The following is a 60,948-nucleotide window of genomic DNA, read 5'->3' as shown; positions in this document are numbered from 1 at the left end:
TGTATATAAGGGAAGAGGGGTCAGTGAATCTATATAGTGTATGTAAAAGAGGGGTCAGTGAATCTATGTAGTGTATGTAAGAAAAGAGGAGTCGGTGAATCTATGTAGTGTATGTAAGAGAAGAGGGGTTGGTGAATCTCTGTATCGTATGTAAGAAGAGAGGGGTTGGTGAATCTATGTATCGTATGTAAGAGAAAGGGGGTTGGTGAAATTATGTATTGTTTGTGTAGCACCCTGATGTTTAGGTAGGGTTGCTATTAAACTTATTTGCCAGGCAATAGTTGCCTTGGCCAATTGTTAGGAGATCAATTGATTTCCCCCTAATTCTGGAATTGCTGCACCTTTCCCTTCTCTCACTGGGTGGCCGGGTATCTGATGACAAGGGCATAGCAAATACAGATTATGACTGAATGGGGTGTCTCAGCCAATGGGCAGGGATTTTCTTGGGCCCCTTGGCCAGCTGGGAGAGCCTATTTATTTGGGTGAGGTCAGGTGATCGGGGTTCTGTGCCACCTGGACGGCTGTCTGGGTGGACATGTGTCATATCGCCCCTGGTTGCTAGGTCGGTGAATCTCTGTATAGGATGTAAGAGAAGAAGGTCGGTGAATCTCTGTATAGGATGTAAGAGAAGAAGGTCGGTGAATCTCTGTATAGGATGTAAGAGAAGAAGGTCGGTGAATCTCTGTATAGGATGTAAGAGAAGAAGGTCGGTGAATCTCTGTATAGGATGTAAGAGAAGAAGGTCGGTGAATCTCTGTATAGGATGTAAGAGAAGAGGGACAGGACTGTTCAGAAATTGCAGCTTGTTCTCATGACTGGTTCCCAGTTTAGATCCTTACACATGCCCAGCTGTGACTGGTTCTCTTTAATACATGACCTCCAGTGTTAATGAGGTTATGCTTCTTCCTATACGTGGAACTTGTGTTAGGGGGAATGTTTCCACCCGGAGCTATTTGTGGGCTGAACGTGGAACGCAAATACTGCCTTCTTTTGCTGATTGGTTTGGGAGAACAGGGCGGGGTTTGTAAGGAAGAAATGAGAGGTTTCTCGCTTATGTGGGAGGGGACGCTGAACCGTGCCTGGGACCTCATAGGCCGCCGTGCGGGAGGGCGGAGCTGAGGCTGACAGCGAGGTTTGGCGCGGCGGTGGAGGGGATACAGTCTGCTGTGACATGGCCAATGTGCGGCTGGAGTTTAAGGCGAGCGCCGGGGATGGAGACCCCCAGACTAGGCCCATCCTTATCCTGGGACAGCTGCCCAACCTGCAGCGGCTGCCGTGGGCCGAAGTGAGAGGGAAGCTGCAGCCCCGAGTCACCGAGGAGGTGAGCACACTTCCCGCAGGCCTCTGCTTACTCACTAGAGCCGTAACCCAGGGCAACCGGTCAGGACACGCCCTCTCTGCTCTGAATGGATGGTTGCTTACTTATTAGAGAGGTAACCCAGGGCAACCACCCAGGACACGCCCTCTCTGCTCTGATTAGATGGTTGCTTACCTTCTAGAGAGGTAACCCAGGGCAACCATCCAGGACACGCCCTCTCTGCTCTGATTGGATGGCTGTGTATAAGATTTTTGGGAAGCTTTTCAAGTATCGCTAACTAAAGGTATTTTTTTATTTTTGCATGGAGTGGAGAGGGATTAGAGCTTCTGTCCGGTACAGGTAGAGATTCACCCCGTTTGTCCTGTTTTACCGATTATCATCGAAAGTGAAATAAACAAAAGTTGAGTTGTCACCAAAACAGGAATAGAGGGGAAATCTTCCAGTGGGGACACTAGTTCTGGTGACACGCAGGGATTCCTTCACTTTTGGAGGAATTTTCTTTTACTTCCTGTTTGGCTCTAGAACAGGAAGTGAAGGGAAATCTCCCCAATGGGACACAGATAACAAATAACAATGGAAAGAAAGTTTTGCCTTTTAGTTGTCGTTGTTTAATGTCTGACGGAGATCTGTCCGTGACAGAAAATTTAGGGAAAAAACAAAAGTTTTTATCAGTTTTCGTTAAAAAATGTTCTAAATAAGTAATTTTTTTTTTTTTTTCTCCTTCAGGGTGCGCTGATGATGGGCATCACTGATGGGTACAGATTGGCAGCATTTGTGGGCACTGTTGGGATCAGTGCCCTGATGATCAGTGTAGATCTCCCCTGTGTGGATTGGTCGGTTATCGGCTCTCCTCTCACACACTGCCAACGTTAGGTGAGGAGAGCCAATAACTGGCTAATCCTGTTTACACTGTGATTGGACACAGCTGGTCACATGGTAAAGGGCCGCTGTAATTGGCTCTTTACCCCAGTCTGTAATCGGCTGCGTCCAAAGGATACAGCAATCGAAGATCCCTGCCGATGCACGCAGCAATGTGAGCCTGCGCTGTAGCCGTCTTTTGGTTATAACGCGGGCAGGAAGAGGTTAAACAAGAATTATTCGTCTATATACATACGATCGCCCATAACATTATGACCACCCACCGTAACCCGTCAAAGCATGGATGTCACTAGGCCTCTGAAGGTATGCTGTGATGTCTGGCACCAAATCACCAGTAGCAGATCATTCAGGGCCCTTTCACACTGGGGCGGTTTGCAGGCGCTATTGCGCTAATAATAGCTCCTGCAAACCGACCCGAAAGTGCCGCTGCTTTAATTCCAGTGTGAAAGCCCCGAGGGCTTTCACATTGGAGCGGTGCGCTATCAGGACGGGAAAAAAAGTCCTGCTAGCAGCATCTTCGGAGCGGTGAAGGAGCGGAGTGTATACCGCTCCTTCACCGCTCCTGCCCACTGAAATCAATGGGACAGCGCAGCTATACCGCCGGCAAAGCGCCTCTACAGAGGCGCTTTACGGTGGTTTTGGGCAAGGGTTGTCGGGAAGTGGCCCTTGTCCTCATCAACATGGGGACAAGGTGCTTTGGGGGGGGGGGGGGTGCAGGGGCCTCCTCTGCCCCAAAGCACCAACCATGTTGAGGGCATGTGGCCTGGTATGGTCTAGGAAGGGGGTGGGCGCTCGCTCATCCCCCCCTTTCCTGACCTGCTGGGCTGCGTGCTCAGATAAGGGTATGGATCTTGGGGGGGGGGGGGGGGGGAACCTCACGCAAAATTTTGTCAGGGTTCCCCTTCAAGATTCTCAGCACACAAGTCGCACCGCAAGTCAGATCATCTGGATCTGACTTCTGGTGCGACTTCTATTCAAATCAATGGGCTCCCATAGGGAACCATTGATTTTGAATAGAGATAGAGAAACACGGCTGAAAGCTAGCGTGGCTAAACGCGCGTTGACGCCAATACAAAAAAACCCCTCCCACCCTAAATTGCGTTTTTTTTTTTTTTAACGCCGCTTTTTTTCCTGGCGTCGGTAGCTTTGCAGCTCATTTTTTTTTTAAAACGCTCATGGGCATGAGGCCTTATGCTGCTAGCATTAGTAAATCGATAGGAAAGTATATAATATGTAATTGTGTGTGTGTGTGTGTGTGTATATATATATATATATATATATATATATATATATATATATATATATATATATATATATATATATATATATATATATATATATATATATATATAAAATATTTTTTTTTATTTTTATATATTTCGCGGCTATTTTGGGGTCTGCCATCTCACCAGGAGTCCCGAGCTACCAGCCGGCATGTCCGCCAGCTAGTCTGAGGTCAATACAAAGCTAGAATTGGCTTTGATCGTCTCTCCGCCATGGTGACCCAGACGTGCTGACTCACTTCCAGTTTACTTGGATGTCAACAGTGCTATTTTTTTGAAAATCAAAAGTATTCAGAAACGCCAATCTTGCTGATTGCTGGCGCAATGCTTTACTTTTTTAAAAAGTGAACTTATCCTTAAAAAAAAAAAAAAAAAAAATTCGCCATATTGAAAAAAACAAAGTTTATTTAATTTTGTAAAGAGAACTTTGCAATGCTTTGTACCAGAATTATAACTTTTTAGTTTTTTTTTTTTTTTTTTTTTACAGGAGAAATTACATAATAAAATGTACACATTTTACGTGCAGTAACACTGCTCACGAAAAAAAAAAGTGTATTTTTGTTTCGTTTCTAGTGTATAGTGTGTATCCAGCTTAAGGCTCCTTTCACATGGGGGTGGACTGATTAGGACCGCCTGTCAGTTTTTTTTTTGACGCCTCCCAATTGCCCTCTATGGAGTGGCGGGTGTCAACGGACAGTCCTGTCGGCTAAAAAAGAAAAACAGATGGGCAATCCTTTCCCCATCCGTCCGGAGGATTGGATCAGATGACGGTCGGATATAAACAGACATCCTTTTTGTTTCCATCTGACCACCCATGGAGGAGAGCAGGCCGTGTCTGTTCTGCATAAGTGGAGCTGACACAGACCTGTCATCTACCTACTCAGCGCGGATCAGTAGATGGATTCCTTACTGAACAAGCGGAGTCCGCCCATCTCAAAGGGGCCTAACGATTGTAAAAAGAAAATTGTTTCAAGACAATATCATGTTAAGAAAGCTTTGTTTTCTTTAAAACAATATGTGTGTTACTTTTGTTATCTTTAGTAATGACAAAGGTATTTCCAAATAAACTGGACCATAGCAGAAATATAAAAATTCCATAGAGGTGAACATGTGTGAGGTGAAGTGGTTAAAGATGAGTTCCAGGTATAGATATATTTTCTCCAAGCGTCTTCCAGGACAGCCCATGAGACCTTGGGCTCCTCCTACCAGGACAGGAAACACGTCACCCCCACCAGATAAAAGGGCGGTCCTCCAGGCCCATGTCAGTTATTTGTGTTTCCTCCGGACGGGGGGTAACATGTTCATGGAACCTGCTCCCATAGGCCTTATAAGCAGGGGCTTTGTATGGCTTTTTTCTGGGGCATATCACTTACCTCTTCCTCTGCCAGAAGCAGCACACCGCTGGGGAGGTTGGCTGTGTTGCTGTTCTCTGTCCTCAGTGCCTGGAGAGGGCCAGGACCGGGGTGAGGTCGTGCCCCTAGCGCAGTGCATTGCACTCTAGCTCAGCTGAGCTTCGGTTGTCCTTCCCTGCCGACAGCCTGGCTGATCTGAGCAAGGAATGGAGGAAGCCGCAGCGTTCGAGGGGGCGGAGCTATTGCGCTCCAAGCTGGCCCACAGGAAGTGCCTGGAGAGGGTTACTTCCGGGGCATATGACATCATCATCGGGCCCCGGAGACGAGGTTCCAGTCTTCATAAACGGCGCGAACAGAGAACGCTGGCTGCTGGTGTTTCTTGGTGTTAAGCAGCCAGGCTGTGGATGACCAAGAGGGGCAGAATGGATCCTCCTGCAGTACCTGCACAGGCAGCGGATGCAGTTCCCAACACCAGCACCTCACAGGTAAGCCTGGGGTGTTCTGTCACCACCTTACTATCCCTGTGAGTGTTCCCTCCCCCTCCCCCCTCTGTAGTAGTGGGTGTAAGGGGACACATTTCCTCCCTCCTGCACGTGGTGTTACGGAGTGATTGTGTGGCTTTAATTACATTGTGGGTCATTTATTTTGTCTTGCAGACCAAGACTCAGGACAAGGCCCAAGCGCAGCCACTTAAAAGGAAATGTGCGGTTTGCGCAAACAAATTGAGCTCCTCATGGAGCAAAGCAGTTTGTCGCACCTGTATAGAAGGCCTAGTAAAGGATGACCCGGTTGCCTCGTGCCAGAAGATGCTTACTTCTGTTAGGGATGAGCTTGCGTCCACCTTCAGTTCCTTTAGAACGCTTATTGACAAGCTCCAGCCTCCAGCAGAGAGTCCGTCTTCACTGAAGGCGTCAGTAAGCACTCTGCAGCAGGCAGAGAGTGAAGACTCTGAGGCTGAGGTCAGATCTACCCGTTCTTCTCTGGAAGAATCAGGGTCAGATACAGAGCCCAGAGATAGAGAATCCATTCGAGGCTCAAGATTTAAGTTCTCTGTTGAGGATGTAGATGACTTATTAAAGGCTATCTATACTACCCTTGAGTTAAAAGAGGAAGAGGTTCAGTTATCCAAACATGATCTTATGTATAAAGGATTACATAAGAGAAAATCAAGAGTGTTTCCAGTTCATAGTTCTTTGGTTGATACTATTAAACTGGAATGGGATAATCCTGAGAGAAAACCATTCTTCTCTAGTAACCTAAAAAGGAGGTTTCCTTTTGATGAGGACACTGCGCACCCATGGAATAAGAATCCCAAGTTAGACGCACCTCTTTCAAAAGTTTCTAAAAACTCGGACCTGGCGTTTGATGATATGGGTACGCTTAAGGATCCGATGGACAAGAGGGGGGATATCCTTCTCCACAGAGCCTGGGACTCAGCAGTTGGAAACCTGAAACCAGCTTTGGCTTCCACTTGTGTGGCCAGAAATCTGGAGGTTTGGTTGACTCAGATTCAGTCACATCTGTCAGCAGGTACCTCCAGAGAGCAAATTTTAAAGTCTTTTCCTCTCCTATTTCAGGCAGTGGGTTTTTTGGCAGATTCTTCCGCTGAGTCGGTAAGAATGTCAGCCAGGACTTCGGCTCTAGTGAACTCGGCCAGGAGAAGCCTTTGGCTTAAGACCTGGTCAGGGGACTCGGCCTCCAAGTTGCGCCTTTGTGGCCTTCCTTTAACTGGCGATCATTTATTTGGCCCAGGTCTACAGGAGGCACTGGAACGCACGGCTGATAAGAAAAAGGCGTTTCCAGAGAGAAAGAGAGTTCAGACAGCCAGAAAATTTTTTCGTGGCCAAAACAGGCAACAGAGTCCTAGAGAAAAGGACAGCAGGCCGAAAAAGCATTGGACTGGGCACAAAGGCAGGGGCAAAGGGGGAGTGCTATTTAACCCTCCTCAACAGCCCGCCAAGCCGCAGTGACTTGTGTTCCCCGGTGGGAGGGAGATTGAGGGCCTTCATCCCACAGTGGGCAGCAGTCACTCTGAGCCCCTTCGTCCTGGACCTAGTAACCAACGGGTACAGGCTGGAGTTTGTTCACCAACCACCAGAACGTTTGTTGGTCACATTTCCTCCACAAGATCGGGAGAAAGCGAGGGCTCTGGGTCTCCAGATCGGAGACTTATTAGATCAAAAAGTCCTGATTCCTGTTCCTCGATCGGAGTGGGGCAAGGGATTCTATTCCCATGTATTTGTGGTCAGAAAGCCGGCAGGAAAGTTTCGACTTATCCTGAATCTCCGGACCTTAAACAAGTCCATCAGATACAAGCATTTCCGTATGGAGACGGTTTTTACAATCAAAAACCTACTATACCCAAACTGCTTTATGGCCACGTTGGACTTAAGGGATGCTTATCTTCACATCCCTATCCATCCAGCCTTCCAAAAGTTTTTGAGATTGGCAGTGAAGACGGGTATGGGGACCCGACATTTTCAATTTCAGGCCCTCCCCTTCGGTCTTTCCTCAGCCCCACGCATCTTTACGAAGGTGTTGGGGGAAGTGCTGGCTCCTCTAAGATTAAAGGCAATAACGGTTATCCCTTACTTAGACGACCTCCTGATAGTGGCAAAATCATACCAAAGGCTGTTGGAAGATCTCCAGGCTGTACAGGACTTCTTACAGTCCCTAGGCTGGCTAATAAACAAAGAAAAATCGTCCTTGATTCCGGCCCAGAAAGTAACTTATCTGGGTTACGATTTTTGCTCCGTGAACCAAAGAGTTTTTCTTCCTCAGGAGAAGATTACCAAAGTGTTCCAGACTATGTCAACATTGCAGACCAACCAGTCGGTCTCTCTGAGACAGGTGTCGAGGGCAGTGGGTCTTATGACCTCATGTTTTCCCGCAGTACCATGGGCGAGACTCCGTCAGCGTCCGTTACAAAGGTTTCTTTTAAGAAACTGGGACGGGGACGTAAGGTCCCTGGAGTCAAGGATCTGGCTTCCCGACAGGATAAAAAGAAGCCTGTGGTGGTGGAGAGCTGGTCAGCACCTAGCAGGAGGTCTCCCATGGTCCTTTCCCATTTCCGAAGGATTACCACGGATGCGAGTTCCTGGGGATGGGGGGCCCACCTCAGCAATGCAGTAGCGCAAGGAGAGTGGTCCCCAGAGGAGGCAAGGGCCTCATCCAATCAAAGAGAGCTGCTTGCAGTCCAGAGAGCCCTCCAGTCTTTTCAGATGGAGGTCAGGGGTCACAACCTCCAAATCCTGTCAGACAATATAGCGACAGTCGCGTATATCAACAAGCAGGGAGGCACGAGAAGCCGGAGGCTTCAGTCCATTGCCCAGGAGATCCTTTCATGGGCAGAGGGGAATCTAGCCTCCATTTCTGCTGTACACCTGAAGGGGAAAAACAATTGCCTGGCAGATTATCTCAGCCGTCACAGGATAGACCGAGACAACTGGTCCCTTCATCCCGAAGTCTTTGCAGATCTCACCAAGAGATGGGGTTATCCGGTAGCGGATTTGTTCGCAAACCGAAACAACCGCAAGACGGAGATATTCTTTTCCATGAACCCGGCAGACCAAGCCTTGGGGATCGATGCTCTGGCAAACCCGTGGCCTCCAGGCCTATGTTATGCCTTTCCGCCAATCAGGCTGATTCCAGAATTCCTCCGGAAGTTTCGGCTGGAAGAGACAGATCTGATTCTAATTGCCCTGTTTTGGCCCAAGAGGCCATGGTTTTCCCTGCTACAGTCTCTGGTTTCAGAGCCTCCGTGGAGTCTTCCGAAAAGGGAAGACCTATTATTGCAGGGTCCAGTATCACACCCTCAGGTGGTTTCCTTAAACTTGACGGCCTGGTATCTGAAGAAAAGATACTGAGCGCCCAAGGGTTCTCTGACAAAGTAGTCAGGACTCTCGTGAATTGCAGGAAGCCAGTTACTAGAGCCATATATTCCAAAGTTTGGAAAAGGTTTAACTCATGGTTATCTGAAAATGATAGATTAGCTCATGATATTCCGTCTATTTTGGAATTTTTCCAAGAGGGTGTCGACAAAGGTCTTTCTGTTAGTACCTTTAAAGGTACAGGCGGCAGCTATTAGTGTGTTCCTCCAGTTTTCTCTCCTGGAAAATCCCACTATAGCCAGATTTTTCAAATCTATCTCTAGGGCCAGACCAGTAGTGGTGAGAAGTTGTCCAACGTGGGATCTGTCCCTAGTACTTCAAACTCTGGTAGAATTTCCGTTTGAACCTCTGGAAAGTATGTCAGTTAAGTTACTTACATTAAAAACTGTGTTCCTTATAGCTGTTACCTCAGCTCGTAGGGTAAGTGAGTTGCAGGCCCTATCAGTTAGGGAGCCCTTCCTCACGATTTTTGAGGATCGAGTTGTGTTACGAACCGATCCAGGTTTTTTGCCCAAGGTGGCAAGTACATTCCACCGATCTCAGAACATTGTATTGCCAACCTTTTGTAGTTCGCCACAGGGCGACTTAGAAAGAAAATTTAGTTTCCTAGATGTAAGAAGGATTCTCTTGGTCTATCTTGAGGTCACGAAGACCTTTAGGAAAACTGATGCCTTGTTTGTCCTCTTTTCTGGAGTTCACAAGGGGAATAGTGCATCTAAAGCCACATTGGCTAGATGGATAAAGCCAGCCATCTTGGAAGCTTACAAAATTAGGGAGGTCCCTACACCTTTTGTTACTGCGCACTCAACTAGAGCCTTGTCTACGTCTTGGGCTGAGAGGGCTGGTGCCTCACCGGAACAAATTTGCAGGGCTGCCACTTGGTCCAGTTACTCGACCTTCATTAAACATTATCGCCTGGATCTCCTATCAGCTCAGGAGCAGGCGTTTGGTCGTAAGGTCCTTCAGGCAGTTGTCCCTCCCTAGACTGGTAAGTTCTGGCTCATCGTCTCATGGGCTGTCCTGGAAGACGCTTGGAGAAAAGCTGAGTTAAACTTACCGGTAACTCCTTTTCTGAGAGTCTTCCAGGACAGCCGGATTCCCACCCGGTATTGTCTGAAGTTATGTGTATTATGCATATGTTTTGCAGGGTCCTACAGTTCTTGAGAATACTGACATGGGCCTGGAGGACCGCCCTTTTATCTGGTGGGGGTGATGTGTTTCCTGTCCTGGTAGAAGGAGCCCAAGGTCTCATGGGCTGTCCTGGAAGACTCTCAGAAAAGGGGTTACCGGTAAGTCTAACTCAGCTTTTCATAATGGCATTTGTCCCAGCTTGGACTAATGTAACTATCTATATACTATACCTGGTCCTTACCCTTGGAAGCTGGAAATCTCTGTAGTAGACAGCACTACTACACTTACTTCTGGGTCCTGTGCCAAGCGGCCGTCCTGATGCATTCTGAACACAGGAGGTCAGCTGCTCAGCATGGGTGCCATTCACAGAATGCTTTGCCTTTTCTGAATACATGCAAAGCATTCTCTCCTGTGTTTACACTGCATCAGGCTGGCCGCTCGGCATGGGACCTGAGAGCAAGTGGAGTAGTGATCAGTGATTTCCCGCCTCCAGGGGCATCGGGCAAGCCAGGCCAATGTAACTATGTAATAATTCCTGAAATTCATCTTTCAGCAAACCTGTACAAAGTCATAGGAAAGCTTTAAATAGAACCTGCTGTTTTGTATTATGTTTAGATTCTTTTTCTACATAGCGCCAGAGAAGGAAGATTAAAAAAGGAAATTGTTGATCAGTCCAATAGAGATCTAGTACTGTACAGATGGGAAGAGGCTCCAGTTATCCTATATCTTCTCCTGGAATGTCTGTGTGAATATAATACCATCTGTCCTGCCAACCGCAGGCATGTCGGGGTCTTCTGGCTGCATAACAGCTGGATCTGAATCTGTACAGAGTCAAAGGTGATTCTTCAAGGAGCTGTTTAGTCTGATTTCTAATCTTGTGAGTTTATTATTATAAGAAGACTTTTGTATCTTGTGGACTTTGTACAGCTCAAAGTTTCAAAGTGTGCCCTCTCTTTTCAGTTTGCGGAATTAGCCAGAATAATTTATATGCAGAAATCGAGTTTAAAGCCCAACTCAATGCTTCATGGCCTTTTAGTTTGTTTGGGCCAAGCTGGCCCAAATTACTTGTTGCCACACTAACAGGTGCACTTTTGCTAGGCACGCTGTAGTATAGGAGCCTCAGCTACATTCATTCTACATCACTGAGACGGGGACTTCTCATCCCACTCCAGGAACAAGATTGAGTTGAGCTGAGCGATGCTGTATTCTGTGAATGAATACAAAGCTCCCATTGACTGGCTGAGAGGTGGGAGTGGATGATGTCACAATCTCAACCTGAGCCAATCAGAGGAAGCTTTGTATTCATTCATAGAATACAGAGCTTCCCATGAATGGCTGAAAAGCACTCAGCCTGACTCTATATTTTTTTTTCTGGCAGAGCACAACGCTGTATACTGAATGTATCTGAGGCTACATACTGTTTATACAGTGCGACCCGCAATCATGCCTGTTTGGACCAGCTTGGCAAAAATGAATTATTAACCATGGAGTTAGGCTTTTAAAGCGATATTAAACCCAAAAACAAAAAAAATCTAGTGCAGCCTTGAATCTTTAAATGCATTATTTTACTTTTATTTGATCAAAATTTCTTAAATTAAAAGGTGAACCTATCAGAATGTTACACCTGCATTTGGGGCAGGGGTGGTCAACCCATGGCCCACGACCTCATGCCCTGGGATGGTGGGTCGGCAAACCCAGATCACCACCATAAATGGGTTGCTGACCCACCACCCCAGAGCATCAGAGTGCAGCGGAGGAAGCGGGAGCTGCATAAGCCGATGTGTCCTCTGTAGCGCCAACTCCTGTCCCAGGTCGAGTGATACCTGGGACCTTTCTAGCAGCCTGGAGAGCAATGCCAGCAAAAGCTGTAAGATGAAAAGGTCAGTATAGTAAACATCAGATACGCTGCACTTTTGCAATAAGCACGTTAGTACTTAGAAAATAAAGAGTTCTTGAGCTGATTTCACACTGATCCACAAGTGTATCACATGGCACCTGTGGGTTAGTTGCATTGAGTTATAGACTTGTATTATATGCTTCTATAAACTACTAATAGCAGGCGTTTTGTTGCGCTTTCAGAAAGTGCATCACACATAGATGTCTATGGAAAAGTGCAGGGAAATCGCAGCCCATCAGTGTAAAAACATCCTTTATTGGGGGCTTAGGACAGTATGGGTTCGTTTACATTTGCAATTTGGGGGACGGAAAAGCCTCATAGTTCATTGTGGCCTGCGAGCAGTTACCAAATCACTTAAAAGAGAAGTATGGGATTTTTTTTTTTTTTTTTCATTCCTTATTCATATTTGGGTGGATGCAGCATCAGACCAATGCTGTATCTGTCCCCTGCCCTGGTTGGGTTTCAACCTCATCCCTCAACCAAACACATTAATTACACAGGTTCTGCAGCTGATTAAGGTGGTAATGAAACTCACTTGGTCCCCTTATCTGCATTAAATTAATCTCAGAACCTTTGTAATTCATATGTGTTCATATATAAAGGGATGAGGTGGCAACCCTAGTCATTGGGAGGAATTGTGCCCCTTCATTGGTGTCTTTGGAAACCGTTGTTGGTGTCATTGGGAGGAACTGTGCCCCATTGTAGGTGCCCCCTGGGCCGCAGTTCGGAGAACACTCGCCTAGATCAAGGATGCCTTTCTCTTTCCTGCGTCTATCCTAATTCTAACCCGCCATGACTGGAGGAGGGGAGGCCACATACAGATCCAAATTCTTCTACATTTCTGGGGACCACATCAGCAGTAACTGTTGTGTGTGTGTGTGTATATATATTTTTACATTTTATTGCCATTTTAGATGCACTGCTTGGCATAATTTTTGTAAGGCAGGAATGTGTTGGCTGTGTATAATGTTTGTGCTTTATTTGTCTCCAGGTATGGAAGGGAGGTCTGAGTTCTTTAACCCCAAACCCCACAGACAGCTGTCCCCTCTACCTGAATCTGGCTACCTTAGCGGCTCTGCCATCCCGAGTCAGCCGACACAACAGCCCTTCCGCCGCTCACTTCATCACACGCCTGATACGAAACTGCCTCCCGCCTGGAGCAAACAGATGTATCCTCGTAAGTTAAAATGCTCATTGCTAGACCCTTTGTACTGGGAAGTGTGGTGTCCTGAATAATTTTTACTGCTATTTGATGGGACAATACATATTAAACTGATATTTAAAAAAGAAATGGCGGCAATTATGGAGCAGATTTAGCTGGCTGCAATGGGTGACCTTTACAGACCCAGCTCCCCTATCTATAATCACTTTGACTGCTAGGGGTCACCCTAACACAAGTGTAAGGCCGGCCATACACAGTTGGAGATTCGAGCCGGTAATAAGCAGGTTGATTAAAACGATTTGATCAATTTGGGAACAACCAGCCTGCTGGGTTCTCTTGAGCCGGTAGGAGGGATTCCCTCATCAACACTGTGTTGATGGGGGGGAGGGAATCGAGTGACTTGCAGGAAAGAAATTTGCTCAGTGTATGGCCGGCCTAATTCTCATTCTTGCATAATCTACCAAGGGGCAGGTCACATAGGGGTTGATTTACTAAAACTGGAGAGTGCAAAATCTGGTGCAACTCTGCATGGTAGCCAATCAGCTTCGAACTTCAGCTTGTTTAATTAGGCTTTAACAAAAAAAGAAAATGAAAAAAAAATGAAAGTTAATTGACTACCATGCTCAGCTACACCAGATTTTGCACTCTCCACTGTTAGTAAATCAACCTTGTAATGTCAGAAGAGAAGCAGTTTTGCAAGCAATAGCTTTAGAGGTTGGCATGAGAATCTGATAGAATGTGGTATTACTGAGTGACCATGCAGGTTTTCTGTCCTCTATCCTAGATGGTGTGCGAGCGCTCAGAGGTGTTTGCCAGCGCCTGTGCCATAGCCCGAGCCTTCCCGTTATTCACCAGGCGTTCTAGCGCCTCCCGCCGTGCAGATAAGAAGTGCGTTACTGTGGAGTTTGTGCTGATTGGACAAAACAATGGGCCTATGGAGTTCACCACTCTGAAGGTAGTATGAAATCACTGTCTGCCCCTGCCATGCATGGGGAAGGCCTGCCTAACTGTCTGGCTGTTTCTGTACCAGTGCCTGGAGAGCGCCACCGAAGGGGTGAGACTGGCAGCGCGCATTGTGGATACTCCTTGTAATGAGATGAATACCGACCACTTTGTTGAGGTTAGTACACGTCTGTCAGCGGCTCCTGTGTATGTGCAGGTGTTTTATGGATCACCTCTTCAACTTCTTTTATCTCCACCAGACTATATACTTCAGTCTAAACAGCAGGACTTTTTACATCAAGTATGCCAGCAGCAAGACACAACACAAAGTATAAATCGGTTGGCAAACACTATATACTGTTTGCCAGGTGATTTTATAATTTATGTTCTGTCTGGCAGAAGTTTGGGAAAAGGCACAGGTTGAAAAGCCAAAAAAAACCCAAAGCTATTCTAGACCTGTGACCTCTTGTGTCACCTTGCCACCCCTATTCTTTTTATTAGTTTCAGTTTTAACAGCGTTTAGAGAAAATGAGCCTTGTGATTTGTGTGTGCACCCAAATTCCAGCCATTTCTGTCTCTGTATTGGAACTGAAAAATATTTTTTGTTCCTTTTTTTCTAGGAGATCTCAGCTGTAGCAAAGAAGCTCGGCATAATACCACAGATTATTCGTGGTGAGGAGCTGAAGGAGAAGGGCTTTGGTGGTAAGTTCACCTTCAATTGCACAGAGTTGGGCTAAATAAGGCAAAGGCCAATTTACAAGGTACTGTAACCAATAGCATCCAGTTGGAATCTTTCTGAATGGCTGCAGAAGAGTAGCAAGATGGCCGTTGTGCTGCTTTTTTGGATAACATCCTCCCCTTGGTAGAAAATCTTACCGGATTACATACAGCAGCCTACAAATAAGCTGAGGGTGAGTGCATGGAGCCGCATCAGAGGGGGGACGGGTGTCATCAGCAGGCGGGGTTGAACGGGAGCCAATTCTCCTCCTAGCCTTTGCCCCCCCTCCAGCGCTCTGCCCGTAGAATGTTAAGAATCGATTCTGGAGGGAGGAGTCGCACAGTCATTCAATCAGTGGCGCCTTTCCTGTGATGACTCCTTCCCGGTGTGTGTGCGGGGATGGAGGCGGAGGAGAGGTGAGTTGTGTGTGTATCCTGTGCAGGGAGGGAGGATAATAGTCTGGATGATGGGGTAGGGAGGAGAGGATGAATCGATGTCTGCACACTGATTATCTACATTCCATCACCCGTGATCACTCCGTCTGTATAACAATCATGTGTCGTTACTACTTAGAATCCGTGATTGTGTGATCTGTGCTCCACTTATGTACACTCTATATATACACTCTCCATATACAAGCCCTCAAAATTTCCGCTCCCATTAGGCAAGTGAAAGTAAGCCGCCAACAGGGGGTTGGGTGGGGCAATTGGTATCGAGTAACTCTTCAGGCCTAGATAGTGGCTCAGGACTTTAAATTTTGAGCCCTGACATACAGCACTCCTCATTGTGTAAAGGACGGCTGTGTCCAAAACAGGTTCTCTTTTAACACAGTACAGTAACCAATATTTTGCAGCGATTGTCTTTTTAATCACAGAGTGAAGTTATTATTTTGGATATTTAAAAAGGGATTCTACTCTTGTGCCATACAAACTAGCGGTTGTGGTATTTTTATAGTGTGTGTGTGTGTGTGTGTGTGTGTGTGTGTTTTTATTTTTTTTAAGATATATGTTTATTGATTTTGATGGAGAGATATATAGATTATATATCTCTATCTTTCAAACTTTACATGGTACACAAAAAAAGGTGTACAAGATCAGGCAATGGACATTCCTTGTTCAACCATTTCACATGTCTCCTGTGATGATTAACCATAATAATAGATTCTCACAAACCACTACATTTTAAGCAAACTTAGTTATTGTCAGAGTGAGGTATTTAGTAGGCAGGGATATAGCAGGTCAAAGTCAAGGGACTAGCTATCCACTTGCCCCAGATTTTCTGAAATGTTTTGACTCTTTTATGAATTTCAGAGGTTAATTTATACAGGGGTAAGGAGTCGTTGACCAACTTTTAACCAGTGGGATCATGTAGGTAATATTGATCCCTTCCAGAACAGTAGGCGGGACTTCTTCGCATTAAAAACATTGGATGCAAAGCAGTCTCTTGGCGTGGAAGGGAATCGTCAGGTCGCCAAAACTGCCCAAAAGACAGTTCTTAGGTTTCACTATATTCTGCAGACCCAATGTGGAGGAAATGTCCATCCAGAAATCTTAAACTATTGGGCAGGACCAGAAGAAAAATCAACAACCTGGCCACAACCTCTAAAACATTCAGCTGAGGAAGATGGGCCCTTTTTATGTAATCTAGCAGGGGTGAGGTGGAAATGATGGAATATCTTGAGTTGAGTATTACTGTCTTTAGATGAAATAACAGAGGGTTTTATAATGCGTCTGTGAAGGGTATGTCTAGTGATATCCATTTCACCTAAACAGCTCGGAATCTGTGGTTAGAATCTGATATGAGTGCAGAGTAATGGGCTGAGATAGGATTAGTATGGTCTGGGTGTCTCAGTAATTTCTCCAGAGGTGGTACCTGAATAGCATTATCTAGGGAGCCAAATTGCACACATACAGCATGGCGGAGTTGCGAATAGTAAAATAAATAGGTACATGGCAGGTCGAAATCCACGCGCATTTGGTAAAAGGACTTGAAGGAGTTGTAAAGGCAGAAGGTTTTTATCTTAATGCATTCTATGCATTAAGATAAAAATCCTTCTGTGTATTGGAACCCCCCACCCCCCCAATTGCCTACCTGAGCCCCACGATCCCCTCAGCCATCCAGGACACTCCTCCTCCTGGTTGAGACAGAGCAGCGGTGACATTGGCTCCCATGGCTGTCAATCAAATTCAGTCAGCCAATCGGGAGAGAGGGGGCGGGACTCCTGTCTGAATGGATACACGGAGCTCTGACTCGACTTGGGTGCCCCCTGTAGAAGCTGCTGGCTGAGGGGCACTCAAAGGAGGGAGGGGCCAGGAGCCCAGAAGAGGAGGGTCCTGGCTGCTCTGTGCAAAACCAACTGCACAGAGGTAAGTATAACATGTATTTTTTTTAAATAATAGAGCCTTTATAATCACTCTAAAACCTTGTGCGGTGTAGAGGGCATGGATATTTAACCCCTTTGGTGGACCACCTTTGTTCTGGAAGGGTACGTTTAAACCACAAAGGGTTATTGGAGGATGACAAACACGAGTTGGAGGAAATATTGGCCACTAATGGATTTGAACAGGAAGAGGGAGGTACGCAAAATCGATGTGCCCAGATGAGCCGGAACACAACCCGTATAAATGATATTGTGGAGAGTCTCGGAGGAGTAGGTGATAGCTGTCTCCGTAGTGGTACACGCAGTAACAGAAACTGGGTGTAACCAAGCGTGGATATGAACCAATTGAGATGCTATATAGTACAGATAAAAATTGGGGAACGCCAGTCCTGCCATATGGGTCGGGAGTGTCAAGGTTTTAAGCGCTATCCTAGGGGGCAACCATTCCATAAGCACGCTATGCAAATAGTATCAATATGTTTTAAAAAATTGATTTGGGAATCTTGCAAGGGGAGTTGGCCATAACATAGCGCAGTTTAGGAAGATATATAATTTTATTAACATTGGCTCTCCCCATTAAGTCCAGAGATAAATACTTCCATTGTTTGATTTGAATTTGTAATTGAGACGATAAAGACACAAGTTATTTGTAATATAAGGGGTAGTTGAACTGTAATATCTAGATACCTAAATGTGGGGAAGACCTGTAATCTGGAGTGCGGGTGGATCATAGGTATAGCCACTTGGTCTAGAGGAAAAAGAGTGGACTTGTTCCGATGAAGCCAGAATAGTGACCCAAGATGTTAATTTCAACTAAGAGTTTTTAGGGATACACAGGGGTCAGTCGGGTAAATTTAAAGTGTCATCTGAGTAGAGTGAAATGCGTTCCTCTATGGTACCAACAGGGAGACCTCTAATTAAAAGGGAGGTACGGATATGTATGGCAAGGGGTTCCATAGCCAAAGCAAAAGGGAGGGGTGACAAAGGACACCCCTGCCTAGTGCCCCTATTTATTGGAATAGGAGTTCCGGACCACTGGGGCAATGTAGAGGAGCCGTATCCATGCCACAATAGGAGGGCCAAATCCATAGAGCTGCAAAACTCAAAATAGGTAGGGCCATTCACAACATTATCAAAGGCTTTTACACATGTCTAGAGATACTATAACACGAGTACGGGAGCAGTCATGGGCATATTGTAGGTTGTGAAACAGCCTATAAATATTCATCCTAGTAGAGCGGCCAGGTATAAAACCCCCCTGGTCACATTGCACCAGTTTCACAACTATCGTATTCAGATAATTGGCCAGTATTTTTACATCCACATTGATGAGGGAAATCAGATGGTAAGAGTCATATTTAAGGGGATATTTTTGAGGTTTCAATAACAGAATAATCGGTGCCTTCCGCATAGTAGGTGGAAGGATCCCAGCTGTTAGGGCCTTATTAAATGGACAATAAAAATAGGGCAAAGTTGCGCTACCAGTTACAAACCATAAAAAATAAATAAATATAAAAAATAGCAGCCGCCAGCATCAACATCAACAATGATTTAAATTGTGAAGAAGTGCAAGGAATATACAATGCAGCGCTAAGGGAATATATCCCCCCCCCAAAAGCACCTTTCGGGGAGAATATTCACCAAGTGAACGCTTGAATAAAAGTATATACGAGTGTGTTAGAATGTATTCATAACAAATAAAGAAAGCGAAAAGAGAGGAATCTCATATGAACATATTACAGTCGCAAAAAAAAGACATGAAAAGTCCATAGTGACTACACCTAAAGTGTTTGTCTAATCAAAGTAAGTCCACTCAGTAGATCAGCATATAATACAGTTTCTAGATGGTTCATAGAAGCAATAAATATAGTCTCTTTATAGGCGGTAAATCGGTGCAATCCTCGTATATTAAATGGATGTGTTGGTTTTGTGAACTACAAGCAGCGTTTTCTTTAGGAAAGCTCTTTCAGCCCTTAATAGAATTTCCAGCAACATTGCTAACATAGCTTTATGTTAATATTTAAAGGTCCACTCTAATGATCAAGAGGTCCAGAACTGAAATACTTGTCATTTGAAGAATGAAAAAGTTTTCAATAAAGGAAATGCATTTCAATGAAAAAAAAAAATGAAAACGTATAATAATAGTAATAATATATGGATGTGAATGGCTGTAAAATTGCTCACAATGTCCGTGTGTGAGGTTTGGTTTAAAAGTAAATTTGTGCAGCTGGTGTATTGTCTATACAACAGTCTCCCGGCATGAATAATAAATCTGTGCAATATGGCTTTGTCTTTCAGGAATATACGGTGTTGGTAAAGCTGCTGAACACACGCCTGCTCTGGTCATACTGAGCCATACACCAGAAGGAGCCACCCAGACCATTGCCTGGGTTGGGAAAGGCATTGTATATGACACTGGAGGACTCAGCATTAAGGGAAAGGTGTGACAAATGTACCTAGAGAGAATTTTTATAGAGGAATGTCCTTTTCTAATAATAATGACAGTAGAGAAGATTTTTTTTTTTTCTTCTTGGTTTTTAGGAAGCTTCCACCATTATCCACCTTGTACCCCTTCCCTGCAAATACTCATGTGATTCCATGAGCTGTGCTGAAAGTTGCCTATACTGCATGATTACGCAACCTAAATATCTGCCCACCTGTCGAGCTGCGGTGTGCGCTACATGCATTGGTGCTTTGCAATTCCACTCCTTTTTAATGGCAACCCAACGGAGCTCAGTCACACATGCATTGCTGTGTACTGTGCATTGTAGTGAGCTGCACTGAAAAAAATGCTGCTTACCCTGTTCTGGTGCACTGGCAACCAATCCTTTTGAATGGGCAACACTTAACATTATAAAACCACTCAAGTTTGGGAAAGTGTGAAAGGACCATTTAAAGGGACAACGTTTTCTCCCCCCTAATTCTCTGCAGCTTTCTGTCATTTTTACATGCATACAGATTCAGAAGAGCACTTTTCATATATAGAATCGCTCACTCTAATGATTTTGTCTAAATTTGGTAACCTAAATAGGGGCCCCCTGGGTGATCTATGTACATTGCAGGGATTTTAACAAACTTTGTTGCAGATTCCTACCTGTTTCTTCTCTGTAGAAAAAGCTGTTTTTGTCTGCAGTGAATTCAAATGGGAGTGACTTTTTCATTAATAATCGGGTGATGCATTTGCAGGGTTCTAATGGGGGAAATACATTATCTGCATCCTTTTTAGAAGTAGTTAACCTTTTGGGAGCATCTCGGCAAAAATAAAATTTTGTTGCAGAGGATGCCTAAAATCTGACTTGTATCGTAGTGCAGACTTCTGGGAAAATCAGTGAGCCAGTTACACAAGCGGGAAATTATGTTTCTGGGGGGTGTTTTGTATGCACTCTGTGTACAAAATCCCTCCAGGTAGCCATACTGCATTTTGTATAAACTTAGTGCTGCAGATTGAAAGGGAAAGGTAATTTTAATAACCTTCAAGTACAATATAACTTGTGTTGCAATTGTATACGCTATATTATTATTTATTTATTTCCAAGAAAGTGGAGTTACCCACAGAAGCACACAATCTTTCCCAGCAGGCATTTAACAAGTTATTTGAGTTGAAAGAGGCTATAACTTTTTGTTAGTTTGTATCACTGTGTTTTCCTTGAGGGGATTCACCCTCCCTTCCAGTCTTAGTGACCATTGTCACAGGAAGTAAGAAAGATTTCCCCAAATAGGACATGGAGACCAATAAAGCCTCAATGACTTTAAAGCGGTAGTAAACACTGCATATTGGCACATTATGGCAGACTTACCTGTCGAAGTTCTCCAGTGCTGTGGGGTCTTCCTGCTGGGTTCCATCTCTTCATCCGCTTGAATGGTCAGGCCGTGCATCTGCATGGAAGTCATATCACCGCAGCACAGATTTTGGGCCCTAAATGTATGCGGAGTTGTGCATGCTCGGCTCCATGTACATTACAGCTGGCAGGCGGGGGAAGCATTATGACAGAAGAGATTGCGAGTCTTTTGTCACAAATACCCTGCCTGTCAGCAAGGTTTTAAAAAGTGGGTTTAATACCACTTTAAAGGATAAGCTCACCGTTGCAAACATGTTACATGTTCTCGCTTCTGCAGCCGCTGCCCGTTTTTTTTTTTGTCACCCTCCCCCCCCCCCCCCCTTGTGGCAGCGGGCTGGGGATCTTCTCCCTGCACCCACTGTCACTATTTGAAAAGAGCATGGCCATGAGGGGCGGGGAGTGCTGTGAATGAAATACAAATACCGCCAGCCTTTGCGGCTGATGGCTTGTAATTCTCCGTGAACTGATGAGCCCTGTGGTAGTCCATTGATTCTTCCTTTCATTGTGTAACTGCCAGCTCATACGATGTACGGCCAGACGGCTTACACTGACAGTCTGCAGGAGTCCTGCATTGCTCCCAAGATATGCTGATCACGGGTGCAATGCTGTCCAAGCTTTTCAAAGCTTGCCTACAAAAAATGTGCTATTTTTTATTGTTATTTATTTATTTTTTATTATTCTTATATTATTTTTTTAAAGGTGAACTTATCCTTTTGTCAGCACTGTACTAGATACATTTAGATTGTTGTGATGATGAGGTGTAATGTGACAGTATGTGAATGTCTTTCCTTTTATATGACAGACCACAATGCCCGGTATGAAGAGAGATTGCGGTGGAGCTGCAGCAGTCCTGGGGGCATTTAAAGCTGCAGTGAAGCAGGTAAACACTGCTGATGTAGACTTTCTAATAGATGGCTCCACAAAAGGTAGCAGTGCTCCTGATTTTAAGAATTGCTTGCAGTTATCTGGCTGCATCTTATAATGACACCTCCAGTCATTGTAGGTTAGAATAACCCTCTAGATTATCCAGCATACTGGAGAACTCTTCCCTCGAGTGGTTTTATGTCAGACTTGTGCTGATGTTCTCATCTGAAAGGGTGGCAAATCCCAACACCCGTTAGATCTGTGAGAGGACAAGTCCTGTGTTCTTGGGGAGGTTTCTACCATCTTTGGCCAGTCATAGTGCTGAGTGTTCAGAAAATCTGCCTTATGCTGCCAATGCAGACAATGTTTCAAAGTTAAGCTTGTATCTTTCAGGAATCATTGCAAGTGGTCATGACATTTATAATAAAATGAGTGCTTAGTTATGTTTTTAGCCCTGGTGTAAAATCTGATCATATTTGCTCAATCCTTCTTTTTTTTTTTTTTTTCCTTGTTTTCTTTTTGAACAATTATTTTATATCTATGCTTGACTGCTTTTATCTTTGCTTGTTACTTTATTAAATACTGTAAACTGTTGTAACCCTTGGCAGCTAATCGGCTGTCTCCTGATATTCTTCTCATTGGTCACCGCATCATCATGGTAGATGTTGGTTCCACCTCAGTGAAAAAGGTTTTAGGCCCCTTTTACACTTGTGCGACCTGGAAATCGCGTGACTATTGCCAAGATTTGAAGCATTGCCTGTGTAATCTTGGTCTATGGACCTCAAGTCGCATCAATTTCAGACCAAAGTAGTGCAGGGACTACATTGAAGTCGCTGTGACTTGAGGTCACACAGATCTGAACAGTACTCATTGGAAATCATGGGGTACGACTTCTCATGTGACTTTGCAGTCCCAAGTCGCACAAGTGTGAAAGGGGCCTTTGTGTATTTTGGAAGTGGTCAGGTTTATGGCCTCCTCCCGTCCTGTGTGCCTGCATACAGTTTGCCATTTATGATGACATTGCTGGCAGTTTAGTGTGTGAAAGAGGTGGATGTGACCAGCTCAACTTACTGAGACAACAAACTTATTCACTACCATGCAGAGTGGCAGAACGTTTTGTCATTTTCATAAAAACCTAGCTGTCTGCATACAGGGTATTGTATTTCCAGGACTACAGGTATACTTGCTGCTCCCTGCTATTGCTTTCTGTCTGACCATTGAGAATTTAAATTTGAGTATATTTGCAAAACTGACAGATAATTCTTATATCCGACAGTGTGAGTATGAGAGTGCCCATGTGACATTGCCTTTACTATGTTTGGTTTTCCTTTCTGTGTAACTAACTGGACAGGAAGTGTAAGCACCATAATGATTGTGGCTTGTGTCTGCTCTATTACAGGGCTTTAAAGACAATCTCCATGCCTTGTTTTGCTTGGCAGAGAACTCCATTGGACCAAATGCAACACGACCCGATGACATTCATCTACTCTACTCTGGAAAGTAAGTTCAACGGCAGCTTGTTTGATAGCTTACTGTGCAGATGAAGGTCAGTGCCAGGTTAAAACTGAGGTCCGTGTGATTTAAACCCACATTGGAAAGCTCTTAACATAACTGAGAGTTCTGTTCATGGTGAGATGTTGTACTGCAACAGTATTCTGCGTTTTATCGTCCATGACAATTGTGTGTCCTCTGTCCTGCAGAACGGTTGAAATTAACAACACTGATGCTGAGGGAAGATTGGTGCTAGCTGATGGCGTCTCCTATGCCTGCAAGGATCTGAACGCAGATATCATCCTGGATATGGCAACCTTGACTGGGGCTCAGGTAAGTCTGCACCCAGCCAACATACATGAGATTAAAGAGGAGCTCCTTCAGAAAACATTTAAAGTCAGCAGCTACAAATACTGTAGCTGCTGACTTTTAATATATGGACACTTACCTGTCCAGGAATCCCACAATGTCCTCACCCAAGCAGATTCTTCAATTGGCTTCCTAAGCGCCGGCATCTCAAGTAAGGTGTAAACAGGAAGCAAAGCCTTACGGCTTCACAGCCTGCGTCCTACTGCAATTCGCGCGGCGTCTTGTGAATCGTTCTGTACTCCTCTTTTCTTGGAGTCCATAGAGGGACACAAATCTTAATTCTAGCTTTTAAATGTACTTTAGCCTTCCCTGGTTTATTTGATAATTCATAATGCATCAACATCTGCTGTACAAAGTTTGGATATACAGGAGATAAAACACAACTCTAAAAACAGACCCTTGCTAAAAGATCTTACAATCTAGAGAGGTATAACTAGTAGATGGGTTGTGTAATCGAATAGCTTTTTGTGAATTGTAGGTAAACTATATGTTAGGGTTATACACCTCTGAAAGCATGGGTTTTGGGGGATAGGCGTTTAAAAACTTAAGGGGTTGGTAAATGCCTAATGGCACATGGAAGAGAGTACCAGAGCAAGGGGGCAGCATAGGAGAAGTTCCAAAAATTTGTTTTGAAAATGGTGATGACACATTAGGTCCTGAAATTTTGTATTTATTTTTTGGCACTAGAAGCCCATCTGGTCATGTTGTTTAGCTGACCTTCACTACTTTCTTTAGTCGCTTGTAGGTGTCTTGTCTGAGCTCAGTTGTTAACTCCCCACACTCCTGTCCTGTTCACACCTTCTAGGGAATCGCTACAGGCAAATACCATGCTGCTATACTAACCAACAATGAGGAGTGGGAGATGGCCTGTGTGAAGGCAGGCAGGAAATGTGGAGACCTGGTCCACCCATTAGTGTACTGCCCTGAGCTGCACTTTAACGAATTCTCCTCCGCTGTGGCAGACATGAAGAACTCTGTGGCAGTAAGTGATGGAATAGCAATTTGTGGAAGATGTTAAAAAATGCCCCCTTTCCATTTTACATATTTAATGTCTTGTCTTGTGTCTACTTCAGGATCGTGAGAACGCCCAGAGTTCTTGTGCTGGACTCTTCATTGCCTCTCATATTGGCTTTGACTGGCCAGGAGTCTGGGTTCATGTGGACATTGCATCTCCTGTTCATGCGGTCAGTTATATTTCCATTTTCTACAGCTACTCCTTTATAGACCTGTGCAGAATATAATACTGACATCTTGTGGCTTATTCAGGCTGCTTTTAAAATTAAACCCCTCCCATGTAATAGACTAGTGGGATATTGTTTTAAAATGTGCTGCTAAAATCACAAAATATAATTAAAGGCCCCTTCTACCTATCAGAGCAAAAAGAATGCAGAATGAGACGTGTGTGTGTGTGTGTGTGTGTGTGTGTGTGTGTGTGTGTGTGTTTGTTTTTTTTTTTTTGTTTTTTTTGTGCCCAATACATCGCATTGAGGCCAGTTCACATATTTCTGCTCACGATTTCTGTTGTGTGATTTTTCACACAGATTTGCATGTTGTGCTTTGGGCAGCCCATTCCCTTCAATGGGCTGCACTATGTGCTTTGTCACCTAAGAGAAGCTCCTGCTCCGTTTGGGTGACAAGCTAAGCGCATTTTTTAAAAGTGTGTTTTGCCACTCGTTTCTGTAGTTCAACGTTATTTACATAGTAGGTGAGGTTGAAAAAAGACACAAGTCCAACCTATGTGTGTGATTATGTGTCAGTATTACATTACATATCCCTGTATATTGCGGTCATTCAGGTGATTATCTAATAGTTTCTTGAAGCTATCAATGCTCCCCGCTGAGACCACCGCCTGGAAGGGAATTCCACATCCTTGCCGCTCTTACAGTAAAGAACCCTCTACGTAGTTTAAGGTTAAACCTCTTTTCTTCTAATTTTAAAGAGTGGCCACGAGTCTTGTTAAACTCCCTTATGCAAAAAAGTTTTATCCCTATTGTAGGGTCACCAGTACGGTATTTGTATATTGAAATCATATCCCCTCTCAAGTGTCTCTTCTCCAGAGAGCATAAGTTCAGTGATCGCAACCTTTCTTCATAACTAATATCTTGCAGACCCTTTATTAGTTTTGTTGCCCTTCTTTCTACTTGCTCCATTTCCAGTACATCCTTCCTGAGGACTGGTGCCCAGAACTGGACAGCATAGTTGTTGACAGCATACTCAACAATCACAGCAAACTTGCATTCCGTTTTGGGGAGCCATTTAGGAATAACCCTTCATGCATTTTGCTGTAATTTGGAATTCCAAATTGCATAATGTGAACGGGGCCTAACCGCAAAGATGGACAGAAAAGAGAAGGCTGTTAGTATTGTTAGAACTTCATGTTGCTCTTAGCAGTGTCATGTCATATGAGACTATGTAAAAACTAAAATACAAAACACCATGCTGTTACAAATAGAAATCACCAGAAATGGTATAAAAACCACCTCCATATGAATTCTGAAATCAGCATATTATTTCTGTTGAAGTGTTCCATGCATAAATTATACCGAAAAGTGCATTAAAAAAGTGTATGTGTATATATGCATGCATACATACATACATGCATGCATACATACATACATACATATGTATGTACATATACATTTTTTTTTCTTTTTTTTTTTTTTTTTCCAAAACCCTGCTAAAAAATTAGAAAAAAAAATGTTCCTTTTTATCAGGAGTATAGCATCAAATCAATTAAACTCCTGGGATATTGATCTGGTCAGATAAGTGGCAGAGGGGTTGTTAATCAGTTTCAGCTGCTTTTGGTGTTAATGAAATTAACAGGTGCACTAGATGGGCAACAATGAGATGACCTCCAAAACAGGAATGGTTTTACAGGTGGAGGCCACTGACATTTTTTTTTCTTTTTCCCTACTCCTCTTTTTCGCTAGTTTTGCATTTGGCTAGGGTCCGTGTCACTATTGGTAGCATGAGGCGATACCTGGACCCTATAGAGGTTGCACAGGCAGGCCAATTTCTCCAGGATGGCACATCAATACGTGTCATGCCAGAAGGTTTGCTGTGTCTCCCAGCACAGTCTCAAGAGCATGGAGGAGATTCCAGGAGACAGGCAGTTACTCTAGGAGCGCTGGACAGGGCCGTAGAAGACCCTTAACCAATCAGCAGGACCGATATCTGCTCCTTTGTGCAAGGAGGAACAGTATGAGCACTGCCAGAGCCCTACAAAATGACCTCCAGCAGGCCACTGGTGTGAATGTCTCTGACCAAACAATCAAAAACAGTCTTCATGAGGGTGGCCTGAGGGCCCGACGTCCTCTAGTGCTCGCTGCCCGGCACCCTGGAGCTCGATTTGCATGTGCCATTGAACACCAGGATTTGCAGGTCTGCCACTGGCACCCTGTGCTTTTCACAAATGAGAGCAGGTTCACCCTGAGCACATGTGACAGGCGTGAAAGGGTCTGGAGAAGCCTAGGAGAACGTTCTGCTGCCTGTAACATTGTTCAACATGACTGGTTTGGTGGTGGGTCTGTGATGGTCTGGGGAGGCATATCCACGGAGGGACGCACAGACCTCTACAGGCTAGACAATGGCACCCTGTCTGCCATTAGGTATTGGGATGAAATCCTTGGACCCATTGTCAAACCCTATGCTAGTGCAGTGGGTCCTGGGTTCCTCCTGGTGCATGGCAGTGCCCAGCCTCATGTGATGAGAGTATGAAGGCAGTTCCTGGAGGATGAAAGAATTGATACCATTGAATGGGCCCCATGCTCACCTGACCTAAATCCAATAGAACACCTCTGGGACATTATGATTCGTTCCATCTGATGCCATCAGGTCACACCTCAGTTTGTTCTGGAGCTCAGTGATGCCCTGGTCCAGATCTTGGAGGGAATACCCCAGGACACCATCCATCGTCTCATTAGGAGCATGCCGTTGTCAGGCATGCATACAAGCACGTAGGGGCCATACAAACTACTGAGTTATTTTGAATTGCTGCAATAAATTTTCAGCAAAATGGACTGGTCTGCTGCATCATTTTTTCAATTTGAATTTAGCCCTCTGTCGGTTGAGAATTTTAATTTCCATCAAACTATGTGGCATCCTTTCGTTACATTACCCACTTCATATCCGCATGATATTTTTTCCCCATTTGAGATCTGTTTTTAAAGTGTTCCTTATGTTTTTTTGAGCAGTGTGTGTGTGTATGTATATATATGTATGTGTGTGTATGTATGTATGTATGTATGTATGTGTGTGTGTGTGTGTGTGTGTGTATATATAATATATATATATATCTATATATATATCTATATATATATATATATATATATATATATATATATATATATATATATATATATATATATATATATATATATATATATATATATATATATCTCCCCTTTTATATAAAAGTTTAAATGCACTTGGGGAAAAAAAGAGCATCATAAAATAATGCAAAAGTGCAACCCCATACAAAATGTGTTTATTAAATTAAACGTTTAAAAACCATACAGCTCACTTCTGTATAGGGAGTGGCTTCAACACTGCATACATCCGCAGTCTATCACACTCTTGGCTTTGACAAAGCTTTACTTTCTGGTAGAGACCTGTGTGCGATAATGTAACTTATTGGACCTGCCCAGCGTGCTTTGTCAGGGGCTCCAATAGGACGCATGCCACCATGTATTTGTTCAGATCTACTGTTCTACCATTAACCGATACCAACTGTGTTTTCATTTAACCTTTGTTGTATAGTTTGTCCCATAATCAATGCAAAGTCATAGAAACAGACCCTCCCTGTAGACTCTTCTAAAATCATTCACAACTTGACCTGTATAGTTTGGCTTCTTTCAAGTTACATTCCCATAGGTTTGTATAGGAATGCAAAGCCCACCTATGAAGACCCCTTAGTTTGGCTGTTTTGATTCACTCTAGTGAAAATATTTCCATTCTTTACTTTTTCATGCAGGGTGAGAGGGCCACAGGTTTTGGGGTGGCATTACTCCTATCCCTGTTTGGTCGTGCCTCAGAGGACCCTCTACTCAATATGGTTTCCCCTCTGGGGGAGGACACAGTAGAAGAAGAAAACCCTGAACGGGATACTAAAAGGAGGCGTCTCGTGTAAGTGGAGCGTTACCTGTGACCACTGATAGTGCTATGTGTATCTGATATGACCAGGCCTGGACCTTCTGCCTGCGTCCGTAATGGAAGCCCCCTCATGTTGCCAGTACTTGATAATAGAAGCCTGTGCCAACCAGCTCTCCTCCTCTTACTTTTTCTGTCTCAGGCCTGTATATCACAGCTGGCAGTTACATGGAACTGGGGAGGCAGGTATTGTAATGGTTCAGTGTCGTCGTCCTTCCTTAGATTACCACTATGTGAAAGGCCGCTCTACCTTATGTCTTTCTACACCATTTATTGCTTTCAATAAAACTGTTTTGCATACATGATATATAGAGCGTGTTACTGGAATTTTTCTGTTTTAGATTTACAAAAGCTATGCTTATTTCTACGTTTTCGGTGTAACCAGTGAGCTCAACTATGAAAAACTCCAGCAAAACTTGTCAAGGGCAACGGCTTTTCTTTGTGGGTACTTTCTCTCCCCCCCCCCCCCCCCCCCCCCAATCTTTACAGATCAGTAACATTACAGCCTAATTCCGCATTTACATTCACTTTAATTTGTTTGGTACAATTACCTTTTCTGATTGAGGCCACTATCAGTGCTGTATAAATGATTTGCAGCATCAGCTATGGTAGGTATCGTAAAGAATCGCCCCCTTTAAAATCACATTTTGTTGCTTTGCAGCCTGAAATTAAAACGCACAGTTTTTGATTTTATCCAGTAAAAGAGATATATAATCGCCAACATGTCAGAAAAAAAAAAAAAATTCAAAAACAGAATCACTGATTTGAAAAAGGGTCACCCCCTCCCCATATGTCAGTATTTAGTTAAACCACCTTTTGCTTTAATTACAGCCTTTAGTCTGTTGGGATATGTCTGTTGGTGTTGTTTGGATGTTGAGCTGTATTGGATTTCTGCCAGACATATCGTTTGGTGTTGAGGCCAAATAATTCAATTTTAGTCTCGTATGACCACCTGAAACGCACCTTGAAGATTCTGACGCCACATGGAAGAAGGTGTTCTGGTCAGATGAGACTAAAATTTAAGTATTTGGTCTCGTCACCAAACGATATGTTGCCATCCAAATAACACCATTCCTACAGTAAAGCATGGTGGTGGTAATATCCTGTTATGGGGGATGTTTCTCTGCAGCAGGGACTGGAGCACTTGTCAGGATAGAAAGAGAAATGGATGGAGCAAAATACCGTCAAAATCTACCCCCCTGCTACCCTCTGCCAGAAAGTTGTCAATGGGAAGAAGGTCTACCTTCCAACATGACAACACAGCAATAATAACCACACAGGGGGGGCGTGGCCTGACCTGGCATGAGGAGAGACGCTTGATTCCAGAGCTCCTGCCGCCACGGGAATAAACCGACTAATACCGAAGGTATTTGCACCAACAATTGAGCCACACTATGGGGACGGCCTCCCGTTCCTCCTCCGCCTCTCGTTCCCGCTCCCCCAGGGCTCCACCGGGGTCCCAGAGCCATAATATCCCGGAGATGTTCCGGAACACCAGGAGCAATATGGCGTCCTCACAGAACGGGCCTTCCCGCTCCCAGGCACAACCATCATCAATACTCATCCTGCCTCAGATTTCCTCTCCTCCTGCTCCCCCTCACGGAGGAGGGACATCCATTGACCCCGGGCTACAAACACCGATTTACCTACACGATCTTCGATCCATTGCGGACGAAATTAAGGAATCCCTGGCCGCAGCCATCTCAGAGCTGCGGCTCGATATGCGGGACCTGACCGACAGGGTGAACGTAGTGGAAAGAGTAACGGAACGCCATGACATAGCCATCCGCTCCACTGCTTCCTCCGTGGACTCCCACACGCTGCACTTGCGGGATATGCAAAGGCACATCGAGGACCTGGACAACCGCGGCAGACGCCACAATCTCAGGATCCGCGGTATGCCCGAAGCAATAGAAGGCGACCAAATCACCCTTGCTGTCACGGCCGTCTTCAACAACCTCCTTCAAAGGCCTCCCCAGACCCCCATTCCAATGGATAGGATCCACCGGGCACTGCGCCCTAAAGGCAGGGAAAATGATCCCCCACGCGATATTGTTTGCTGTCTGGTGGACTACAAAACAAAAGAGGAAATTCTGAAGCAAGCAAGGGGTCAGCAGCAAATCCTCCACGGCAGCGCCCCTATTCAAATCTATCAGGATTTGTCAGGCATCACACTACAACACAGGCGAGACCTCAAGCCATTACTGGACGTCCTGAGGGAGAGGAACATTCCGTACAAATGGAAATTCCCATTCTGCCTGTCCGCCTCCTCCCAGGGCCGCTCTGCCGTCTTAAAGGTGCCCGAGGATCTGCCACACTTCTGTGACCAACTTGGCATCCCCATGACACAGGTGCCAAACTGGTACGCTCCTTTCCGTCATCGGAGCATCCATAACGCTACGGAGCGGGAATCCCCCATGGAGACTCAGAATTCCAGCTTCCGCAGGAGACGCTCTCCTTCTGCCCACAATTACAGGGCAGACTACCACCGCAACAGGGCCCCAGCCTCACCTGAACCCCCTCAGTCCAGGAGAGCCCGCCGGGGCCGCTGAAAAGGCCACATGAAGTACCCCCTTTCTCTCTCGGCTGGCCCTGTTGGCCCTCTCTGATTGACACGCCATAAGAGACCCCTCAACTTTGGGTTGTTAAACTTGTTGTTCTCTTTTGACTCAGTTACCCAGTATTTTTATTTCTGTTTTTCACTCTGTCTTGCACCAAGTTAATTTGCCCTGGTGCCCTACAGCACAGCTTTAAGTGGTCATTTGGGCCAAAAGAGTGCCCATCTGCCACAAGTTCTCTCAGTTAACAACAGGCCATGTGACTGCACCCTCCTACACCCCGCTCATGAACTACCGAGTCACCTCGAAGTGAATCTTTAAACGGCAGCTCTCCCCATTGGACCAAACTCATAGCACTGCCCTCGATGTATGCCCAACAACAACTAACCAGCCCTCTACTACATTTACCAGGATTCCAGAGGACTCAAAACCACACCCCTTGAGGAGATGACGTCAAGCTGGGTGCTACGCTCTTCCTGATCCGATGCCGGACCCCGCTCAACACCGCGAGACTTCTCATCTAACGCTACGGTCCGTACCAACCGTGCGACCCGCTTCCTCCCATTACGACGCTGATGGCCGAGCTCTGCAGTTTCGCCGGATCACACTTAACGAAGGAAAAGCACACGAACACTGCTACCCACGATCACACCGCTCGCTCCGTGACTGGTCATATGACTACAATCAAGAGAGGCAGCTCGTCTGACAGGTCGACCCACTCGTACCCCAGACGGCCATGCTTCACAGATCGACGGACGAGGTACTTGCAGTGGGGTACACCCACAGCTTGCATAAGCTACATCCTCCCCTCTGGGCACTCTTTCATCTTTGCCTCAACAGGAAAGCATTAATGTCTGAGGACGCTTCTTTAGATGTACATGATAGCCTTGCTGTCACAATATGCAACTAATTTAGCTTCCATAGCACTTGATATTAGCAGTTAAACTTATGTAGACTGATGTAACGCCTTCGATTTTCTATGGGGCCTCCTTCTCTAGCTCACATCAGCGTTCTCACGTATGTTTTATTGTATTACCCGTTATTCATGCAGCAAGATCGGCTCTCCCTCCAAGCCTGGCTGCGAGACGCACCAGCCACCCGCGAACTCACCGAGGGGGCTGCAGTATTACACCTTAATTTTTTACTCACCCAGGCTGGAAGGGACAGCTGATCCCATTGGATTACACCCACCTGTCCAACCATTTACCCCCCCCCCCTGTATAACTACTGCATATAGGCTTCAATCGCTAGTTCTCCACCATATATGCTTAAAGTCATACCTTCCACCATATTATCTACCATCCTGTGGCGGCGGGTGACGATATCCCCCTTTTCTTTTATTTTTTATATCATTTATAGTTTTAGCTCCAGTTTGACTACATTTGATTGAGCTCTCTCCTCACTGTCTTGTGTTAGACCAACCCCAAAACAGGTGCTGACCGGGGCGCGGTACCTTCATAGGGTACCCGCATTTTGGCCGTGCATTGTACCCGACCGATACCCACACTCACTGAGGTTGTGGACATCCCTCTCCACACCTCTTCGGTTCCCCACCAGTGACTGACGTGTCACGACCCCTTCCCAGCCCGGCGGTGACTCCCTTCTCCCAATTCCCCTCTATCCTTACAACACACCTACCCCACGATGCCCACGAATACCACCAATCCCCGTGACTCAAACGTGCAACCTTCAACCAACTCCATCAAACTCTGCTCACTCAACATTAGGGGGCTTAACACCCCCGAAAAGAGGTCCAAACTCTTATACTGCCTACGTCAATCAAAGACCCAGATAGCACTGATACAGGAAACCCACTTCCGAACTGACGCAATCCCAAAACTTACGGACCACTACTTCCCCACAGTATTCCACTCCTCCAACGACGTAGCAAAATCAAAAGGCGTATCCATTCTGATCTCGAAACATTGCCCCTTCTCAGTTACCGCAGTACAGAGAGACCCTCAAGGCAGATTTCTCTTTCTCAAGGGTTCCATCTATGGTAAACATCTTACGATAGCCAACATATATGCGCCAAACACCAAACAAGTATCCTTCTTCCGCTCCACTCTCCAACACCTCACTAGCTTCCAGTCGGGCACACTGATTGTTGGCGGCGACTTTAATGTCGCCCTCAACCCTTCCATGGACACATCAAGCGGTACCTCATCCTTGACTTACAGGGCACTCAAAGCTATTAAACTACAACTACACAATTTACTGCTCCACGTCACGTGGCGCACATTGAACCCCCCAGCGAAGGACTTTACCTTCTTTTCTGCTCCACACGGCAAGTACAGTAGATTAGACCATTTCTTTCTGTCCCAGAACGAACTGACTAACCTAACCAAAGCCTCTATTGATCCATCCATACTCTCTGACCACAACCCCATTTCAATGACCCTCATTATACCTGCAGCGCGCCCCAAGAACCCTATTTGGAGACTAGATAGTTCCCTCTTGACTGACCCAGTCAACACAAAATGAGTGACCGACTGCATCTCAAATTACTTTACTGAAAACTCCTCTGAGACCACTACACCATCAGTCATCTGGGCTGCACACAAAAGCGTTGTACGGGGTGAATTGATAGCCATAGCTGCACAAAGGAACAAGTATAGAAATGCACGTATCAATGAATTAACCACACGCATTCGTACGCTAGAACAGACGCACAAGGCATCACTGGAGACGTCAGCGCTGGCTGCTCTCACTGAAGCCAGAGGGGAACTCCTGGAGACGCTCAACAGCACTCTAAAACGAAAATTTGCACTAACGCAAAAGCTTTATTATGAATTCAGTAATAAAGCCGGCAAACTTCTCGCGAGAGCTCTCCAATCGAAGAGGGCGTCACAGACGATCCATAAAATACGCCGCGCAACAGGTGATGTAGCGGTCTCTAACAAAGAAATCTCGGACCAATTCGTTCGATACTTTTCTAACCTTTTTATAACCTCCCAAAAACACAATTTCTGACGAATCACACGGACCGCACGACCGCTATTTCTGACTTTTTAGCGCAATACAGCCCCACCCCCCTCTCCTTAAACGACTTCCAAAACCTAGACCAACCTCTTTCTACGGAGGAAATCCTTTTAGCATTGAAACAAATGAAAACAGGCAAGAGCCCTGGCCCAGATGGATTATCGGTCACTTACTACAAAACATTCCCGACCTTACTGATCCCCAACCTTACCAAAGCCCTCAACAATCTCACTCCGAACTCACCATCCCACAAGGATATCCTAGAAGCACATGTAACCCTCATCCCCAAACCTGGCAAAGATCCCACGTTGGTTTCAAACTATCGCCCAATATCACTACTCAATGTAGATGTTAAATTATACGCCAAAACCTTAGCGAATCGCATCCTACCCCTTATCCCAAACCTTGTATCGCTAGATCAGGCTGGTTTTGTCCCGGGCAGGGAGGCTCGGGACAACACCACAAAGGCGCTGAACATTCATCATTGGCTCTCCACCACCTCTACCCCGGGATTCCTCCTCTCCCTTGATGCAGAGAAGGCGTTTGACAGGGTGGCCTGGGATTACATGGAAGCCACGTTATGGGCGATAGGCCTTCCACCCCGCATGCTACAGATGATTATGGCCCTATACTCTCTCCCTACGGCGAGAATCCGAGTTAATGGTACCCTGTCGGACGCCTTCTCTGTATCCAACGGAACCCGACAGGGCTGCCCCTTGTCACCTTTAGTTTTTATTCTAACCATGGAACCTTTACTCCGTAGACTCAGGGAGAATCCCTCCATTAAAGGCATAGATATTAAACGCAAGCAATACAAACTGGCCGCCTACGCCGATGATATTTTACTGTTCCTGACCGAACCCATCACCACCATCCCCAACTTGCTGGCAGACTTCTCCCACTTTCAGGCTATTTCCAATCTAAAAATCAATTTTGAGAAATCCAAAGCCCTTAATATCACCCTGCCCCACAATATGGTATCCCAGTGCAAACTCAATTTTCCTTTTAGTTGGGAAAAACAAGCCATATCCTATCTGCGAATTAAGATCCCTGCAAATTTGAAGGACCTATACGCGAGCAATTTCGCATCAGCACTCACATCATTACAAGGTGATCTACAGAAATGGCATTTGGGATCCTTTTCCTGGATGGGTAGAATTGCAATTATCAAAATGAATGTCCTCCCCAGACTCCTCTACCTCCTTCAGGCCATCCCCATAAAATTACCGCCCTCTTTCTTCAAATCATACCAACAAATGTGCAGACTCTTCATCTGGGCTTCTAAACCCCCACGTCTTTGCTGGGATAGGCTGACCTTGCCTAAACCTATGGGAGGCCTGGGGCTCCCAAATATTCAAAAATACTACTGGGCCTGTCATCTGACTAGGGCAGTAGACTGGCATATCCACCTTCCCTCGAAGGATTGGGTTGCTTTAGAAGACTCCTTTGCCAACTTACCACTTCAGAACGCACCATGGATAGGAACTGCGTCTATCCCCAAAGAATACACAACACATCCCCTCATAGGAACCTCTCTCACCGTATTTAAAATGGCCAGCAAAACACTCTCAATCAACCCTTCCATTGGTCCCATGACGCCCCTAGACATCAACCCGGAATTCCCACCCGGGCTCCAATTCAAGGATCCCACTCTTAATACACGTGCGCTCAAAGCCAGAGCACATAGTTTCTTTCACAATGGTTCCCTCCTACCTTACAATGATCTCTTACTCTCCCTCCCTGACTACGATATCCCTTTCTTTAAATATCTCCAACTGCGACATTTTTTCTCCTCCCACAAACAAACTACTTACTGGCATACAGATCTCTCTCCTTTTGAACTTATCTGCTCTAGTACGGAACCTCAGCGCCATCTAATTTCCTCCATCTACTCTCTTCTACACTCGAACTATGCAATTAAGGAAGACAGGCTGATTCGACAATGGGAGTCTGATCTTTCTATGGACCTCTCTCCCATTGAATGGAACCAGATCTTCTCTCTCATGCACAAAGGATCAATCAACGTCACGACACAGGAAAACAGATATAAGCTATTCTCTAAATGGTATAGGACCCCTGACAAAGTGCATCACTTCCACCCGACGATACCCTCCACCTGTTGGAGATGCAATTCAGCGCGCGGCACCCTCCTCCACATTTGGTGGGACTGCCCCATCATCCAACCTTTTTGGCTGGAGATCCATCATTTAATCTCCAATATCACCACATACACGCCGGATTTTTCTCCCGCACAATACCTCCTTCACCACACCAAGACCCCACTAGGCTCCTATAAAAAATCGCTCACACTACACCTAATCAACGCTGCCAACCTTTGTATCCCACTCCTCTGGAGGACCACTACCCCCCCCTACCATACAAGAATGGATCAATAGAGTTGACAAAATCGCAGACATGGAAAACCTTATTAGCCAGGCCAAAGACAACCCGTCCAAATTTCACAACACTTGGGCGTGCTGGCTCCACTATAAACAATCCTCACCCCAGAATACACCTCCCACCAACTCATCACCTCGTTCGTAAGATCTGACCCCCCACAACCTCATCTCACCGATTCGCCAATTACTTGACACCCCGGGTCGTCCTCACCACACGTGAAACCCACTAGCCCCGGGAGAGCTACTATACACTCCCCCTACTTTCACCACAGTCCAAACACTCCATGTGCTAATGCACCCCCGGGGTCCAAAGTAAGAACATGCTTTGATCACGTCCCTACAACACCCCCCCACCCCCTCTTCTCAACACCCCCCTCCCCCATCACACCCCCCCTCTCCCTCCTCACCTCATCCCGCCGTTTGTACGCCCCTTTCTTTCTTTAATTCGCAACGAATTTGACTTAGCAATCTCCACATATCGTCCCATGCCCAACCTGACTTCGAAGGTACCTGATCGTCCCTCCATCCACAGCAAGTTCCCCCACAAGGGGTGGATGGCTCCCGGGTGATCGGGTGCAAAGTTCAATTTGCATGGCATGGACAACTACTTACTGACATTAGTAAAATTGCGCCTTTCAATGTATCCTCCTCCCGAGAGGCTGCGCACACATCCTTGGTTGAAGAGTACAAGATACCCTGCCTCATTAAAATGTATGTTTTCATTTCTGAACATTGTAATATAATATGTAATCTACATGTTGATTATACCCTGTATACATGAAAATTTTCAATAAACTTCTTTGGAAAAAAAAAAAATAACCACACAGTGGTTGAAGGAGAAAAAGGTGAATGGTCCTTGCATGACTTAGTCAGATGCCAGACTTGAACCCCATTAAAAATCAGTGGAATGACTTGAAGACTGCAGTCCACAAATAGTCACCATCAAATTTAACTGAACTTGAGCAGTTCTGTAAAGAAGAGTGGGTAAATATAGCAAAGTCTGGATGTGAAAAGTTAGTAGAGACATATCCCAACAGACTAAATGCTCTAATTAAAGCAGACGGTGGTTCAACAAAGTACTGACCATAAGGGGGGTGATCCTTTTTTCCAACTCTGATTATTTTTGAATTTTATTTTTTTTTTCTGGCATGTTGGTGATAACATGCCAGAAAACATCCAAATTTCATTTGGATGTAATAAGTTGCACTAGTAACTACAGCTGGATAAAACAAAAACACTTGCCTGTCTTAATTTCAGGCTGCAATTGTGATTATTTTAAAGAGGGGGGGGAGGGGGTTTAACATACCTACTGTACATACAGTGGTGTGTGCAGCAGCAGTCTGGGTGCCTCCCATCTGCTACCATAACAAAAATTAGTTGGGCTGCCATGTGCTCACTTCCTTCATCTCAGCCAATCAGAGGAAGCTTTGAATAAAAAATAAATAAAAAATACAAGGCTTCCCGTGACTGGCTGTTTCTATTTTGTTCTGGCAGCAGATAGCAGTCACCGTAACGCTGCTGGAACACAGTGGCTGCATCAGTTGGTCAGGGAAATGGTAGCTTAGCCCAAACAAACTATTTTAAAATTAAAGCAAATATGGAGTTGGGCTTTTAAGTTCTTCCTGTACCAATTCCCTATGTTTCCTAAGTTCACCTTTCAATGCTGGGGAGAGATGCATTGGTTCTACTACCATAGAGAACATCCCTCATTCTATGTAAGGGAACCTGCCCTGTCTCCTCCCATTGCTAGCAGAGAGCGGAGGGCCAGTCCACTGAAACTGCCACAGCTTCTTTGATCACTGATCAGATTACTGTGCTGGTGGCAAATTTCTAGACATCCTAAAGTACTATATCCTTTGTGCCCCCATCATTCCCCAAAAACATGGGACAAGACTGCCAGTGCTGACCTTCTGCTTCTGAAAATTCTAATTGCCTGCTTGTCCTGTTGTCACTTTTAAACTCCATACCTTTTTAAGGCTTTGACCAAGTATGTAATCTTTGAGTTTACTGAATATGTTCTAGGTCAGTGAAGTTAGAGGGTGGTCATAAAATTCAGGATCATTTTCTGCCTCCCTGTGTCTCTCCTAAACTGTTTACTTTGAAGTGAATTGAAAGGTTACATTCACTAGTGTCCATGTATATTACACAGGAACAGTGCTTGTTAGTTCCAGCATCACACAGTGCTGGTCAGCTCAGGAATGGCATCTGCCTGTGTCACTTTACTAGCTTTTTTTTTGTTTACCCACAGCAATTTCTGCCAATTCTGAGTGACCAAACAATCAACTTGTGGTAAAAAAAAAAAACGGTACCAGTTGTGTTGTATTTTATTTAATTTTTTTTTTATGGGTTTTCAAATTAACTTCAATCATTTTTAGGCACTTAAACTATCAGACTGGTGGGGTAGCGGATCGCTGATGGAAAGCTTGAATATGGCCCAGTGTATGTCAGCTGTTTTACTCTTCACCTTCCCTCCTAAAACCGCACCAAGATTATCAAATGTGTATATAAAACAGCCTTTTTTTTCATTATTTTGATCCAAAAAACTGTTACAGATCATAACAATCTACAATGCACATTTCAGATACTTTGTATAAATCAATGGTTTACTAGTGTTTATTTTTTTAGTTGCATACAAATTATCATTATGTAAATGTGTATTCCCATTACATCCTTCGAGCCACATTATTCTGCAGCTCCATTATAATACATAATGACATGGTACTAGCCTGCAGTCCACACCCTTTGTAACTCAGTGTTCTTAGAAGTACTGGGGAGAGTCCTTGGTTCACATGTGTGAAGGTCACTCGTCATGTCGTTCTCTGGTCCATTTGATCATGGTCTCGGGAGATCTGTAGAGGAAGATCAGTTTGGCAAACAATTGTTCCTCCAGGTCTAAGTCTCCTGTCTCACGCACCAAGAAGATGTCTGTGCAAAGTTTTAAAATGCGGTCAACGTTCGGTAGTTCTTCAAACATGATGGAGCGTGAGATCCCATTGAAAAACTCTCGGATGAATTTGCCAATGACCAGAACGACCGACATGTAAAGGCCAACAATGCTGAAGGGAAAAAAAAAAAAAAAATCAGGAATCTGGTTTATTATATTGCTATGATGCAAAAAGTGGAGACTAGCTTGGCAGCAGAGGTATGTAATTTCTATCAACAAAACGTGCTAATTTCAGATCTTTGGAAGTCTGCAACAGATGCTGGGTGGGCCAAAATATTTACACTACTTTGATGTTTTCATTATGTGTGCAGATGAGGGGGATGTGATTGTGTTAAATGTTGGCTGCCAAGGTGCAATGCATTGTGAAGGGATACAATGTGCATTCACCAACCCCCCACCCCGATCACAGTATGTAGGCTACCAGGGTGGGATGAGCTGTGATAGTGGGGGTAATTCACTGCATGTATGCTACCAAGGAGGGATGCAATGGGGGGCGGGGGGGGCGCAGCGGCATTCAACGTACTGGGGTGAATTGTGCTGATTTGTGTATGAATGCAGTGAATGAGGCATTGTGATTTCCAGGGTGGAATGTGTCGTGAATGCAGGTTGTCCGGGAGGCTTGAGCTGTAGGGGGGAATGTAGGTTGCTGGAGAATGCTGTACTTGTGTAGATTGCTGCGGCAATGTGATTGGTGGTGAATGCAGGTTGCCAAGGAGGAATGTGCTTTATGTAGGTTGACAGGAAGAGGGATGCTATTTTTGGAAGGTGAATGCAGTTTGCTTAATAGTGAGTGAGGGATTGTTGAACGAAGTTTGACAGAGAGTGAAGTGCATTATGGAGATTGTCAAGAAGAGGGTGATTGCGGTTGACTGCAGGTTGCCAGGAAGAGACGTGCTGTGTTCGGGAGGTGAATGCAGGTTGCTTAAAACTGAATGAAGCACTATGATTGGGGGCTGCCTGAGAGTGATGCACTTTGCATGTAGATTGCAAAGGAGGAATACGGTGAGATTGTGTGTGTGTGTGTGTGTGTGTGTGTATGATTATGATTATATATATATATATATATATATATATATATATATATATATAATTTTTTTTTTTTTTTAGGGAGGGATAATTAGATGGTGAATGCAGGTTCTGTGGGAGTTATGATACGCTGCCTGGAGGTTGACTAAGCAGGATACAATGTGCTTTTATTTGGGTGTGGATGCAGGTAGCCAGGGTGGAATGAGCCATGAGCAGGACGTCCATGCGCTGTAGTTGGTAGGGTGAGAATAAAGGTTTCTGGGGTGAAACGTGATCAGAAGTGTAGATTGTCTGGGACTGTTGCACTTGCATGTAGGATGCCAAGATGAAATATAGTGATTGTGGGTGGCAGGGATGTAAATGCAGATTACAGGGGGTAACTCACTTTATGTATAGTAGTAAGGGAATAAAAACGGCGCTGCCCTCAATATAATTGGGTGCTATAACCTATTACGGTACATAACCTAAACTAAGTGTTCATAGTGCAATCTCACCAAAATGTGCAAAAGTAACCAAAACAAAAAAACCAAAACATCAAAAAGACAAAAAGCCAATGCCGTAACCTCAGTGCATACGACACTGCTGCATTAAGTGAAGTAAAATAAATAAAAAAAGAAAGATACAATAAATTGAAGTAGATCCCCCCAATGGGTTAAAACAGAGTGATAAAGTATGCGTGAACAGTGATTTGCTAAAAGGAAAAAATATATGTTTTGTGGATTTCCTCAAAATTCAAAAGTTTTGGGACAAAATAGCATCAGGGGTGCTGTGAATTAAGTGATAGAAAATCTTTTTAAATGAATATATATATAGTGTTAGTATAATCTCCATGTGTCGTTAGCATGTATATATAAGATGATGCTACACTTTCCAAAAATATTGAGACACCATGGCGTGTGTAAACCCAAAAAACAACTTTTGTGAACCATAAAGAACTTAATTGTGACACAATGTTAGCACACTCCCTGTGAGTTAAATGCGATTATATGAAACAGCATACAATAGCCATAAATCAGTTTGACAAATGCATATGCAATAATCATTAACTCCTATAAAATCCATGCAAGGGGTCATACATAAATGGCCAGATGGAACAGACAGAGTCCAATAGTATACTGTTGTTAATTTTATCCTTGGGGACACACTCCAGTGACTTCCGTGCCTTACATTCAAGACGGTGACTTTGAGGTGCTCACCCCCCAATGATACCCCACTCACCAAAGATGATCACCCCTGCAGGGGTACCGACCAACAGAGTGGGTGTTCCAGGGCAGGTGATATTCACTCCAGGTGTGCTTCCCTTCCTCTACAGCTTTCGATTCTTACAGCTACTCCAGGAATCAGATATGTTCTCATATGGTCAGGATATTCCAACGGTTTACCAGCTTCAACTCTCCAGTATACCGGAGAAAAAGAAACACAAGGGGGCCTCCTTGGTGAAGTACGTTATATAAAGTTTATTGCACATAGCCATTACAGAAAAATCCCATTACAAATGTTCACAGGCTCCAGGCCAAAAAACCGAAGTAAAATCTAAAACAGGCACCGCTATGTGCAAGGTTGGAACCGGCAACGAGTGATGGTCATGCGTTCCAGCCAGCACTTCCGGGTGTGATGTATGAGCGTGACTCCACCTTACGCGTTTCGTCATAGGACGTTTGAAACCGTCCTATGACGAAACGCGTAAGGCGGAGTCGCGCTCATACATCACACCCGGAAGTGCTGGCTGGAACGCACGGTGGAACGCATGACCATCACTCGTTGCCGGTTCCAACCTTGCACACAGCGGTGCCTGTTTTAGATTTTACTTCGGTTTTTTGGCCTGGAGCCTGTGAACATTTGTAATGGGATTTTTCTGTAATGGCTATGTGCAATAAACTTTATATAACGTACTTCACCATGGAGGCCCCCTTGTGTTTCTTTTTCTCCGGTATACTGGAGAGTTGAAGCTGGTAAACCGTTGGAATATCCTGACCAAATGAGAACATATCTGATTCCTGGAGTAGCTGTAAGAATCGAAAGCTGTAGAGGAAGGGAAGCACACCTGGAGTGAATATCACCTGCCCTGGAACACCCACTCTGTTGTTCGGTACCCCTGCAGGGGTGATCATCTTTGGTGAGTGGGGTATCATTGGGGGGTGAGCACCTCAAAGTCACCGTCTTGAATGTAAGGCACGGAAGTCACTGGAGTGTGTCCCCAAGGATAAAATTAACAACAGTATACTATTGGACTCTGTCTGTTCCATCTGGCCATTTATGTATGACCCCTTGCATGGATTTTATAGGAGTTAATGATTATTGCATATGCATTTGTCAAACTGATTTATGGCTATTGTATGCTGTTTCATATAATCGCATTTAACTCACAGGGAGTGTGCTAACATTGTGTCACAATTAAGTTCTTTATGGTTCACAAAAGTTGTTTTTTGGGTTTACACACGCCATGGTGTCTCAATATTTTTGGAAAGTGTAGCATCATCTTATATATACATGCTAACGACACATGGAGATTATACTAACACTATATATATATTCATTTAAAAAGATTTTCTATCACTTAATTCACAGCACCCCTGATGCTATTTTGTCCCAAAACTTTTGAATTTTGAGGAAATCCACAAAACATATATTTTTTTCCTTTTAGCAAATCACTGTTCACGCATACTTTATCACTCTGTTTTAACCCATTGGGGGGATCTACTTCAATTTATTGTATCTTTCTTTTTTTATTTATTTTACTTCACTTAATGCAGCAGTGTCGTATGCACTGAGGTTACGGCATTGGCTTTTTGTCTTTTTGATGTTTTGGTTTTTTTGTTTTGGTTACTTTTGCACATTTTGGTGAGATTGCACTATGAACACTTAGTTTAGGTTATGTACCGTAATAGGTTATAGCACCCAATTATATTGAGGGCAGCGCCGTTTTTATTCCCTTACTACTATACTCTATTACTGGATCTTTTGAGATACCAATTAGGAATAGGCAGCAGCTCTCTCACTGTCCTAAGCGCGGACCCCTCTATTTAGATTTAACTCACTTTATGTAGATTGCCAAGGAAAGATGCAGTGTGATTTGGAGTTGAAGGTTGGTTGGTTGTGTCTTTGTGGGGGTAAAGGCAGGCTGCCTGGGAGTGATACACTACATGTAGGTTGTTGAGGAGGAATGCAACAATTGGGTGTGCATTAAGGGAGGATGTGGTATGAAATGAACCTACCATGATGGAATGAGCTATGACTGGAGGTTGATAGAGTGGAATGTCAGCCTTTTTTGTATAAAGCGCATAAAAATAACCTCATGTTCTCATTCTCCATTTAGAATGCATGTTAATACAGATTAGGGCTGATGTAGAAGGAGTTATAGCATGAAGGGGGCTGGCCTTCACTTTTCTATGTGCCTAGTGTCCATTTCTCCTGCAGGCAACAGTATAACCCAGGTTTCTTATTCTTACTATTAAACTCTGTCCCGCACTAGATGCACAAAAATCCTATTTCTCTATTCTCCATTGAGGGACACATCTTGATAGGAACACGCTTAAAAGCAGTCCAAACTGAGGCATGGACACATCCAAACAACACAGCTAGGAAGAAAAAAAAATTGAACTAAACCAGAAACCTTGGCCATTAAATATAGACTTGCAGAACCTTTCAAAAACTAACACATACTGAGGCAATCACATCAACCTTGTAAAAAATGTAGAGAAAGTATGTATAGAAGATCAGGTTACATCTGTACAAATCTGGACCACTGAGGCCTTGTGACAACAGCCCAAGAAACTGCAAAGGGTACATTTTGCACAATTCATGGAGTTTAGCTTTACAAGCAAAGCAGACACTTTATAACGAAACTCATAGGCCAGAACAACCTGTTGAATCCACTTAGAAATAGTGGAGCTGGAAAACCTTTTCTAGGTTACTTTGGGATGACAAAAAAAGGGTAAAACATCTGATGGTCCTCACCACCTTGTTTCTACATACGATCAAATAGAGCTCCTTGGAGGACAGCATGAACTACTCAGAAACCCTTCTGCCAGAAGCAATGGCCACAAGAAAGGCTACCTTATGGAATAGAAATGGCAGGGAGGTGTCATAAATATGTTCAAATGGAGGTCTTTGTTGCACCGACAATACTAGATTTAAATCCCACTGTTGGAGGGGAGCAATATGTGTACCCCGTTGAATAAGAAGTACAAATCCGTAAATGATTAGCAAGGGGATGTTGGAAGAAGACTAGACCTGATCTTTGATGGTACTAAGGAACATATGTTCCACCCAAAAACTGCATAAAGAACACAGCCCACTGAAATGGTACATGGGGAAACTCCCAGAGCCTCACATCAATGAAAAGAAGTTTCCACACCTTTCAACAACCAGGTCAGCAATGCCAGCAACCAAGAAGCAGGGTGAAAGATTAGTGCTTGAGGCAAGAGATCTTGTAGCGGGCACAACGAGTCCGTTTACAGACAAACAAGGCTAAGATAGCACAATCTTCGACCCAAACCAATGAGGGGGCAAAAAGAATGACTGGAATGCTCAGAGCCTTGATCATTCAATGTAGACAAGATAAAAGTTTTAATGGAGAAAATGTGTAGATCAGGGTATACTGGTGCCACTAGTGCATCTGCTCTGCCCACTGTTGGAGCCCAGGTTCTGGAAACAAACCTGTCCAGCTTCTTCTTCAATCAAGAAGCTAGTCAAATTTGGAGCTGGCTTTTCCCAACACCACGCATGCTTCTAACAATAGAAGGCTGCTATACTTTGAAGATAAAAGCTACCGCACTCCCATAAGAATACCATAGATCAGCTGAGCATTGTAGGTGTACCTAGGCAATGGCTGTGACCACTGCTACTGCAGGCAGAGAGCAGCACCAAAAGGCTGTATCTGTTGCCATAAAAATGATGTTCCTATAGTGCAGGTTGGCTTTAGCAGTTTCAGGAGAAAGCTTCAGAGTACTGCACAGATGAGATGAAACCACGAAAGGAGCTATGATTGCCATGTGCTAGCTCCTTTCCAGTAGTAATGTCAACAAAGATCCTGGCTAAGAAGAAAACCATAGGAAGTTCAAAATGATGGTTGGGGCATACATAGTGCTTGGCCCCCAGAGTCAATACAAGGAACAGCCCTAGGTAGAAATGAAGAGGAGAGTCACCCCAAGCCTGAAAACAATGCCCAGTTTGCTTAGTATAGTAAAATAGACAAGCACAGAGCAGTAATCTCTATGCGCTTTACACAGATCCTGATAACTTCCGCAACTTCTGAAAATATGGCATACCTAGGCAACATTAGGTGCAACAAAAGGTAAAATACCCAACCGGAAAAGTCTGCTACACCTATTCACAAAAAGTGGGTTTTAAAAGATGGGGACAGGTAACTCCGCAAGGAATCCCCATGTATACCAGCCTGAAATTAAATCGGAGTCCTTTGTAAAATTGACAGACAGGTGTATCACTGCCGGACCATTACAGAATAAACAAAAGTATAAAAAAAAAAAAACCTGAGCTCATTGGCCAACTGGAGAGCCTTCCAGGATTTCCAATATTCAGCTTAAATCTACCAGTAGCTGTAGATTGCAGAAAATATTTACCAAACTTGCCAAAAAGCAAATATAGCAAAGAGAAAAGAATACCCATTCCCCAAAAGTAAGATTAGTGTCAAAGAGGTTATAGACTTTAGAGGACTTGCCTTTAGAGTTGTATGTGTCTAGTGTCCATATCTCCTGAGGGAAGCGTCATAACCCTGATTTCTTACCATCAAGCTGTGTCCCTCAGTGGACGATAGAGAAAATTTATATGGATGTTTTAGGCAATTTGAATGATTCCTCTTTTAAACCCTGTGATAGGTAAGCCTATTTAGGAAGATAGTATTAAAAAGAGGCAGCTCTTACCCATATCCGGCTAGGAATCCAAGGCTCTGAGGACTGGCTTTATCATTGTATATTAAAAGTTCTATATTCTTGGCACAGCCATTTGTCCCGCAGGCTGGATGCCACTCCTGAATAACCCACCACTCAGTCACCTGGCCTGATGTGTTGTTAACAGTCAACTGCTGCAGTTTGAGAGTTAAATTCCGGAAGAAGGCATATTTCTCAACGTCTTCTGGCTTATCTGAAAAGTCTAAGGAAAGACCACATGGAGGTGAAAAGGATTTCCATAGTTTTAGTATAGTCTGGCAATAAGGAAAAGAAGGATTTTAGCCGCACACCAAAAAGTCTACTCTACACACATCCCATCACTGTTTATTGCAGCAGATAAATCAAATGAAATAGAAGCTACCACTGTGTGACCCTGTTCTGCTTCACTGCAGGCAATGCATCAGGCCTGAAACAAACACACAGCACACGTCTGTGCATGTCAGCTTCTAACTGAGCCTTTTCACTGATATTTTGCTATAGTTGCAATGTGGCAGATCCTTTTGAGATTTAGCTGTTATCATATTAGTTATTATTACCTGTCTTGAGACGGTGGGCAATTTTGGCCTCAGGGCCAGCGTTTGCTCTGAGGTGCTTTGGCAAAATGTTCTTCAGCATCCTAAAAAAAAAATCATATAAGCGTCAACATGGTAATGTAATTTCATAAGTCATTCTAAATAATTATACAAGTGCGACTTTTATTATTTGTTCCTATAACTGCTGATCTGCCATTAAAGTCCTTGACATCACTCTGTCCCTGTCTCCCAAATGTGTCACCCTGTCACATGGGCTTCTGATGAACCACTACCAGGCACAGTTACCACCATTGGGAAGCTCTTGAGAAATGCCATGTAGCCATCAATGGCCCAAACACCTGTCTGCTGGAACTAGGCCCCTCCAGGTCAGACTGTCCTTTACTTTGCTAACACTTTTGCTTCTTTCTCACCACCATGGGCATGTTCTGTGTGGGGCAGATACAGAAATTGGCTGCCTATTCCAAACAGAATCCAGTTTGGAAGGTAAAGATACATTTCACACAAGTCTTGAGACCAGTACCTCTAGGTATGCTGAATCTGTAAAATGCTGCTCCTATATTTGCCTTATATTAATATAATGACAAAGCAGCCTATTGCGTTTTCTCAAACACTTTGGCAAAGGTGGGTGGCACAGCAATTTTGGCACAATCATGAAATGTTTTTTGACATGCTAATAGGTGTAGCTTCATTATGGCAGAGCACAGATAGACTTGGTTGTTAATACATCATTCCTGCTTGTAGACACCCTATGCTTGGGTCTTGCACCCTGCTTATTTTACACAGGGACCACTATGACTGAGCTGCTCCACTACAAAATACTTGGCTTTGGCAGGGGGGGATAAAACACAGACGTAGACATAAACATATCATACAATGGCTCTCTTCTTTCTCCTCTCAACATCTGAACAATCTGGTCACGGGTTTCTGCATCATCATAGCACACTGTGTGTTTTCCAAAGCTCTCTGCGCTCTTTACAATAGATGCATTCCTGGAACAGAACACAATAGTTATGGTACAGTATAGACTATACAATTCCTGGCCTGGTTACATTTTGTAGCATTCAGGGTAAGGTGACATGAGATTTGCCAGCACTGTGTCCCTTAGAGAGACGGGTTTATTTACTAAAACTGGAGAGTGCAAAATCTGGTGCAACTCTGCATAGAAACCAATCAGCTTCCTTTTTTTTTTTTTTTTTTTTTTTTTGTCAAAGCTTAATTAAACAAGTTGAAGTTAGAAGTCAATTGGCCACCATGCACAGCTGTACCAGATTTTGCACTCTCTAGTTTTAGTAAATCAACCCCACTGCCATCATGTTTGAGAGAAGGTTCTCTTGTGTTAATAGGGCATGCAGAAAAACTATGGTGTGATGTTGGCTTTTCCCAGTAAATTTTTGAATGTGCCCCTCTGTACCTGAGGATGCTCCAATGAACATCAAAGTAGATATGAGTGGATTCAGATAGCTCCTCGATCATGGCTTCTCGGCTTGCTGGGCTGATAGTCCACAGAAGGCTGGCATTGCTCTTTATTTTAGCGGTAACAATGTCCTCTGGCATATAATTAACTATAAACTGCATGGCAGACTATGAGCAGAAGAAAACAAATACTGTGTATCAGATAAATTGCCCTCAATGAAACAAGACATGAAAGGGCCCACTCAACCCCAACTATAGGTGAGCATGCTGGCAAGTTAAAGTATATGTAAGAGTAAACAAAAATAAAATAAAAAATACAATTCCCCATGTTTCATCCCTTTAAAAACCCTGCCAGTACAAAAAGATGTACATCTACAGTACAGTACAGGTGTAAATCTATCAGAAATGCATTCAGCTCCTAAGCCCTGGGGGCTGACAACACACATCTTTGTGGACCGAATGGTGTCAACCCCATCAAGGTGTTCCTTGCAAAAATACTCAACCACTTCCACTATCAGATTTCTACAAAATAAAGGCTAATCAGTCTATAGTACAAAATAGGAACCTTTGAGGACTCCTTACAGGAAGTGTGCAGAAGCCACAGGACAGCTTTGCATTTCTAACTAGATCAATAGGTATTTTCTCAATCGCTCATTGGGAGACACAAGAACTCAGTAACAGTTGGGTTTTCTATTGCCTACAGAGGTAGGGACACTGGCATACAGAAAAAGTCGTCTCAAGGCAACCCCTGGGAGGTTGGACACCTTTCCTTCAGCTCCACTGAACAAAACTACCTAATTTTGCTGGCCTTTTTTCCTTGAAATTTCAATCAAGATTCTGTAATACACTGCTAATATGTGTGTGTGTGTGTGTATGTATGTATGATATATATTTATTTTCGATTCTGTGACTTCAATCAAGATACTGCTACCGCTGCTTGAGCTGATCAAACTGTGAAACAGGAGACCCTCCTTGAAGAGAGTCAGGCCCCCCAGGTTTCTGGCTTTGGTAATCTTGAGTCACCATGTAGCGATAGTTCCATTTTGGTCCTTGCAAGGGGATATTGTACCTGTTGACCTTTTTATCTTCTCCCTTATCAGTCTAAAATCTTCCCGCTTCTTAATTCTTCAGGTTTACTAGGCAGTGCCTCCTAACGTGGTCTCCCTTTTGCACGTAGCCACTCAGTCCTTTTTAGCCTCCCTTTTTTATGTCTAGAAGCCTGAATTCAGGGTCAGACATTTAAATAGTTTGGATCAAGAAGCTCCAGGCACAACCTGTCAGCTTTTAGCAGGAGACAAGCGGGTTCTTTCCCCTTGCCCTGGGAGGTCTTCTATGAATCAGGTCTTCCCATATTGGGGACTTTTGTCTGACTCCCCAGAACAGAAAGTTCCTGCTTTGTCAGCAGATCCTGCAGGGAGTTAGTATTCTATTTTGATCTGCCCTAGACATCATCCAGTTCTGCAGGACCTTCATCTCTGGGAAGGTTTGAGAACTTGCAACAGGATGAGTGACTATGTCCCTATGCTGGGCAATGGTGAGTGTGCCACTTGTGACTGCACTGTCACTGCTAAAGACAAGGCATCACCCATGTCTGTCACGAATGAGAAAATAAGATCTTTGTAAAAAAAAAATTTTTCTCAGGTCCACTTCATATGTCCCAGCCCTCTGTGTTTTATTATTGCCCCCGGGTACTGCTTGCTCACAAAATTGAGGTATGCTCAATTATGCTAGAGGAGGGGGTTGTATGGGGGCTTACAACGTTTTCTGTATGCCAGTGTCCACACCTCCTGTAGGCTTTTCAGACATCAATTGTTAAGTCCTGTGTTTGTCAAAGGCCTCAAAAAAAAAAAAAAATTTATGACAAGTAAAAAAATTATATTTTTTGCAGTTCTAAAACAGATCTATCAAAACATTTTCAATTCTATATTTAGCAAACCAAAAAAAAGCAAAAGAGAGGTTTATTGTTGGGATTTAAATAAACCTACATACTACTTATTCTTATACCTCGTAGGAACTCTACTAAAGAGTCTTTTGTGTCCCTGTTCCTGCAGCTTTTTTGGTCTTTACTATAGCAATTAACAGTCTAATGCTCCGTACACACGGTTGGATTTTCCGATGGAAAATGTCCGATCGGAGCGTGTTGTCGGAAATTCCGACTGTGTGTGGGCTCCATCGGACATTTTCCATCGGATTTTCCGACACACAAAGTTTGAGAGCAGGATATAAAATTTTCCGACAACAAAATCCGTTGTCGGAAATTCCGATCATGTGTACACAAATCCGACGGACAAAGTGCCAGGCATGCTCAGAATAAATAAAGAGATAAAAGCTATTGGCCACTGCCCCGTTTATAGTCCCAACGTACGTGTTTTACGTCACCGTGTTCAGAACGATCGGATTTTCCGACAACTTTGTGTGACCTTGTGTATGCAAGACAAATTTGAGCCAACATCCGTCGGAAAATATCCTAGGATTTTGTTGTCGGAATGTCCGAACAAAGTCCGACCGTGTGTACGGGGCATTACTCCCACTTCTGGATTCTACGTATTGCTAAATAAACGTCCCCATGTTTTAGTATATCAATGAGTACTCACGGGATGTAAGGCGTAACTGTATGTCAGCTGATCAAACGCTCCCTGAGAGAAGGGGACCAAGTTCTGCTGCTGGGCACTCATAGTAAACAGAGGCTGAATAATTCAAAAGAGAGAAAACAAAAAACATAGAAAGCGTATTTCTTTAAAAACGTGATTAGTAATAGTACTCGAAAAGTAACATTGCTGACATTAACTAAGTGGAGTATTTGTAAAGAATCAATGTGCCTGTTTAGAAGTGTGCACCCCCACCCATCCTCTCGTAATGATCATCAAGGTTGGTGGTGGGAAGTAAAGTTATATGCTGAAACAAAGGTATCATTCAGACTGTAGACACATTAGGTTTGATTTACAAAAACTGGAAAGTGCAAAATCTGGTGCAGATCTGCATAGAAACCGTTCAGCTTCCTTTTTTTTTTTTTGTCAAAGCTTAATTGAGCAAGTTGAAGTTAGAAGATGACAGTCTACAATGTACAGCTGCAACATATTTGGCACTCTTGAGGTTTAGTAAATCGACCTCACTGTAATTTATGTGGAGGAATCCTTTAAGCTGTATCAGCCTATTTATGTTTGCTGCAAACAGAAGAAACAAGCAGCATAAAACCAATTCTTATTTATACTTTGCACAACTCCTTCAATAAAGACTTTAATCTGTAACTTTTATGTTGCTTTACTTTAGAAGATGGTGGGGCAGCACATACAATGGGTATAGAAAAGAATCACCCCCTTTAAAATAATCACATTTTGATGCTTTGCAGTCTGAAATAAAAAGACAGACAGTTTTTGTCTTATCCTGCTGTGTTTACTCAGTGCAACTTATATTATCCAAGTAAAAGATATAACACCAGCATGTCAGAATTTTTTATTTTTTACTTTTTTTATTCAAAAACAGAATCACTGAATGAACTGAGTGGCAAGGCACTGTCAAAAGATCTTGGGGATAAAGTTGTGAACAGGATCAAAGCAGGAGATGGATAGCATTTTTTTAAAGGCTTTATCAATGCCTAGAAGCACAGTCAATTCTTGTACTAAGAAGTGGAAGGTATTTGGTACAACACAGACCCCCCCGGATCAGGGCGTCGCTCCAAACTGGATGAAAGAGCCGGGAGGAAACTGGTTAGAGAGGCTACCAAGAGGCCTACAGCAACTCTGAAGCAGTTGCAAGAATTTATGACAAAGAGTGGTCATTGTGTGCATGTGACAACAATATCACAAATTCTCCACAAATATGGCTTATATGGGAGGGTTGCAAGAAAAAAGCCACTCCTGAAGAAAGGCCATACAGTCACGACTGAGCTTTGCCAAAACGCACCTTAAAGATTCTGAGGCTACATGAAAAAAGGGGTTATGGTTAGATGAGACTAAAATTAAGTTATTTGGCCTCAACACCAAACAATATGTCTGGCAGAAATTCAATACAGCTCAACATCCAAATAACACCATTCCTACAGTAAAGCATGGTGGCGGTAATATCCTGTTATGGGGGTGTTTCACCGGAGCACTTGTCAGGATAGAAGGAAAAATGGATGGGGCAAAAAAACATCAAGGTAAATCTGCTGCCCTCTGCCAGAAAGTTGTCAATGGGAAGACGGTTTACCTTCCAGAATGACAATGACACAAAGCAAAAGTGACCAAACAGTGGTTGAAGGAAAAAAAGGTGAATGTCCTTGCATGGCCTAGTCAGAGCTCAGACTTAAACCTCATTGAAAATCTGTGGCATGACTTGAAGACTGCAGTCCACAAACGGTCACCATCAAATTTAACTGAACTTGAGCAGTTCTGCAAAGAAGAGTGGGTAAATATAGCAAAGTTTAGATGTGCAAAGTTGGTAGAGACATATCCCAACAGACTAAAGGCTGTAATTAAAGCAAAAAGTAGTTCAATTTTTTTCTGACATGTTGGTATTATATCTTTCACTTGGATGTTATAAGTTGCGCTGAGTAAATACAGCTGGATAAAACAAAAACTGTGTCTGTTTTCATTTCAGGCTGCAAAGCAACAACCTGTGAATATTTTAAAGGGGGGCTGATTCGTTTCTATACGAATACTGTATATCTGACCCAAATAACATTTGCAGCTCCAGGCCATTCAGGGGTTTCTCTGTTGGTCTCTTCTGGCTTTAATGGTTGCACTGCTAGTTTATGGAATCCTGCAATATCCAAGGAAGGTAACAACAGTGTCATGTAGGGTGCTTTGAGGCAGGGCCTGGAAGGATATTTATTGAAGATGCAATACCATTATTTGATATTCAGTATATCCTTACCTCATAACCACTGATGCTTATCTGCATGGAAACATCCAAAGGCTGATTTGTCACCCCAGCCACAGATTTCACCAGTGACATAAACAGGAGTGGGAACCAAACAATACAGATGAGTGCAAAAATAATAACTCCTCCCATTCCGTACTTGACAATTTTCTTTTTCTTCTGGCCTGGGGGTTCTGGATATTTCTGAAAAGTTTACAAACATAAAATGAACCTCTTGAATGCAGGGCAAAGCAGCAGGTCTTACTAAAAATGGGGATAGGGGAAAGGGGATGAAGGCAAATGCTGTGTAAACAGTTGATCAGTCTGGGTACTGATCGGCCTCTGACCACGCACCAGATACGGTGTTATTGCTGTAACCAGGGCCGTTTTTAAGGCAGGGCAAAAGGGGCAGCTTCCCTGGGCCCTGTCATTGTTGTGGGGCCCAAAGCAGCTATCTCATACTTGCCAACTATCCTGGTTTAATTTCCCTCGTCCCTTGAGGTTTTAGTCCTTTGCTGTGTCCCAATATCTCAGTGTGAAGTGCTGCTACTAATGCTGCCCAGCTCTGCCCTATTGTTGTGTAAAGATGACTCACCTGCAGACCCTGTGTTTACATGTAAATTACCGGCATTCATATGTAAATAGGAGCGGCCAGCGGCATTGATATGTATGTCATGCCCCCCTGAGGTCATATCCACAGTAATCTCTAGCAACCAATCAACAAGCAGAAATCATGTGCTGTAACCTTTAGCAACTAATCAGTGAGCCGTAATGTGTGCTGTAACCCATGGAAACCAATCGCAATAGCTGCCTGTTCTGATTCAGTAAACTGATTTTGAGTCTAGCTATGTAGTCTATGTCTCAGAGCAGGTGGAGAGCAAAACTGCAATTGGGGGGGGGGGGGAGCCCTGGCTGTAACCCGTGAACTATATGACTCAAAGGGGGGGAAACAATGGGGAGGGGTAAGGGAGGGAATTCTTGATATAAGGTATCAAGTGGAAAAGCGGTTACTTTAGCCATGAGTGACCAGAGGTAGTTACATAAAATAATCAATTGATTAAATTATTTAAAATCCACAAAATGTGTGAGAGGCAAACATGGAGGTTTTGCTGACAGTATGGATATGGCAAAAAAACAACAAAAATAACCAAGGTATTGCTATACCTAGGACAACATTAAAAAGCAGCAGGTCCACTTAACTGCCACACTTCTCAACTGCACATCACTCCCCTGCCAATCTGTTCAGCCACCAATAGTGAACAAAATAACCAGTATTTCTCGGTATAACAGAACATGTGACTTACTACCCTTCCTTCTATGTGGATAATGTGGCAGCTCTGGTGCAGTGTGATAGGACACTCGGGAACCCAGAGCTGTCACTTGGGGCAGGTTGAGTGTCTTCACAATATTTTCCATCTCTCCTGGCAGTAAACATATACAAGGTTTTGAACACTCCTTTTTTACCTCCATTATCGATCACTGACACCTAAAATATGTCTCCAGCAAACAACTTTCAGTGACTTGGAGGGTTTAAAATTGCCATGACAAAGTGGCATTTTTAGCAGGCAATTTAAACCTCTATGTCTCTACACACAAGCATCTAATGATTGCTAATTCATACACAGGACTGTTTCAGCCTACTTGACCTCATCAACGAAAGTCAGGTCAATGTGACAGGCCGTGGATGTCAAGGTAACATTAGATGAGATGTGTAAGGGTGATGCATATATTTCCCCTGAACACCAGTTTCTATCAGTCATGACTCTTTATCATACAAACTTCATACCTTCTCAGATTCCCTCCAGCACTTCATAATAAAGATATTGGCATAGAGATCCTCCACACAGATCCAGCTAGATAGGCTGAGAGTCGTGTCAGTCCATATCCAGTCCATCACAGCCCTCATTTCAGTCAGGAATGGGACCATTCGGAAACTGTACAGCAAACAATTATACATCATGTTGAAATATAATATAGCTTCATTTAAAAAAAAAAAAAGCTATGTAATCATATATGTAATTTCTCAGAGTTAAAAAAGACATCATGGCTTGACGGTGTAGGGAAGATACGTGTTGCCAATCAGCCCATCAAATACTAAAGAACTAAAGGCAAAGCTTTTTTTTCAGTTTGGATAGAGTAAGGGATGGTTATAGCCCCTGTCAGTTTTTTTGCCATCTGTGCGCCATTGGAGTGGAGTGATTTCGCTTCACCACTTTTCCCATAGCCAAAACAGGAAGTGAGGAAATTCCTGGTTGTCACCAGGTTGTCCTATTGGAAGGCTTCTATTCCTGTGCTAGTGACTACCCAAAATTTGTTTTTGTTTTTTTGTTTTCTTTTTTCACGCTCGATGATGAAGGTAAACAGAATACATAGAGAGGGTGAATCCCCCTAATGGATGCACAGACAGCAATAAAAACCCTGCAGGTGTTCCAATTCTTCACTACTCTATCCAAAAATTAAAACAAAAGTTTTGCCTTCAGTCACACCTTAACTTTCATGACTCTAGTTAAAGCTGAAGCCCACTTTAAAAAAGTGCATGCGCTACGTAATAAAACTTGTGCGAGGAGAAATATTTGCTCTGCCTTCGTTGACCTCCTGCAAATGCAAATGGAAATGGAAATCCAATCAAAAGCTAACTAAGCTTAAACCTACTCCCGCCCCTATTCTAAGCCTTATACTAACTACCCTGTAAAGGAAAGATGTCTATACTTACCTAAGAGAACTTCAGTCTGGTCACGTGATCTCTCCAGCAGCGACTTTGGGATGGATGAGAGCAGCAACAACTGCAGAGCCTGGACGGTGACATCTCCTATAGACTTACTATGGGGCACCCATTTTTGGCTGTCCCTCCTCTACACTGAAGCTAACACTGGGACCCAATCACGTGACCAGACTAGAGTGCTCTTAGATTAGGTAAATATAGACATCTTTCCTTTATAGGGTAGTTAACATAGGGCTTAGAATGAGGTGGGAAGTAGTTAGCTTTTGACCGGACTTCTACTTTAAGGACTGAATGACTTTAACCACTTTCCGCTCACGCTATAGTCGAAAGACAGCTACAGCGTGGGCTTACTTTGCCAGGAGGGCATACATTGATGTCTTCCCACGATCACGCCTCCTGCAGGCGGGGCACTCTGTGACCGCTGAGTCCTTTGGACTCAGAGGCGCTTTACCACGTGATCAGCTGTGTCCAATGACAGCTGATCACGAATGTAAACACAAGCCAGTTATCGGCTTTTCTTTCCTTGTGCTGATAGCATGATGAGAGAAGAAGAGAGCCGATAAAAGGCTTCTGTTAAAGGGACGTTAAAGGGACATTGGCACTGATATCAGTGCAGTCCCACCAGTGCCACCTATCAGAGCCCATCAGTGCACATCAGTGAAGGAGAAAAATTGCCCGTTTGCAAAATTTTGTAATAAACTATAAAATTTCAGGTCTTTTTTTGTTTGTTTAGAGCTTTCTTTTGGTGGTATTTATTCACCACTGGGTTTTTTATTTTTTGCTATTTATGTGAAACAAATTATACAAACTTTCATATGGTTACATTGTTGCATGACTGCTCAATTGTCATTCAAAGTGACAGCGCTGAAAGCTGAAAAATGGACTGGGCAGGAAGGGGGTAAAAGTGACATGTAGGCAAGTAGGTAGTACCTTCTATGTAACATGTACTGTGCAACCTTTCTTGTGTTCCTGGCATCCCTACCAGACAACTCGGCCAGGTCCTTGCTTGGGCCTCCTAGCTAACTTCACTTCAGTTGAGAAAAACAGAACTTTCTAGCATCCCAGCCTGTGATTGGACTGTGAAACAGCATTAACACACTGTTGTGATCCTTTTATGTCTGTCCTGGTGATGTGAGAGCTTATGGCTGTTTTACCCCTATGATTTATTTTGGATACAATAAGGACCTTAAGGCTTCTCACATTTTCGTTAGCTGCTCTCTCTTCCCACCATTTTCCTGGCGGTGGATATTACCCACATTTTAGCATCATAACTTGCTACCTTTTAGAACACCCCTCTCCTGAGGAAGCATGTCTGTGAAACGCCTAAAAAAAAAACTGAAGCCCCTCCACAGTCTACAAGTGCATTTTCTACTTTTTACGTTATGTGATGATTTGAACTAATTTGTATATCTGGTGGACGGTATTTATATTGCCCCTTTCCAGAGAAGTGCAAAGTAATTTGTCTAATGTGGATGGGGCCTAACATATAAGGGATATTGTTCAGATTTGTGCTTATGATGTGCATTGCTTTGAAAGATTTTTTCTTGTTTAAATGACTTTTAGATATAATCAACCAGTTTTTTCGCTGGTATGATTTGATATAAACATTTTGGATTTTACTCCATTACTACATTATGTATGTGTTTACTTTGAGTGGTAGTGCATTATTAAAGTCTCTTTGTTTGTTTTGCTCTCCATCAGCGGCGGTCAGTCCATAAGGGGCGCCCCCCCCCCAATCTCCATGCGGGGTGTCAGACACATAGATTTCTACAAGGTTTTTTTTTGAAGCACGTGATCAGAGCCTGAGGCACTAATCGGCTTCAAAAAGGTTGGACTCAGGGCAAGCCCACCCACTTGTGACATTAGCGAATCAACATTTGCTATTGTCTTCCTGCTTCTCCTTCCGGCCAATCAGGACAGGAAGCGGGTCTTGGTGGGGAGGAGAAGCCAGGGAAGCCGCCCGCGACCTGGATGGGGTAAGTGCGGACCTGGTGGGGGGGGGGGGGTTGTTTGCCTGTTCAGACTGCTCTATGCAGGGGGTTATAGAAAGCAAACATCAAGGCATATTTGTGCACTTTTGCCAGTTGCATGTAAAAATACAATTTAATAATGTTTTAATAGGTAAGTTGCATAAATGGTCACAGAGCCTGTTTGATCAGGCATTAATATTGGGGTAAATAGATAAGTAAATAGAGATTTCCTCACCCCTGGAAGAGGAAGAGGTTGATGCAGTTGTAACTCTTTGTCAGGAAGTTTCCCAGGACTCGGTTGGGGTAGCCACACTTGATCTGATATGCAGACAGTCCAAAATACAAGCACTTAACAAAGTACCACAGCTGGGCAACATTATTTGTGTTAAATCTCCTGCAAAACACAAACATAATACGGACAAGGATAAAAACACAAGTAGTGTACTGAGCATTAAAACAAAAATACTCTACTGCAGGTTAGTGACTTATGAATGACACATGGCTCTCAGGTACCTCTGATGGTGGTGCTTCAAGCTGCCTATCAAGCTGTCCTCAGTCTATCTACATTATCTGCTTCCCACAGACAATAGTATGCTATTCAAGCATTACCTGATGCCTGATAAACTGAATAAATGGTCAATAGCATTAATAAACGTCTGTTAATTATTAAAGTTTAATAAACTGGCTATATGAATATAAAGCAGGAACATCGTCACCAGCTTCCAAGAAGCTCTAAAACTTGCAGCGCTGTAATGGGTTTTTAGGTAAGCATTTTAGATTTGTATTTAACAGTTTGGCTGGAGTGACCCTTTAATAGTTATGCCTGGACATCTCAAAAGATCAACATTACAGTGGATGGTGCTTGGATAGTTTAAGATTTGTTAAGCACTTACCTGTCAGGTCCTAAAACAACCTATAATGGCATCCTTAAAAGATCAGGCACTAGAGGTAAATACATCTGAATGACTCTAAAGGTCCTTTCACACTGGGGCGGTTTGCTAATAATAGCGCCTGCAAACCGATCCGAAAGCCCCGGGGGCTTTCACACTGGAGCGGTGCGCTGGCAGGACGGTAAAAAAAGTCCTGCTAGCAGCATCTTCGGAGCGGTGAAGGAGCGGAGTGTATACCGCTCCTTCACCGCTCCTGCCCATTGAAATCATTGGGACGGCGCGGCTATACCCCTGGCAAAGCGCCTCTGCAGAGGCACTTTGCGGTGGTTTTAACCCTTTCTCGGCCACTAGCAGGGGGGTTAAACCGCCCCGCTAGCGGCCGCATACCAACGGTAAAGCGCCGCTTACAATAGCCCCCGCCCCAGTGTGAAAGGACCCTAACACTTGCTATTGAAGTTGAGAGCTGGCCTACCCCTGTAACAGGCAGTCTCCATGGCCAATAGTAAGGTTATTCAGTCAGGAGGGGACTGGATAGCTCTCCATTTTTAGGAATTTGTATTTTCACCTGGCAAAATATTATTAAAGCCATGGTGATCATGACTTTATATCATTCTTGACAGTATTACCTATGATAATGTAATAAAATAATTTTTGACTTTAGTATCATCCATTAGAAACCATGAAGTGGACCTGTTCTTTGACAATAGGGACAGTGGAAATGTATTATGTCACCATACCTTTCGGTGACTCCAGGTAAGATAAAAAACATCCAGAAGTGAATCCCGAAAACCAGGACAACCTGGAAGACACACTTGCCGAACATTGTTTTGCGCAGATAGATGGCTCTGTCAACGATCATGGTGCCGAACTGTAAGAGAAGCATCACTAGAAAGGCTTCAGGTACCTGGTCCTCCGACAGCGACTCAGTGATATCTGCTGCAGCCGAGTGTTTCTGCAAATAAATACAGGCCGTCAGTATTTTATTGACTGGGGACATTTTCTAAACTTTAAGGGCATGGGAACCGGATGTGTCAAAGTCACAAGCAAAAGCACACCCAGGTGTAATATAACCTATAAATCGGTATTCTGCTGCTCCCAAAAGTTCCTATTAGTAGGCTGGGGGTGGGGGGTGTTCTGACCAAGTTGTTCTGGTGTTACCGCACTGAAGGTCAGGGGCATGACTGTACAATCTGTAAGGGATGTCTGGGGGCAGGGTTGTTGATCATCCAAATTTTTACAGTCAAAAAAAAAAAAACAGCCCATTTTCTCCCATCCCGTAATGTCTATGAGAACAAAAAACAGTCACCAAAAATACCCTTATTACTTTAAGAAGACTGAAGCAGAAATCTGGTTGCTAGGAGGAGACCAGGACATCTTATTTCTTTAGGCACTTTTATAAATAGGGCAATCAATGTCCAGTACTAGAGCAGTGCATACTTACCCCAAATGCCCAGTACCCAAAGATAACAATAATGAAATTGATAACATCAACCAGGAACATGATGGCATAGACATCGCATACTGGGCTGTACTCCGGGTGTATGATATCATAGAAGAACTGTCTGATGGGCAGGTAGATTTGCAGCGCTCTGTGTGACAAAAAAGAGAAATCTGTTCATATTAGGTTCCATGCAAGAACGTTTCTGCTTTAAAAAGGAAAAAATAATAATTTGTCCACAACAACTAAATCTGAAAATAAAAGGAAGGATTATGTTTGATTGTTAGGGGCCACATAGAAAGTGGACATGCACATAAACCCAAAATTAAAGCTAACTTCTGACCTTTTTAATGCACCATTTTAAGTGCAGCTACATACAGTAAAACCTTGGATTTCGAGCATAATTCGTTCCAAAAACATGCTTGTAATCCAAAGCACTTGTATATCAAAGCAAATTTCCCCATAAGAAATAATGGAAACTCAAATGATTCGTTCCACAACCATTTATTCATAGGTCCTTCAGTTTATAGTCCATATAAAAAGATTATAGCAATGTGACCAAGTTGTGTAACCATAAAATGTCCATCCACAAATGGAAGCCTCCACAAGGGGATTAGAAGCAAAATCCAGCAGGAGCTACCGAGTATAAAAAAGAGGAGAGG

At 43.9% G+C, this 60,948-nt stretch overlaps 2 protein-coding genes across 2 annotated transcripts in view; one reads left to right on the top strand and one right to left on the bottom strand.

Annotated features, from left to right (window-relative positions):
• Positions 1 to 1,086: 1,086 nt before the first annotated feature.
• On the top strand, positions 1,087 to 28,970 carry NPEPL1 (aminopeptidase like 1). The gene is made up of 12 exons (XM_073607567.1): positions 1,087 to 1,321; positions 12,742 to 12,927; positions 13,697 to 13,867; positions 13,943 to 14,032; positions 14,475 to 14,556; positions 19,251 to 19,393; positions 21,594 to 21,671; positions 23,055 to 23,155; positions 23,356 to 23,479; positions 24,321 to 24,497; positions 24,589 to 24,699; positions 28,488 to 28,970. Exons 1-12 carry the CDS (start codon positions 1,172 to 1,174, stop codon positions 28,641 to 28,643), a joined length of 1,569 nt encoding a protein of 522 aa, XP_073463668.1. The 5' UTR covers positions 1,087 to 1,171; the 3' UTR covers positions 28,644 to 28,970.
• A 9,830-nt stretch (positions 28,971 to 38,800) lies between these two features.
• Positions 38,801 to 60,948, bottom strand: part of LOC141113330 (piezo-type mechanosensitive ion channel component 2-like) — a 111,327-nt gene continuing 89,179 nt past the window's right edge. The window contains exons 35-45 of the mRNA XM_073606391.1: positions 60,290 to 60,437; positions 59,586 to 59,800; positions 58,194 to 58,352; positions 55,053 to 55,200; positions 53,282 to 53,470; positions 51,022 to 51,114; positions 48,426 to 48,595; positions 47,887 to 48,003; positions 47,018 to 47,097; positions 46,455 to 46,683; positions 38,801 to 39,658 (exon numbers count right to left, since the gene is read on the bottom strand). Of these exons, the coding sequence (XP_073462492.1) occupies positions 39,403 to 39,658; positions 46,455 to 46,683; positions 47,018 to 47,097; positions 47,887 to 48,003; positions 48,426 to 48,595; positions 51,022 to 51,114; positions 53,282 to 53,470; positions 55,053 to 55,200; positions 58,194 to 58,352; positions 59,586 to 59,800; positions 60,290 to 60,437 (1,804 nt within the window). The 3' untranslated portion in view covers positions 38,801 to 39,402. The remainder of the gene's footprint in view (positions 39,659 to 46,454; positions 46,684 to 47,017; positions 47,098 to 47,886; positions 48,004 to 48,425; positions 48,596 to 51,021; positions 51,115 to 53,281; positions 53,471 to 55,052; positions 55,201 to 58,193; positions 58,353 to 59,585; positions 59,801 to 60,289; positions 60,438 to 60,948) is intronic.

This window comes from Aquarana catesbeiana, linkage group LG12 (assembly GCF_042186555.1).
Source record: "Aquarana catesbeiana isolate 2022-GZ linkage group LG12, ASM4218655v1, whole genome shotgun sequence".
Lineage (NCBI taxonomy): Eukaryota > Metazoa > Chordata > Amphibia > Anura > Ranidae > Aquarana > Aquarana catesbeiana.
The sequence above is the reverse complement of the archived record's forward strand: the minus strand, read 5'-3'. Positions and strand labels throughout refer to the sequence as shown.

Bases quoted from the DNA above. Each gene is read 5' to 3' on its own strand.
- NPEPL1 (XM_073607567.1), top strand. From the start codon at position 1,172: ATGGCCAATGTGCGGCTGGAGTTTAAGGCGAGCGCCGGGGATGGAGAC. The intron at 14,557-19,250 runs GTAAGTTCACCT...TTTGTCTTTCAG, and splicing joins GAAGGAGAAGGGCTTTGGTG to GAATATACGGTGTTGGTAAA. The intron at 23,480-24,320 runs GTAAGTCTGCAC...CACACCTTCTAG, and splicing joins CAACCTTGACTGGGGCTCAG to GGAATCGCTACAGGCAAATA.